The following is a 72,089-nucleotide window of genomic DNA, read 5'->3' on the forward strand; positions in this document are numbered from 1 at the left end:
ACATACGAAGAAAGGGCAACAATGACCTGTTGTTTGTCAAATAGTGAACCCACAGCCATACATATTATGGCCTTTCTACGTATGTGTTATAACTGATTATTAATGATTTTTAAGGCATTTACAACCTAATTAGTAACCAAACATGTATACAGTTGCATGAAATAGTATTTGCACTTCTGTTTTTGCTTTTTTTTGTGACACTGATATTTTTGTTGAGATTATCAAACAAACCGATAACTTATAATATCAGACAAAAGCCCTATATGGATGGGATTAGTTTCTCAGGTGGTTCTGGGGTCATTTTCTTTCTTTTCTCTTTTATGGGTTTTTTATCCTCTTTGATTTTATTCCCGTCCAGAACGACCATGTACGTGTTTAATTTTCTCAGACGTCCTCTGATAAATAAATTACAGGCTGAATTATCTAGTGTTTTTCTCTGAACTCCGTGCGCCTCCGGTAATTTTAGTCCCGTCCGGACGCACATCTCTGAGTTTCATCTCTTTACCAAGAGTTTTGTCACGGCCTCGCTCTGTTCCCCTGTGTTTCTACTTTTCCCATTGTGCTTCTCCAGTAGTTTTCCGTCACGTGTGTGTTATTTGTAGCTCCGCCCCTTCCCCAGGTGTTCAGTGTTTCATGTTACTGTAAATAGTACCTGTTAGTCTATGTTTGCGGTCGGTCTTTGCACCTTCCTACGTTGTTCTGTCTCGTCTCGTTATTGCTATTGTTTTGCTACGTCACGTTATTGCTCTTGTATTTACACGCTCTTGTTTATTTCTAGTTTGTTGTTAGTCACGTTATTTCTTTGTTTTGTACATACTCACGTATTTATCCTTGTATATATTCCCTAGCCCTGTTTTGTTATTATCTGTTTAGCTTAGCTCTTTGTTGGTTTTCCCTGTTTGCTTATGTACATATACTTATTTATATTCGTTATTTCCTTGTTTGTTTATTTGTTTACTATTTATTCATTAAAGTCTGTCTTACCCGCATATAAATCCGCCTCCTGTCTGCTCCTCCGTTACAAGTTTGATAAAAATAGATATTTGTCCACTGCCGCGCACCATAATTACTGTACATTTTGGGCGCACCAAAGTTTCCACGGAGATCCGTGAAAAAAAAACAACAGTGAGTGGAAATGGAGGAGCTACTGAACTCTGCGGTGATGTCATGTGACTGAGAAAATCTAAAGCCTAAAAACTCAGTAATCTTCCTCATGTTTTCACATTTACAGTCCTGATGCAGGAGTTTTAGAACTAAAGAATAGAAGTGTAAAAATATTTTACACAGACGCCCCCTGAGGAACTAATCCCTTCCAGATGTACCTGCTGAGGTGAGCATCTCTCCAACCTTCACTCGCAGCACTTCCCTCACCGATTAATCCTCATCGGTTTAAACGTGTGATACGTGCTTTTGCACTTGAACGCAAAAACAAGCTAACAAAGAGACGGCGAGGAGAAATGATGATAAATAGAGCGCTCTCTTTCTCGGCTCGCCATTAATCAAACTCCTAGGAACTGGAGAGGCTTTCAAACAATAAGAGCGGACGTGTTTGTTGGTGGCATGCTAATAGAGAAAGAGCCGACATAAATCACCGCTAACAGCTAGCGCACGCTAACACACACTCGCACCACGTCAACCGTAATCGTATAATTAGATTTGATTTATTTCTCCCACTCTTCTCACACACAAGTGCTTTAAATGTTAATGCCAGGTACAAAAAAACAAAACATGAAAGTCATGTCATAAAAACGTATAAATAAAATTATATCAGCTTTGTTTTTGGCACTTTTGTTAATCGGTGCCACAGTAGTGAGTAGTGCTCTAAAACAGTAGTACAGTGGTAATGGAGTACATGAGTGTTTACACACTTAAAAACAACTTAAAAACACTTTTAAAACACACACACACACACACCTCAGTGACCTCACACACACTGGATTAGCCTCTCCAAAAAGAAAAGAAGAGGAGGAGGATATAAGTGCAGGATCTGTATACTGTATAATGTTCATGTTACAATAAAAAAAATAAATAAAATAAAAGAAATACAGTAAATTCAGTAAAAAAACAAACAAACAAAAAAACAAGCCTATTTTAAGGCTTCAAAAGTTCATTACTAAAAATGAATACAACTGAATACAAATGAATTAGCATTTATACATTAATGAAACATAACATTATGGCTCATTTCTACACTCACTCTACAACCACATTTTTTAAGACTCAAGCAATTAAAACATAATTTTAGTTTTAGTGAATCATCTAATTTCAAGGCAATAAGAGTTGATATATGTTTTTAGTGTCTTACTTAGAATGGTTAAACTCTAAATATGCACGAAAAGTCAATCGTCCAGGTTATTCTGAGTTATTCTGAGTCTTGTGTCCAAATTTAAGCTTCGAAATCTGTTATTTTTGCTTGATTTGCAGCAAAAATATTACAAGAAATTAAGCAAAAACTAGCAGCCCTTGGGCAAGACTCTGTAATATTAGTAACCTTGGATAAAAGTGTCAGATAAATGCAGAAAAAAAGGTAAAAAAAAATAAATAAAAATAAAAAAGGACATTTGTTTGTTATACAGGTCATTATTTGATCTGATTGTGAACGAGATGTGAACTTTTTTTTTTTTTTTTTTTACTTTTAAGCTTAGTGGTATTTTGTTGAGAGCTAAACTTGGACTAGCGCGAGAGCTAAACTCAGGATAACGTGAGAGCTAAACTTGGGTTAGCACGAGAGCTAAACTTGGGTTAGTGCGAGAGCTAAACTCGATATAACGCGAGAGATAAACTTGGGTTAGCATGAGAGCTAAACTGGGACTAGCGCGAGAGCTAAACTTGGGTTAGTGCGAGAGCTAAACTCAGGGTCACGCGAGAGCTAAACTCAGTATAACGTGAGAGCTAAACTGGGACTAGCGCGAGAGCTAAACTTGGGTTAACGCGAGAGCTAAACTCGGGTTAACATGAGAGCTGAACTTGGGTTAGTGCGAGAGCTAAACTCGATATAACGCGAGAGATAAACTTGGGTTAGCATGAGAGCTAAACTCAGTATAACACGAGAGCTAAACTTGGACTAGCGCGAGAGCTAAACTCAGGATAACGTGAGAGCTAAACTTGGGTTAGCACGAGAGCTAAACTTGGGTTAGTGCGAGAGCTAAACTCGATATAACGCGAGAGATAAACTTGGGTTAGCATGAGAGCTAAACTGGGACTAGCGCGAGAGCTAAACTTGGGTTAGTGCGAGAGCTAAACTCAGGGTCACGCGAGAGCTAAACTCAGTATAACGTGAGAGCTAAACTGGGACTAGCGCGAGAGCTAAACTTGGGTTAACGCGAGAGCTAAACTCGGGTTAACATGAGAGCTGAACTTGGGTTAGTGCGAGAGCTAAACTCGATATAACGCGAGAGATAAACTTGGGTTAGCATGAGAGCTAAACTCAGTATAACACGAGAGCTAAACTGGGACTAGCGCAAGAGCTAAACTTGGGTTAACGCGAGAGCTGAACTTGGACTAGCGTGAGAGCTAAACTCGGCTTAACGCGAGAGCTGAACTTGGGTTAGTGCGAGAGCTAAACTCAGGTTCACGCGAGAGCTAAACTCAGTATAATGCGAGAGCTAAACTGGGACTAGCGCGAGAGCTAAACTCAGGTTAACATGAGAGCTGAACTTGGGTTAGTGCGAGAGCTAAACTCAGGTTAACACGAGAGCTAAACTCAGTATAACGCGAGAGCTAAACTCAGTATAACGAGAGAGCTAAACTTGGGTTAACGCAAGAGATAAACTTGGGTTAGCACGAGAGCTAAACTTGGGTTAGTGCGAGAGCTAAACTCGGTATAACACGAGAGCTAAACTTGAGTTAGTGCGAGAGCTAAACTCAGGTTCACGCGAGAGCTAAACTCAGTATAACACGAGAGCTAAACTGGGACTAGCGCGAGAGCTAAACTCAGGTTAACGCGAGAGCTAAACTCGACTTAACGCGAGAGCTAAACTTGGGTTAGTGCAAGAGCTAAACTCGGTATAACGCGAGAGATAAACTTGGGTAAGCACGAGAGCTAAACTCAGGTTAACGCGAGAGCTAAACTCGGCTTAACGCGAGAGCTAAACTTGGGTTAACATGAGAGCTAAACTTGGGTTAGTGCGAGAGCTAAACTCAGGTTCACGCGAGAGCTAAACTCAGTATAACGCGAGAGCTAAACTGGGACTAGCACGAGAGCTAAACTCAGTATAACGCGAGAACTAAACTTGGACTAGCGTGAGAGCTAAACTCGGGTTAACGCAAGAGCTAAACTTGGACTAGCGTGAGAGCTAAACTCAGTATAACGCGAGAGCTAAACTTGGGTTAGTGCGAGAGCTAAACTCGGGTGAACTCTCCTCTGCGCAGCTTTAAGGGGATAAGAGCATGACCCGCGAGGAATGCACACCTGTAATTCATATTCCCTCACTTCTGGACACCTCCCAACAGATACGGGAGGATGGGTGGATGAGTGGAGGGGTGGATGAGGTGGAGGGGTGGATGAGTGGAGGGGTGGATGAGTGGAGGGGTGGATGAGGTGGATGAGTGGAGGGGTGGATGAGGTGGAGGGGTGGATGAGGTGGATGAGTGGAGGGGTGGATGAGGTGGATGAGTGGAGGGGTGGATGAGGTGGATGAGTGGAGGGGTGGATGAGGTGGATGAGGTGGATGAGTGGAGGGGTGGATGAGGTGGATGAGGTGGATGAGTGGAGGGGTGGATGAGGTGGAGGGATGGATGAGTGGAGGGGTGGATGAGGTGGAGGGGTGGATGAGTGGAGGGGTGGATGAGGTGGAGGGATGGATGAGTGGAGGGGTGGATGAGGTGGAGGGGTGGATGAGGTGGAGGGGTGGATGAGGTGGAGGGGTGGATGAGTGGAGGGGTGGATGAGGTGGAGGGGGCAGCGCTTGCTTAAGGCATGTTTAAGGGAGTTTTTTCAATGCAATAAATCATCCAAATTAGCCTCAGTCTATGAGCAGCATTACATACCCTGGACTATAATTTCCATGCATCTAGAATAAAAAACTGAAAAATGACTTTATTTTCTCAAATGCAAGGAAACGCCTCGTATTTGCTGTGTGGAGTAAATAAATATATGATGTTTGTGAAAGTGTGGAAGTCAGACATTCATTACATTACATTACATTACATTACATTACTTTACATTACATTTGGCAGACGCTTTTGTCCAAAGCGACTTACAATAGTCAAGTACAATGTAAAATAAGTTTAAAGGTAAAAACAACTTTGGATAGGGATAAAAGGAGGACAAAGGGGAATAATAGGATAGAGGAGTGAAGGAGGGGAGGAAGGAAATGAGGTTAGAAGTAGTTAGTGTGTTAGAGGTGTTAGGAGAGTAAGAGCTCTTTGAAGAGCTCAGTCTTCAGGAGTTTATTAAAGATAGTGAGAGATTCTCCTGATCTGGTAGTAGAAGGTAGTTAGTTAGAGGTGTTAGGAGAGTAAGTGCTCTTTGAAGAGCTCTGTCTTCAGGAGTTTATTAAAGATAGTGAGAGATTCTCCTGATCTGGTAGTAGAAGGTAGTTTGTTCCACCATTGGGGAACTCTGTATGAGAACAGTCTGGATTGCTTTGTGTGAATGTTTGTTTGGTAAAGCGAGGCGACGTTCATTGGAGGAGCGCAGCGGCCGGGAGGTAGCGTAAGCTCAGTTTAAATAAGATAAATAGCCCCTTTATTCCTAAATAGCACCTTATAATACCACTTCTACACTGTTAACCCGGATACGATGAATTTACTTAAGAAATTTGAGAAAACCGGTTGCCTTAAAAAAAAAGTTAGCATGAATTAAAACATCAAGTTTTAATGACAACTAAAGGGGAACTCGATTTATTTGTACAGGTTCGAATCCCGCTCATGCAGCTTTGCCATCAAGCTGCTGGCGCTCAGAGGGAGCAAAATTGGCCCTGCTCCCTCCGGGAGGGTAGATGGCGCTCTCTCCCCACATCACTCCTATGATGACTGCAGCACAGAGCGTCTGTGAGCTGATGTATCGGAACCGAGTCGCTGCGCTTTCCTCCGAGTGTTAGCGCTGTGATGCAGCATCAGCAGCAGCTCAAAAAGAGGCGGAGTCTGACTTCACATGTATCAGAGGAAGCATGTGTTAGTCTTCACCCTCCTGGTGTGTTGGGGCATCACTAGTGATAGGGGGAGTCCTAATGAGTGGGTTGGGTAATTGGCCGTGTAAAATTGGGGAAAAAATGGGAAAAATTAGAAAACTAAAACTCATTAAAAATGAAAAAGGCTCTGAATGTCTGTTCACATCCATATTCATACTGTATTATATCTTTATCCGGTTCATCATCCTGCTGTGGAAGGACAATATAAAGACTTCTAACCTCTAGAAGACGTTGGGTTCATCGGCCATGCCATGCCAATTAAGTGCAATTAATTTCCATTATTGAAGGTTTAACTGGGTCAAACCCATATAAAACCAAACCAATAAAGTGCTTAATAATTCAGAGACTGTTAAATTTAAGTTAGTTTTGTGGATTTCCACTTACTTTACTGGAGAATTGACTCGTTATCTTTCTGTTCTCTGGTCATAAACAGCTAAAACCTAATAAAACAGCTGATTTCCTAATGTCAGCTAAAGCTATATACTGTAGCAACACATATCTGACTGGATCTGAGCTAGTTTTTAATCAACTGCTTGACTTTTCCTAATTTTTTTTAATATGCTGAATAAAAACACAAACCCCACATTAGAAAAAGCTAAACCATCTAATTTAGAAAAAATATATATATAATGGGTTTTGTAACATAATCTTTTTTAAGCTAATGTACATTTTTGAGACTTTTAATAAAGTGACGTAATTCTAAAGATGTGCAAATAAGCATTGCATACCGACGTACCGAAATAAAGAAAGAACCGTCTAAAACATTCAATCATTAGTTAAAGTGACTATATATAGATAACTATACAGTAAAGCAGCACTGTATCCTGAAGAAGATTAAAGATCTCTCCTCTACATCATCTCAGACCTTTGTGTTAATGTTAATAAAGGAAAACGACAGTTCTATTAGTTCTAACAAGCCAATCAAATATCATCGTCCATCAATAATCATTCATCATCCATCCATCAATCATGCATCTATCAATCATCCATCATCCAATTATTATCTATCTTCAATCATTCATCCATCATCCATCCATCCATCATTCAACAATCAACAATCATCATCCATCATCATTAATCATCCATTATCATCAGTCATCATCCATCACCATTAATCATCAGCATCCATCCACTGTCCATTCATCCATCCATCAATAATCATCCATTATCAATGATCAATCATCCATCCATCCATTTATCCATCATTCATCCATCAACAATCAACAATCATCGTCCATCCTTCATCCAATGAACATCATCAATCATCCAACATTACTCACCCATCATTCATCATCCATCCTTCATCCATTAAACATCAATCCATCTGTAATCATCATCCATCCTCATCAATCATTAATCATCCATTATCCAGCCAATATCTATCCATCATCCATCCTTCATCCAATGAACATCATCAATCATCCAACATTACTCATCCATCATTCATCATCCATCCTTCATCCATTAAGCATCATCAATTGTCATCCATTCATCCATCCATCTTCATCCATCTTAAATCATCATCCATCCTCATCAATCATCCATCATCCATGCTTCATCCAATGAACATCATCAATCATCCATCATTACTCATCCATCATTCATCATCCATCCTTCATCCATTAAACATCATCAATTGTCATCCATTCATCCATCATCATCCATCTTAAATCATCATCCATCCTCATCAATCATCCATCATCCAGCCAATACCTATCAATCATCCATCCATCCATCCATTCATTCATCCATTTATCATATATCCATCACCTATCTTTTCATCAATCACCATCAATAATTTATCCATTAATCCATCATCTGTCCATCATCCATCCATTCATCATTATTGTGTTGTTTATGTTAATAAATGAAAACAACTCATTGTTAAACAAACCAACAAACCAATCAAATATCATCCATCTATCCATCATCCATTATCCAATATCTTCATTCATTCTTCATCGTCCATCCATCCATCATCCAATATCATCAACAACAATCATCAGCCATCTTCATCCATTAAACATCATCAATCTTCATCCATCATCATCATCATTATCAGGAAGAGTCAGATGGTGTTCAGAGTTGGGCCTGATGACACAGATTTACTCATCATGACCGGCACCATGGAAGGCCCCGCCCCCTCCATCACGTCTCCACTAATCAGGCGCTGTCTGTGCAGGTTGAGGATGGAGTCGGCGATGACGCGAGCCGTTTTCTTCTGGTAGCCTCCAGACGTCACCATGAGGATGGGGATCCCTCGTCTCCTCGCCGCCCTGAAGACAATTTCATCTCTCTTCACGATGCCCTGAGAAAAAAAGTGCAAAAAGTAAAAAATAAAGGTCATTTAATTCTAAAGTCAATTTCAAGAACTTTAAAAGTATCCTCGAGTATAGTCGCAAATAAAAAGGCCATCAAAAACATTATATTGATGAAACTGGCACTCATCAGGAAAGGAAGAGCATGAGGTTTAAATATTTGAGGGTCAAAACGAACAGTATGATATGATTGACCCAGAAAGCTCATGCATCTTTTATAATATCTGCTTTATTTTAATGCGTAATTCATTATGCTATGAGACTGGCAACCATACCTGTGGAGAAATGGCCAGACCACCGAGTGGATCTCCATCCAGAACATCTGTTCCTGCATTATAGACGATTATATCAGGTCTGATTTCATTCAGAGCTCCCTCACAGTGCAAATCCACTTTTTGTAGATATTCCGTATCCTCTGTACCCCAATCCAGCTCCACCTTCCTCTTAATAGCCCCTAAAAACAGCCCAAAAATAAATTATAATTAGTCTTTCAGCTCATAAACTGCAGATAAACATCCAAATAGACTGATAAATCACTGTACTGATCATATCTGTGTTACTGAACTCTACTAAAGCCTGAGTAGACTGATAAATCTACTCTTTATTAATCTCAGTGTTATTCAACTCTATTAAAGCATGAGTAGACTGATAAATCTACTCTTTATTAATCTCAGTGTTATTCAACTACTAAAGCATGAGTAGACTGATAAATCTACTCTTTATTAATCTCAATTTTATTCAACTCTACTAAAGCATGAGTAGACTGATAAATCTACTCTTTATTAATCTGTGTTTTACTGAACTCTACTAAAGCATGAGTAGACTGATAAATCTCTGTACTGATCAGATATGTATTAATCTCAGTGCTAATAAACTCTACTAAAGCATGAGTAGACTGATAAATCACTGTACTGATCAGTAATTTATTAATCGCAGTGTTACTGAATTTTACTAAAGCATGAGTAGACTGATAAATATACTCTTTATTAATCTCAGTGTTATTCAACTCTACTAAAGCATGAGTAGACTGATAAATCACTGTACTGGTCAGTTATTTATTAATCTCAGTGTTTTACCGAACTCTACTAAAGCATGAGTAGACTGATAAATCACTGTATTGATCAGATATTTATTAATCTCAGCGTTACTAAACTCTACTAAAGCATGAGTAGACTGATAAATCACTGGAGTAATGTATAGCAATATGCTCAGTACCAGAATTGGGTTTTTTGAAAATAAAATTTGTATTTTATCGTCAAAAATCATTATAAACGTCACAGTAATAAGTAGTAAAGCTAGTTGTAGCCTCTCAGTTGCTTCCTGTGCACCGCCTAAATTTACCCAAGCCCTGTATAAAGGGAAGGAAACGGAGGAACAATGCCATGCTCTTTTTTTAGACACTTTTAAGACCTAATTAGTCCCCTGTGCTTTTAACTGCAGATGAAGACACCTCGTCCCCCCGCCCTCCTCCTCCACTCTTACCGAGGGTCTGAAAAAGCTCGACACTCTGTCTCTGAACACAGTGAAATGTCACTGAGAGAAAAATGAAGAGAAACAATGAGAAACGAGGCTCAGCGTTTCTTATCTTAGCGGCCCAGGCTGTACCTTCAAATGAATATGTAGGATTGACACACAAATTCATATAATACAGCTTTTGTTTAGAAACTTCAAAAGTGCAGAGACACACCTTTCCTCCGTTCTGACAGAACGACCCTACCAAATTCATCACGAAGAAGACGTACGACGACACGTCAAATACACGCTGCTACTGCAAGACCTGTACAGCTCTGAATAAAAAAATTAATAAAGCACTTCAAAATAATCAGTTTCTCTGATTTTGCTATTTATAGGTTTATGTTTGAGTAAAATGAACATTGTTGTTTTATTCTATAAACTACAGACAACATTTCTCCCAAATTCCAACCAAAAATATTGTAATTTAGAGCATTTATTTACAGAAAATGAGAAAAGGATGCAGAGCTTTCAGACCTCAAATAATGCAAAGAAAACAAGTTCATATTCATAAAGAGTTTTTAAGAGTTCAGAAATAATCAATATTTGGTGGAATAATCCTGGTTGGTTTTTAATCACAGTTTTTAATTTCATGCATCTTGGCATCATGTTCTCCTCCACCAGTCTTACACACTGCTTTTGGATAACTTTATGCTGCTTTACTCCTGGTGTAAAAATTCAAGCAGTTCAGTTTGGTGGTTTGATGGTTTGTGATCATCCATCTTCCTCTTGATTATATTCCAGAGGTTTTCAATTTGATAAAATCAAAGAAAATCATAATTTTTAAGTTTTATTTTTATCCAGAGTTGTGTATCTCCTGAAGTAAAGTAGTGAAGGAGGTGATGAGGAGGACATGCTGAGGCTGCACAACACTGCCCCCTGCAGGAGAGCAACAGATTTACCTCATACTTCTATACACAAGCTTTAGGATTCTCTCTCTCTCTCTCTCTCTCTCTTTGTGTCTGTCTCTCTCTGTCTATCTTAAGATTCTCTATCCATCTGTCTCTCTTTCTCATTCGTTCTCAAGATTCAAGATTGCTCTCCATCTCCCTCTCTCTGCTCCCTCTATACATCTCTCTCTCTGTATCTCTCTAGCTTTCTTTTTCTCTTGCTCTTAAGATTTAAGATTCATTCTCTCCCTGTATCTCTTTCTCATATCTCTCTATCACTCTCCATCTTTCCCTCTCTCTCTTATCTCTTTCCTCTCCATCTCTCACTCTCTCTCTTTTCTCTCCATATGATTCAAGAATCTCTCTCTCTCTCTCTTTCTCATCTCTCACTCTCCATCTCTCGCTCTCTTTCACTTTCATCTCCATCTCTCTCAATCTCTCTCTCTTTCTCTTGTTCGCATGATTCAAGATTCTTTCTCTCTCTCATGCTCTCTCCCTTCTTCTCTCAATCTCTCTTTTTATCTGTCTTTTCTCTCATCTCTCTTTACCTCCCCCCTATTTCTTACCGTTTCTCCCCATATTTTCCTCTCTCTCTCATCTCATGCTTTCCATCTTTCACTCTATCTCTCTTTCCTCTCTTTCAAAATTCTCTCTCATGCGCTCTCTCTCTTTCTCTCTCTCTCAATCTCTCCCTCTCTCATGATTTAAGTTACTCTCTATCTCTCTCTTTTTATTTTCTCTCCCTCCCTTAATCTCTTCCTCTGTCTTGTTCTCACGATTTAAGATTCTCTCTCTCTCCTTCTCTCTCATCTCTAACCATCTCTCCCCATCTTTCTCTCTCTCTCTCTTATCTCTTGCTTTCCATCTCTCACTCTACCTCTCTTTTCTCTCCATCTCCCTATGTCTCCTTTTCTCAAGATTCAAGTTACTCTCTATCTCTCTTTATCCCTCTTTTCTCTCTCTCTCTCTCTCTCTCTCTCTCTCTCTGTTGCTGGAGGAGGTTAGTAATAATAATGAGTGTTGGGTTGTTTCTCGTATCTCAGCAGTAGAGTGGAGTTATCTCCTGATAATTGCTTTGTGTGATGTGATTGGATGTGATTGGAGATGGAGGTTGTGATCACTCCTCCACTCACTCTTGGCGTATCCATCCCCCGGATAGATGTAGCGATTATACACATCCATTATGTAAACGCGTCTGTCGTCCAGGAAATCCCTTTCATGTCCGTTTCCCTGGAAAATAAGGGAGCAGATCAGAGAGCATGAAATCAGATGAGCAGTGGTGGAGGAGTGGATAACAATACCGCTAGAAACACGCTTCATTTTTACACTTCCTTAAAATGACTAAAGCCTGCTAGAGTAGATAAACAAGATGCTTCAGTAAATTTATAATATCTCACTCACATTCAGCAAACACTACGCTGAGTTTTCAATTCCACCTTAAATTCCACCTTAAATGAACTGAACACTTAGTAATAAAGACGATGTGGTGAAACAGTCAAGCATAATGATCTGAGACATTTTGATAAGAACATCAGGCAGGTATTGTGAGATGTTTTCCATGTGTTCTTTAGAAATAATCTACTAAAACTAGTTTTAAAAGAACCAATATTATATATTATAATTTTACGTTTAAGAATAATAACACATTTTATTTATATAGCATTTTTCAAGATTTTCCAAGGCACTTTACATAAAAGAAAAACAACAGGCATAAAGCACAAAGTAAAAATTATTATTAAAAACAATAATACAAGATATAATCATTTAAAATTGAACATAAAAGTAGAAATATAGAAGGCTTTAAACAAATGACAAGTATTGATGTGATGCAGACCATTTGGCTGGTTATAAAATAAAGGAATTTTAAAGCTCACCACATGCCACTACACTGCAGAAATCCATTGGCAAAAACTAGGAAAAATGTATGCAAAAGCAACAAAAACAATCTGCCAATGGAGGACAAGTTAAAAAAGCTAAATAAAATTGTTCACTGCAAAAAATAGCAAAATCTTAGAAAGTCAAATAATCTGATTTCAAGTCAATAAATCATAATTTTATTTTCTCTGATAAGATTTTATTGTCTAAAAATTGTCTGTTTAAGATTTAAAATCAGTGTGTTTTGCTTGATTTAAGTCTTTGAGTTATTATTGCTTTTTTTTTTTAAGAAATTAGCTTACCCCACTGGCAGATTGTTTGATATTATACAACAGTATGCCTTTAGAGGTAGGTCAGAGGTGGTCTTTGTAACGGCAGGTAGTGAGGAGTGACGCACGCCGAGTAGAATGTACTCACAGGTTTATTTACAGACAGGCAAGCAAATGCAGCTAACAGTATAGCCAGGTAAACAAAGATCTCACCAAAGACAGAAGACGTAGTCGTATAAACAGTCCGAGTTCGTAACCGAGAAACAGTCCAACCAAACATCAAATCCAATAAGGGCAAAACAAAAGACATTAACCGGTAATCCGAAAACAGGGTCGTAACGAGAAGGCAATAACAAAGAACAGGAAGAAACCGCTTAGTACGCAACATAAGTCGACAATACCTCGCGAAGATACATTACACAGTGCGACCTTAAATACAGAAAAACAGAGAGCATAACCCGGATCTTCCTCAGAACACAGGTGAGTCTGAGCGCCGGAGCGTAACGTGATTGGGCGACGGCGAGCGACTGACGGTGACGTCATAACCCAAAGGATTCTGGGGAGTGGAGTCCAGAGGTGTGGAAGGAGAGTCAGGCTGCGTGACAGTACTCCCCCCCAAAGAGTCCGAAACGGTTGACGGATGAGGACGACACAAGGGAACCGCTCCCCCACACTCAGTGGAGACCCGGACAGGTGGCCTGGCAGCGGGAACATAGTGGACAGGAGCCCTGGATCTGGGACGACCCCTCCTGGAGCCGCGGATGGAACTGAAGGATCGGACAGAGCCAGCACTCCCGCGTCTACCCCTTCTAGGACCTGGAGACTCTCTCCTAGGACGACCTCTGGGGCGTGGTGCCGGACGAGACGGATGAGACCGGTGGAAGTCTTCCACCATTAAGGGATCCAGGACATCAGCCACTGGGACCCAACTTCGCTCCTCTGGTCCGTAACCCTTCCAGTCCACAAGATATTCCAGGGCCCCCCTTCTTCTCCTGGAGTCCAACAAACGTTCCACCGCATACACAGGACCACCCTCCATATCCATAGGTGGGGGAGGAGGTGACCCAAGCGAAGTCTCATCCAGAGGACCAGGGATAACCGGCTTTAACAAGGAGACATGAAATGAAGGACATACACGATAGTGAGAAGGTATATCAAGACGGTAGGTAACCTCATTAATTTTCTTAATGATTTTGAAAGGGCCAATATACTTAACTGAAAGCTTTTTATTGCCATCAGACAGCCGGAAATCCCTGGTAGATAGCCAAACTCTATCTCCTGGAGAGTAAAGGGGGGTCTCACGACGTAGGCGGTCCGCTTGTTGTTTTTGCCGTTCTAAGACTGCCTCAATACGTCTGTGAGTCTCCTCCCACACTTCCTCGCTCCGACGCATCCAATCATCAACAGCGGGGATGTTAGAGGGTTCGGCTGACCAGGGCATGAGAGGTGGTTGGTAACCTAAACAGCATTGAAAAGGAGTTAACTTGGTAGTAGAACTGATGAGCGAATTCTGAGCAATTTCTGCCCAGGGGAGATATTTGGCCCAGTCATGGAAATTATTATAACAATATATTCTTAGGAATTTACCCAGTTCTTGATTCATCCTCTCACATTGGCCGTTGCTCTGAGGATGATAACCTGAAGAAAGACTGACAGAAATTCCTAACCTATTCATAAAGGCTGACCAGACTTGGGAAATAAACTGAGGTCCACGATCAGAAACTATATCTTCAGGAATTCCAAAAATGCGAAAAACATGATTAAATAGAGCTTCAGCAGCTTCCAACGCTGTGGGTAGTTTACTAAACGGAATGAACCTGACACCACGAGAAAAACGATCAACCACAGTCATTATAACAGTTTGACCTAAAGAAACAGGAAGGTCGGTAACAAAATCGACAGCTAAATGAGACCAGGGTCTGGCTGGGATAGGTAAGGGCATTAATTTGCCTGCCGGTAGAGTACGCGGAACTTTACTCTGAGCACAAACGGTGCAAGAGGACACAAAATTGTGAACATCTAGACGCATTTTTTCCCACCAAAAACGATTTTCTAATAACTGAAAAGTACGTGTTTCACCCGGATGACCTGACGAAGGGGAGGTATGAGCCCAAGCAATGAGTCTGGCTCTGCATTGATCTGGTACGTAGGTGCGGTCTGGTGGGCATGTTTCAGGGGGAGGAGTTATTGAGTTAACTCGATCAATTTCTTCCGAGATCTCCCATCTAATAGGAGCCAAAATAATCTCTGGTTTTATGATGGGTGTAAGTTCTGGACCTTCTATCCCATTATCTTCAAAAATGCGGGAGAGAGCGTCAGCCTTTGTATTTCTGGAACCTGGTCTATACGTCACTACAAACTCAAAACGTGCAAAAACAAAGACCAGCGTGCTTGACGTGAATTCATAGTTTTCATGGATCGCATATACTCTAGATTTCTGTGATCAGTGATGACAACGAATGGATGTAACGCTCCCTCTAACCAATGCCTCCATTCCTCCAATGCTAGCTTGATGGCCAAAAGTTCACGATCCCCTATACCATAATTGCGCTCAGCTGGGGAGAGTTTGTGGGAAAAATAGGCTACTGGATGTAGTTTACTAGGGGAGCCTAAACGCTGAGAGAGAACAGCACCTACTCCTACACTGGATGCGTCTACTTCCACAACGAACGGTTCTTTAGGATCTGGGTGTTTTAAAAGAGGGGCTGTAGTGAACACCCTCTTAAGAGTAGTAAAGGCATTGACAGCAGATTCGGACCAAATCAGAGTTCTGGTATTGCGTTTTAGCAGATTGGTGAGTGGGGCTGCAATAGAACTGTAACTGCGAATAAATCGTCTGTAGAAATTAGCGAAGCCTAGAAATCTCTGTAGTTCCTTAACTGACTTAGGTTGGGGCCAATCAACAACCGCTTGAACCTTCTTTTCATCCATGGAAACGCCCTGATCGCTGATCACATACCCTAAAAAGGTTACAGTAGACCTGTGAAATTCACATTTCTCAGCTTTCACAAAAAGCTGGTTCTGAAGAAGGCGGGTTAGGACTGCTCGTACATGAGAGACATGAGAAGACATATCAGTGGAGTAGATCAGAATGTCGTCTATAAATGCAATGACAAATTTGCCCAGCATGTCACGCAACACATCATTGATAAATGATTGAAAAACAGAAGGTGCATTTTTGAGGCCAAAAGGCATAACTTGGTACTCATAGTGCCCTCTAGTGGTAAAAAAGGCCGTCTTCCATTCATCTCCCTCTCTGATCCTTACCAAGTTGTACGCACTGCGAAGGTCTAACTTCGTAAAAACAGAAGCTCCACGCAATTGTTCAAGAGCGACAGGTACTAAAGGAAGAGGATATGGGTTGGTCTTTGTTACAGCGTTAAGTTGTCGATAATCTATACAGGGACGGAGACCACCATCCTTCTTTTTAACAAAGAAAAAGGGAGCAGCAACAGGGGAAGTAGAGTGGCGAATAAAACCCTGTGTTAGAGCCTCCTGCACATATTCTTCCATAGCTCTTTCCTCAGTTTGGGTAAGCGGATATATACGTGACTTAGGGGGTATCTGGTTATCAATTAGTTCAATAGCACAATCATAGGAACGATGAGGAGGAAGCTGGGTAGCACGAGTTTTACTGAAAACTTCACATAAATCTTGATAGACAGGAGGAATCTGTGCAAGAGACTCTGGCTCTGGACTCTCAACAGAAGTGGATTGGAGTTTAACCTTAGGAACCTTCAAACAATGCTTCATACAATAGGATGACCAGGAAGTAATTTCCTTGTTAGACCAGGTAATCATAGGATCGTGCTTTCTTAACCATGGAAGTCCTAAAATTATTTGATATCGAGTGTCTTTCATAACAAAAAACCTGATCTCCTCAGAATGCAGTGCGCTGACGCTCATCTTGACAGGTTTGGTGGTGCTGGTGATGCTTCCTTGTCCGACTGGGGTCCCATCCACAGCAGACAGTTTTATGGGATCCTCCAGGTTCTCTAATGAGATCAGGAGTTGTCTAGCCAGCTGCTCATGAATAAAGTTTCCCTCGGCGCCGGAATCTATCAGAGCTGGGAACACAAAAGAAGAAGACTGGCAGAACAGTATTACAGAGATTATAAAAGATCTGGAAAACATGTCAGGATTGAGTCTGCTTACCCTTGTAGCGTGTGGAATCCGAGGGGTTTCCACACGCTTTCCCGAGCTAGTGGCAGGTGGTTCGTATGGACGGTCCGGGTTGCCACGGAAACCATGGGAGAGCCCACCGTGGGACGAACCGGAAGTTTCTTCTTGGCGTTTAGCTCGAGAGGGGCATATTTGGCAGTTACTCAACACATGACCAGCTCCGCCACAATAGAAACACAATCCAGCTTGAAATCGTCGCAAACGTTCCTCTCTGGACAATCGAGTAGCATCCACTTGCATAGGTTCCTCGTTGCTGTGACTGGAGACCACTGATCGAGTTGATGCAGAAACACGTGACACATATCCCGACATGCGTGGAGTAGTAGTTTTACGATTCATTACAGCGCCTTGTTTCAATTGATCCAGTCTAATGGCCAGAGAAATAAGTTCATCCAAGGGAAGTCCATCATCCTTACAGGCTAATTCAGCTAATACATCAGCCCTGAGCCCATTGCGAAACATGACCCGTAAAGCCGGTTCATTCCACCCACTACCAGCAGCCAGTGTACGGAATTCTAAAGCATAATCAGACACAGAACGATTTTCCTGACGTAATTTAACCAATAACTCCCCCTGAGATTGACCATAATGAGGGTGATCAAAAACTAACTTAAACTCCTTGAGAAAGTGTTCGTATGTAGCTCTCTCCATACTAGGCCAAACAGCAGTAGCCCATTCTAGGGCTTTACCGGTGAGACGCGAAATAAAAAATGAAATTCGCGCTGAATCGGAACCAACCGCAGAATTAGCAAAAAATAGCGATATTTGTAACAAAAAACCCCTACAAGAATCCGGAGCACCATCATATTTATCAGGTTTACTCACCGGAAAAGCGGTTGCTGGCTGGGTGAAAGAGCTAACCGGAGGCGAGCTAGCAGAAGCTAAGCTAACGGGGTTAGCCACGCTCAGCTGGGCGAGCTGAGCAGCAATACCCTGGAGGCTAGTGGTAATCTGAGCTAGCTGGGAGTGTTGTTCCGACTGCTGAGTACTAAGAGCAGTAACCGTGTGAGTAATGCTCTCAAAAAGCTGGCTATGCTGCTCGAGAACCCTCCCCTGATTCCCGACTGCCTGCTGTAGGTTATTAAACTCAGCCATCGCTCTTTTATAAGGCGAGGTATTATGTAACGGCAGGTAGTGAGGAGTGACGCACGCCGAGTAGAATGTACTCACAGGTTTATTTACAGACAGGCAAGCAAATGCAGCTAACAGTATAGCCAGGTAAACAAAGATCTCACCAAAGACAGAAGACGTAGTCGTATAAACAGTCCGAGTTCGTAACCGAGAAACAGTCCAACCAAACATCAAATCCAATAAGGGCAAAACAAAAGACATTAACCGGTAATCCGAAAACAGGGTCGTAACGAGAAGGCAATAACAAAGAACAGGAAGAAACCGCTTAGTACGCAACATAAGTCGACAATACCTCGCGAAGATACATTACACAGTGCGACCTTAAATACAGAAAAACAGAGAGCATAACCCGGATCTTCCTCAGAACACAGGTGAGTCTGAGCGCCGGAGCGTAACGTGATTGGGCGACGGCGAGCGACTGACGGTGACGTCATAACCCAAAGGATTCTGGGGAGTGGAGTCCAGAGGTGTGGAAGGAGAGTCAGGCTGCGTGACAGTCTTAATGTTGTGGCTGATCAGTGTAAGCATGAAAGTGGACATTTCTCTAAAAGTTATTGCTTCTGGAATTTTTGAGAGTACTTTACCATGTACTTTTCATGAATTCTATTGGTTTATTATATGTCTTGTTAAATATATCATATGGAAAACAAGGACAAGAATGATCTACAGTTCGATCCATCTACAGTTTGTACCAGATAAGACTATTTTTAAAAATATTATCACCTACTTAAAAAAAAAAGATCTATGGACATTATTTAAAAAAAAATGATGTGCTATGGAACTCCTTACATTTTCCCTAATTTAAACAAAATAATAAAGAAACTATACATAAACTAGATTTAGAAGTGTGTAATGAATGTGAATGACAATGTCTTGATAAATTTTCACTTTGTAATTGTTTAAAATTTCCAATAAAGTTTTTTGGAGAAAGAAAATTAAGCATTTTCCTCAATTACGCTACATAAAATAAAATCCTGTTTACTCTTACTCATTATAAAAGCTAAAACCTGGTGCTGGATAAGGCTGTATAATCTGAGCTGATGATAAATGGCTTTATGATCAGAGGTAGAGGCCGTACAGCCAGTTTGTTGCGGCAGCTTTATTTCTCTCGCTCTGATTTTAATTACTCTCTGCTGTTTAGTGAACTGTATGAACTGTATAAACTCTGCCACGAGCGGAGAAAAGCACATTTACTATAACACTGCGGCCGGACCGGGTTTAGATGGGTTTTTTTTTTTTTTTTTATAATTTTATTTCTAATTTTTTCCCATTTTCTCCCCCAATTTACACGGCCAATTACCCAACCCATTCATTAGGACTCCCCCTATCACTAGTGATACCTCAACACACCAGGAGGGTGAAGACTAGCACATGCTTCCTCCGATACATGTGAAGTCAGCCACCGCTTCTTTTCGAGCTGCTGCTGATGCAGCATTACCGAGCAGCCAGCGCGCTCGGAGGAAAGCACAGCGGCTCGGCTCCAGTACATCAGCTCACAGACGCCCTGTGCTGCAGACATCCCCGTAGGAGTGATGTGGGGAGAGAGCGCCATCTACCACCCAGAGGGAGCAGGGCCAATTTTGCTCCCTCTGAGCGCCGGCAGCTTGATGGGAAAGCTGCATGAGCTGGGGTTCGAACCGGCGACCTCCTGCTCATAGTGGCAGCGCTTTAGACCGCTGGACCACTCGGCGCCCTAGATGGGTTTTAACCCTTTCATGCATAGAGGTCACTACAGTGTACAGCTGTTTAAAAAATTTTTTTCTTTAAATATGCTTGCAATTTTGGGCACTGCTGCATATAGTCCACTGTAGTGGAAGCTATTGCATCATCCTATACAAAAAAATCCCATTGGTTGGTCATTGTAATGGGAAAAAGAAGTCAATGAAATCAAGATGGCCGGCAGACAGGGAAAACCACCAAACACCTTGGCTATTTTTGTTTCTACCTTTTATAAAATTATATCACTGCAGGTAAAAAAATATATAATTACATCAAGTAACATCTAAGGTGACATTATGTAAAGATTTTCGAAATTTTGATTTTATATTTGAGGGAATTGTAGATTAATCATCTGTCCACTTAATTGTACATCATGCATCATTAGCTATTTTTCAACTTTTATGCAATGTCAATTACTTCCAGTGTTGTTTTTAAAATAATTCATATTGTTTAATGTTTTGGCTGTAAATCAACTTCTTCAATTGAGGAATGTCTGCCAGTACAGACAGTTGCAAGCAGAGAAGTAGGGTCAAGCAGTGATAGTGAAGGTGAGTCTGGAAATGTTACTGAGGGAGTTGAGGCTGAGGAACGGAGATGAAGGAGATGAGGCTGTTGAAACTAAGGGCACCCCAATATCCAGTATGCCTCTGGAAACCACTGGCCCCAGCTCAAGAAAGTATAAAATGCCAGCACACGAAGAACCAAGTACATCTGCATGCAGTGTCTTGTAGCTTTGTGCCCTGTATGCTTTGGCAACCATCATAGAAAATAGTCTCAGAAATTAGCAACAAGCATGATTTGACAGGAAATATGATACATGCTATAAAATACTATAAGAGAATATGCTCACTTAACAGTTCAGAGACTTGACAAGAATACAGTATGATAATACCAGTCACAATCAAGATTCTATAAGGTTCTACGGTTCAGAGACATTTTCTTGTGTCACAATATCCTCCTCAGTTCCACTATTCCAACAGAATACCATATTACAACTGTATAACTGAATTACATTTGTGTTTTTTTTACAACAAAAAAATGCATGAAGTACACTTGAGTGGACAGATAAATATTTCTTTATCGAATAAAGATAGAATATATATTTTTTCAAACCTTGTTTTACATCCCTAAGGATGTATAAAAACACTTAGAAAAAAAATCCTGACTGAGTTTATTATAATTCATGCATGAGAGGGTTAATGGACTAGTTTTAGTCAAAAATCTGAAGAAAATCCTAAAAACATTTTTGCCATTATACTGTGTATTACACTGTACACTGCCTGGCCAAAAAAAAAGATTTAACTAAGCAAATATTTCAGAGCCTCCCATTGGATAATAATTACTGCATGCGTAATTATTGTGTTTCTTCTGGCAACAAGTTACGGTATTTAACCCTAACTGATGCAGGGAGTAGCTTCTCATTTGTTCAACAACCGTGTGCAAAAACTCATCCTGTGTTCATGGAAGGATTGCGTTCTTCTGTTTTAGAAGAGTCAAATTATTGGCATAAATCAATAATGCAGAGAAAACATCAAGACAAGAAAAAAACAACAAGAACAACTGAAACTACGTTTGGTGAAATCGTACAAAAGATAGCAAACGGCACTAGAACTCGAACACTGGTTAATAGTGAAAGTAAGAGCTTTACCACTCGCACACAATGCACTGAAGGGAACTCGAGGCTCGAGGGTTTAAACAGCTGTGAAGCTTTAAGAAAAGCTTTTATCAATGGGGGAAACCAGCTTTAAAAACAGCTCACTCACTCCCACTGTCTCGCTCTCTTGCTCACTCGCGCTGACTCTCGCTGTCTCTCGCGCTTACTCCCATTGTCTCTTTGTCTCCTTTATTCATGCTGTTTCTCACTCATTCTTGCTGTCTCTCACTTGCTAGCACTGTCTTTCGCTCTCGCTCACTTATTCCTGCTGTTTCTCACTCTTGCTCACTCTCACCTTCTCCCATTCACTCATGCTGTCTCTTGTTCTCTTGTGCTGTCTCTCGCTCTCACTCGCGCACTCTATAAGGATCTATTCTGTTATTCTATTCTATTATTTAGTGTGACTTTAGTGTCACACTACAGTTTTATTACAGTCTTCTTCTCAAAAATACAGGAAACTAGCAGCTATGACTACCTGAATATACTGTAAGTTAAGTTAAGTACTTTTTAGTTTTTTTTAGTTTTTTAGTTTTACTTTTTTTAAGGCAGCTGGTTTGCTATGGAGTGAATTTTGTGCCAAAAGTTTTACGTAAAAAAATAAAATCCACAATCAAAATTTTAAGAATCAAAAGTAAAACATGTATGTTGCAAATTCAAAAGAGAAAAAATATATATCAAATATATATATTTAAATATATTTGGTTATTTTATTATTCTTTGCACTTATTTGAAAATTATTTTAGTTTGGATTTTGCCAGTCTTTGCTTTCATTTTTGGATTTTTTTGGATTTTCTGTGGATTTTTGTGGATTTTGCTGCTAAAGACTTTTGCTTCTGGAATCTCTCCTTTGCTTCTGCTTCATTTTTTTGGTTCTGATTTTTGGCACACTTTTCACGGGTGGGCGGGGCTTAGAAGAAGGCGTTCCCCTTTAATCTCTATTGGTCACCTACCCTGAACCCTCGTCTGAGACAGACCACGCCCACCCCGCCAGCTTCAAGCGCTCTTCCAAACATGGCGGAGCGAACGGGGTTCAGCTCACAGCAGCACCAGCAGGTACTTTTCCAATTAAATTTCATACAGACGTTATGTTTAATGTTATATTTATTTTTGAAGTAAGTGTTTAACTCTATTAAGATGCTCATGTTAGCGGGGTGTGCTAAATATCCATGCTTAAATTATACTAGTTAGTTAGTGAACACTAACCTACCTAGTCAGTGAGTTAGCTAGTTTACCTAGGTCATCTGGTCAGTGAGTTAGTGGGTTAGCTAAGCTAGTTAGGTTACCTAGTCAGTGAGTTAGCTAGTTAACCGTAATCAGCACTTACTTGGCTTTACCCTGGGGCATAATAACTAGCTTAGCTAACCCACTAGCTCACTGACTAGGTAACCTAACTAGCTTAGCTAACCCACTAACTCACTGACCAGATGACCTAGGTTAAGTAGCTAGCTAACTCACTGACCAGATGACCTAGGTTAAGTAGCTAACTCACTGACTAGGTAACCTAACTAGCTTAGCTAACCCACTAACTCACTGACCAGATGACCTAGGTAAACTAGCTAACTCACTGACTAGGTAGTAGTGATGGGTCTAATGACCCTGAAACCTCGACACATGCGCCGAGCTGTCAAGGCGAAACCCCGTGTCGGTGCGCGTATCAAGTTAAGGAAAACCACGTGACCGATACAGTTCCTGTATTGTTTGGTAGCGATGGGTCTGACGACACTGGAACCTCAGCGCATGCACCGAGCAAACAAGGCGATCCCCTGTATCAGACCGCGTATCATTTTAAGGAAAACCACGTGACCGATGCATTTCCTCGCGCAGTTGCTTGCAATGACTTTCTTAGTCCAGCAGATGTCGCCATTAAGTGATACAGCAACACAGTTTCAACACAGTGTCGATACAGTTTGGGAAATGTGCCATACACCCAATGAGGTTTCATCTGCCCATCACTACTAGGTAGGTTAGTGTTCACTAACTAACTAGTATAATTTAAGCATGGATATTTAGCACACCCCGCTAACATGAGCATCTTAATAGAGTTAAACACTTACTTAAAAAAGAAATATAACATTAAACATAACGTCTGTATGAAATTTAATTGGAAAAGTACCTGCTGGTGCTGCTGTGAGCTGAACCCCGTTCGCTCCGCCATGTTTGGAAGAGCGCTTGAAGCTGGCGGGGTGGGCGTGGTCTGTCTCAGACGAGGGTTCAGGGTAGGTGACCAATAGAGATTAAAGGGGAACGCCTTCTTCTAAGCCCCGCCCACCCGTGAAAAGTGTGCCAAAAATCAGAACCAAAAAAATGAAGCAGAAGCAAAGGAGAGATTCCAGAAGCAAAAGTCTTTAGCAGCAAAATCCACAAAAATCCACAGAAAATCCAAAAAAATCCAAAAATGAAAGCAAAGACTGGCAAAATCCAAACAAATAATTTTCAAATAAGTGCAAAGAATAATAAAATAACCAAGTATATTTAAATATATATATATTTGATATATATTTTTTCTCTTTTGAATTTGCAACATACATGTTTTACTTTTGATTCTTAAAATTTTGATTGTGGATTTTATTTTTTTACGTAAAACTTTTGGCACAAAATTCACTCCATAGTTTGCTTAATTTTTTAAGTAATCAGTCAATAAAAACTTGTGTTAGTATAAATTAAAACATCAAGTTATTACAACTAAAGGGGAAGTTGATTTATTTCTAAGCTAGCCCCGGGGGGAATCACTACACACTGATGGTGAGTGTCTATCAGAAACTGTTGGACACACCCAGTATGCAAATAGATTGTGACAAAAGCCAATAGAAAAGAAGCTGTTAATGGCAAAACAGACTAAACTCAGTTATTATATTAAGTTGGTTCAACTCAAAGATCTCAGTTTGAATAGTACAGTATATGTGCCCACAAATGTTCAACTAATTTAAAATAGTTGAGTATCGTTTAGAAATATCCAATTTTATGTAAAACAGACTTAAATCATTTGAGTTCAAACAACTTCTGAGTTTACAGTGTAGGTGATTCTTTAAATCAGTGGATAAATTAGATTTTCTCTGATAAAAAATGAAAAAAGCCAGACAGTGCTACAGGGTGATATTAGCTAGCGTTTGTTTTAACATGGTAAACATGCAGGTTACAGTCCGATGTACTCGGTCAAAGAGCTAGCGCTCAGCGTGGTTAGCAGGTAATGCTAATGCTGCTCCAGCAGTGCCATCCAGGGTTAGCAGCAGGGTACAGACCGACCTCTGAATGGCCAAAAAGCTAGCACTTAGCTAGCTAGCGGTTAGCAGCTAGTGCTAATGCTGCTGTATAACTCTGTACTTCAGTGGAGTGTCTTTACTGCTCCTTAATACCTGACTGATAGAATTCATACATAAGGAGCACCGGATTATAAGATGATTTTGGGGCAAATAAAGGATTTTAAGAGTGCCTTATAGTGCGAAACATTCGGTATATTCCCTCACTGAAAGCACAGTCCACGTGCCTCAAATAAAAAAGCAAAAATGCACAGCAAAAAGCCAAAAAAAAAAGACATTATAGCCTTTTTTAATAGCAAGATGCCTCCAAACCTTAGAAGTGGACGTTCCCTTTTGAAATTACGAACCAAAAAAACACACCAGCTCTATTAATAGGACCTGATCAGACTGTCAGATGGACCCATGTTGTATTTTTAAACCTCTCGCTGTTTTTGGCTCTTCTTCATTGTTCTGAATTTCCCTTCAGGCTGAGCAGAAGCCATCAGGAGAGCAGTACGGAGGAGCTGCGGCGCTACAGATCACCAAAACAGCCATAAAACGTCATCTATAAAGAGACAGGAGAGCCATCAGAGATAAAAACAACGGCAACATGACTTAAAACCCCAGTTTCTGCTTAAAAAACAAAAAAACAACACATAAAACCACCCTTATACACACAGAATCAGTCATCCAGAGTCAGGACCAAAATGAATGGTTCTTCTCCACTGAAAATCCTCAACAATCCAGCAGTCCGTCCTTCAAACTAATCACTGCTTTAATACGTTTTATCCCAGATTTCAATATCTGACTGATGTGGATTGATGTTCGTCCTTCAAGCTAAAATCCTCCATCATAAGACTGATATATTACATTTCCAAAGATTAGCTTCTGCAGGAACCCACACAGACCAGCGAATTCAGGGAGAAATTTGACTCGATCCATCTCAATTACGCCTCAATAAAGTTTTAAATCAACGTCTTCAATAATATAACAGCTTTTGAGAGGTGTATAGATTGTTAAACTATGTGTAGGAGACATAGTGTGAGTAAATGAGTAAATATTTTAGATTGCTGTAAAAAAGAGCCATATGTGGCTGTAAAACAACTTTTTACAATATGATTTGTTATCTTACAAAATTGGCTTTTACATGGACGCCAAGTGGTCCAGCGACCTAAAGCGCTGCCAATATGATCGGGAGATCGCTGGTTCGAATCCCGGTCTTGCAGCTTGTTATTGCCATCAGCTGCTGGAGCCCCGAGAGATCACAGTTGCTTGTCCTTGCTCTCTCTCTGGGTGGGTACAGTACAGTAGATGGCGCTCTCTCTTTCCCCTCATCACTCCTAGGGTGATGTGGATCAGCACAAGGCTGCATCTGTGAGCTGATGTATCAGAACCACAGAGTCGCTGCGCTTTCCTCCGAGTGTTAACGCTACTGTGATGCTACTCAGAAAAAAGGTTCAAAAAGAGGCGGAGTCTGACTTCACATGTATCGGAGGAGGCGTGTGCTAGTCTTCTTAACCCTCCTGATGTTGGAGCATCACTAGTGATAGGGGGAGTACTAATGAGTGGGTTGGGTAAAAAATTGGTCATGTAAATTGGGGAGAAAATGGGATACAAATGAGAAATAAGTGCCTTTTACAAAAGTTTTTTAGTGCACAGGACAAACTAACTGGACGAAATGTACAGTTTACAACGTAACTATATATTTAGTAGTGCATAATATAAATTGACTGATTTGATTGATTCATTCATTCATTCATTCATTCATTGATTCAATGATTGAAAATGCAAAACAAACGTCATGCACTAAGTACCTGGACGTGAACTACAGACAACATTTCTCCCAAATTCTAAATAAAAATAGTTTAGTCATTTAGAGCATTTATTTACAGAAAATGATGAGAAATGACTGAAATAACTAAAAAGATGCAGAACTTTCAGACCTCAAATAATGCAAAGAAAACAAGTTCATATTCATAAAGTTTTAAGAGTTCAGAAATAATCAATATTTGGTGGAATAATCCTGGTCGGTTTTTAATCACAGTTTTTTTCATGCATCTTGGCATCATGTTCTCCTCCTCCACCAGTCTTACACACTGCTTTTGGATAACTTTATGCTGCTTTACTCCTGGTGTAAAAATTCAAGCAGTTCAGTTTGGTGGTTTGATGGCTTGTGATCATCCATCTTCCTCTTGATTATATTCCAGAGGTTTTTAATTTTTACATTTTTCAGAGCTGTATATTCAGAAGCATCACAAGGCCTCTATACACAAAACATGAACTTTGACCAGTTGTTTGATGGATGCCACAGAATAAAAGCTGTAAAACGGCTTTATATATGGATAAATCCAGTCATTTTTCTACTCCTAAGCCTGAATATGATTCTAAATGACTCTAAATGCTTCTTCTTTCTGCCAACTGGAGATTTCTCCTAATGAACTTATTCGTTCTATTCATCACTAGCAATTTGTTGTCTCATCTCGCAAATAATGCAGCTCATTAGCACTTATGAATTCATACATGCAGACAAACTCGGCCCACCAGAGAGCGTCGGCTGCCACCACATGTCATAACTCACAGTGTGTCATTAGAGTTTAGGGTTTTAACTCCAGCTTCGCTCCTCTCTCGGTTTCTCTGCAGCTTTTAAACCGGAGCTGATGCAGCGCTTTCAGAATGCAGATTTTACTCTTTACTCCTGAATTATTCAGCTCTCTTCTGCATTGATCTGATCCGTCCACGTCCACCGTCCTCATCGATAAGCAAAAGAGCGTCATTATAATCAAGCTATGATTCAAACTGCTTATACAGCGCTTCAGTGGGCAGCAGCCAGAGCCCCGAGAGCAGGGTGAGAGAGCAAACTGTAATGTCTACAGCACGTAAAAGATAAATCATCATCAGCTTATGTAGCACTTATATACCACACAATAACCTTTATACTCATAAATAATATAATATACAGCAAATCCACAGTTAATCCTGCAAAAACACAATGATACGCAATGCTACTGGCTGCTATCAGCCTAATCAGCGTTCTCGCTATTCAATTTTAATTCATGTTCTACAGCATCTCTCCCGCAGGAATCAATTCTAATTTTATTTTAAATTAATATAAAATAAATATGTAACTAAAAATCCCTGTATATAAATAAGGATTTTGTCCCTTATCTAATCCACATATTTTGACACTGGGATAAACTACAATATTAAATGTTAAGGGAGATGTATTTATAGGACTGTATTTATATAGGTTGGTTAATGCCTTTTAAAAAGCTTGGCTATTGTTAATTTTCAAAGTAGCCTCTAATAAAAAGATAGAAACTACTGTAAGTCTTACCTTAAAAAATTGTAATACATCAGTTTACAGCATTTAAGGCGGAATGTTAAATTAGCAGCATTTAAGGCGGAATGGTAAACTAGCAGCATTTAAGGCGAAATTGTAAATTAGCAGCATTTAATGTGAAATGGTAAATTTGCAGCATTTAAGGTGTAATGGTAAATTAGCAGCATTTAAGGCGGAATGGTAAATTAGCAGCATTTAAGGTGGAATGGTAAATTAGCAGCATTTAAGGCGAAATTGTAAATTAGCAGCATTTAAGGCAAAATGGTAAATTAGCAGCATTTAAGGCATAATGGTAAATTAGCAGCATTTAAGGCAGAATGGTAAATTAGCAACATTTATGGCGGAATGGTAAATTAGCAGCATTTAAGGCGTAATAGTAATTTAGCAGTGTTTAAGGCGGAATGGTAAATTAGCAGCATTTAAGGCGGAATGGTAAATTAGCAGCGTTTAAGGCGGAATGGTAAATTAGCAGCATTTAAGGCAGAATGGTAAATTAGCAGCATTTCAGGCATAATGGTAAATTAGCAGCATTTAAGGCGGAAGGTAAATTAGCAGCATTTAAGGCATAATGGTAAATTAGCAGCGTTTAAGGCGGAATGGTAAATTAGCAGCGTTTAAGGCAGAATGGTAAATTAGCAGCATTTAAGGCGGAAGGTAAATTAGCAGCATTTAAGGCGAAATGGTAAATTAGCAGCATTTAAGGTGGGATAGATTTTACCCCTTTAGGGGGGGTTGAAGTCTTAATTAGGTGGGTCTGACCCCCCCAAACCCCCCTGTAGAGAGTAGAGTACACTCTGGCCGAGGTGGTCAGGACCAAACTGCATTAATGCTGGGCTTCATTAGAGCAGGATGTGGCTCATTACCGCAGACCAGCGCTAAAATACGCCGGATTCCAGCTTTTACAGAAAACAACCCAGAAAAACATGATCTCTCATATTTACCCAAAACAAGTCAATCCAGAGCCGGCCGGCTCTCAGTAAAGCTCTTTTTCCTTTCAGGCCTTTTCTAAAATCTCTTATTCTAATGAATAATTACACGCTGCAGCCCTTTAGCATTAGCATGCTATTATTAAACCTGTTTAGATTGTGCTGCACAGCAATTTACTCCTCCATTACAGAGATTATGTGTAATTACAGATTACAGCCGTGTTCTGCAACACACTGCGTATAAACGCTCAACAAACAAACAAACATAATAATTATAATACAAATAAATGTCATTATAAAATCCAGCACACTTTATAGCATCATATATATTAAACCTTTGTGAAATCCTCATAAGAAGTATTTATATATATATATATATACACACACATCACCAGCATCATCCACATTTTTGTCACACTTGCACTCACTCTCTCAATCTGTCTCTCTCTCTCTCTCAATCCCTCTTTCTCTTATTTTTACTCTCACTCTCTCAGTCTCTCTTAATGTGCCTCTCCTTCTCCTTCTTTTTGTCACTTTCTCAATCTCTCATAATTTGTCTCTCTCTCTTTTAATCTGTCTATCTCTCAATCTCTTTTTGTCACTCTCGCGCTCTCTCTGTTTTAATCTGTCTCTCTCTCAGTCTCACTTAATCTGTCTCTCTCTTTGTTTGTCACTTGTGCTCTCTGTTTTAATCTGTCTCTCTCACTCTCTCTCACTTTCTGTCGGTCTCGCACTCTTTTAATCTGTCTCTCTCAATCTCAGTTTTTCTCTCTCCATTTTTGTCACTCGTGTGCTCCCTCCCTCTCAATCTGTCTCTCTCTCTCAACCTCTTTTTGTCTCTCTCTCCCTCTCAATCTGTTTCTGTCTCTCAATCCTTTTTCTCTCTCTCCCTTTCTCTCTTTTTGTCACTCTTGCGCTCTGTCTCTCCGCTCTGTCTCTCTTTCACCTTCCCTTGTCCTGAACTTTTTATCTCTCTCTCTCTTTCTCTCCGTTCATCCATCTATCTCTCCGTTTTCTAATCTCTTTCCTGCTTAACTTTACTTGTTCTGAACTCAAACATTTTCTCTCTCTCTCTCTCTCTCTCTCTCACCTTCACATGTCCTGAACTTTGGAGCAGAGTTCTATCCTTTCTTCTCTCCTTTTATCTCTCTCTCTCTCTCCAGTGCTGCAGTGTGTAAAGCTGTAAAGCCCCTCAGGTGGGTCTCAGAAGGGTTTAATCACTGCTGCTGGGTGTGAATCCAGGTGATGCGCTGGACTGTAAATGAACAGGAGGAGCTGGAGGCGGGAAGGTGTATGAAGGGTAGTGTAATGACGTCTCGCTCGGGTTCCGGAGGACGAGGACGAGCTGTACGACATTAAACCCGGCGGGAGAACTGCATTTAGAACCTCATGTTCCTTTTATGAGTAAAAACAGTGACCCTGATAAACTACAATATCACATCTACAGCAGCTTCCATCCTCAGCTCTTTACACTCATTACACTCATATATATATATATATATATATATATATATATTCCAGAGACTGTAAAAAAAGATGGACGTTGTGTCTCCGTTCCCATTCATTCAATAAAAATGAAGCCAAAATCTTCCGCCATGTTGGCGATCCCGAAACCCGAGTCTGTAGAGCGCAGTAGAGACCAGAGGAGGGAGAAAGACTGTGGAGAGCAGCCTACTCATTTAAATAACTCCGCCCCTGAGGGCTGCCTCGAGGTCACAGGCTGCAGAGCGGAGCTGACGGTCTGTTATTGGTCCCGCCCATAACCAGCCCTTTTACAATAACCACACCTTTTTTGAATAGAGCTCAATAGCGTTTTTAAAAACGAATACTGTGTGGATATAAAAATGTAACAATATAAGCAGAGGTTACACTAGCTGCTGCATTTAAATAATGGAGGTAGAATAACAGTATATTGGAAAAAACGTGATTGAAAGTTGTTCTGTTTTGCCATTGAAACCTATAGGGATGGGTGGGGTTACACAGCTTTCTGCAACCGAACAGCAGGGGGCGCCCGACCTGTGGTGGCTTCACTTTTGAGAGACGATGCTCTGTCCAGCTATATACAGACTATGATATATTCAGTTACTCAAAACATTAAAAAGTAACAGGAGTGTTTTTTTTTTTTGGTCATAAATATCAATTATTTAAATATGCAGTCTATAACCATTTCTTTAAAATACAGACTTTATTAAGAGTAAATTAAAGGAATTAGAGGACTTGCTTTTTTAAACATGCTTTTTAAATGTCCATGAATTTTAAAGTTTTAGTTTAGAAAAAGCTTGTAAAAAAAAAGTAAAGCTCTCTGAGATTGAACAGTACATGCTTTGAATAATATGTTTAAATATATGTGTTATTAGATTAAGAGTTGCAAAAAAGATAAAAAAAAAAAAAAAGTTTAGTTTGGAAGAGGAATGGCCCACATAGAGTTTTATATCGTTTATAAAAGCACTATATATTATATATGTATTTGCTTAAGATGTTAACTATATGTCATCTATATTTTTCTGTCTTTTACACCGAGTGGAGTTTTAAGTATCATCATGATCATTACAGAGTAATTAACCTGCAATTATCCTAATAGCCGGCTGAAAATCTGATTAGAACATCACAATTAGATATAATAGCCGTGTGTAAATGGGGAGTATGGAGCGTGGAAGTGGAGGACGGTGTGTAATCAGGCTCTGAATGGGCAGTATGATTGATTACAGGGCTAAACTGGAGGTATTATCTTGTCCTCAGCGCAGGATCCTCTGCAGGGGCATTGATTGACAGAGTGTGTGTTTGGAAAATGACCGCCGCTCACCTGATGAGCGTCCAGATCGATGATGGTGGCCCTGGAGACTCCCTCCACTCTCTCGAACAGAAACTGCAGAGAAAAACAAATGAGTTTCTAAATAATAGAGGAGTGTGAGAGTAGAGTAACTCACTAACTTACAGTGAAGAACGAGATCGATGAGTAACGTATTAAACGCTTTAAAGGGAGGAAGACGAGCGAATGTTATAAGAAGGATATATACTGTAAACTGACAAAAGAGGGAAATGAGAACAGCACTTTATCTGAGGAGCTCCTGCTGCTGTTCTTCACTATATGAGTGTTTTTAATCCGAGTAAATTAGAAAAACAACAGCAAACAGCAATTATTTATTTAAAAAAAGGGAATAATAGAGTTACACAATTGATCCACAGCTCGGAAAAAATGTAGAGATAAAACTCCCTATAACTTTGGAAACGACGTGCAAATAAACTTCAAGAGCAGTAACCACAGCCCTTTGAAATAGATAAATCCTGTAGATTTTTTTAAGCATAAATTTAATGCACATTGAACTGGAGAAAAAAAGGTAATTGTGGCTGATTTTAATAATATAATGCCTCTAATGGCTTCAATAATAACTTACACTAAATAAAAGCAAATATGAGGAATGAGATTGATGGGTAACGTATTAAACGCTTTAAAAGAAGGAAGATGAGCGAATGTTATAAGAAGGGTATATTTACTGTATACTGTATATGTATCAAAGAAAGAAATGACAAAGACAAAAGAGAGAAACGACAACAGCACTTTATCTGAGGAGCTCCTGCTGCTGTTCCTCACTGTATGAGTGTTTTTAATCCGAGTACATTAGAAAAACAACAGCAAACAGCAAAAATTTACTCTGAAAAAAAGAGATGAATAGAAATACACAATCAACACAAAGCTCAGAAAAAAAGAAGTCATATTAGTGCTGAGCGGTATACCGATTCTTCAGTAACAGCTCCGCCAAAGAAGCACACTGGCAGAGCTCGCTAGTTAAGACTAGCCATTTAGCATAACAAGCTAAAACACTGGAATATCAGTAGCTCAGCTCTGTGGAGAGAAATGAGAGCAGCACTTTATCTAAGGAGCTCCTGCTGCTGTTCCTTACTGTATAAGTGTTTTTATCCCAGTAAAATAGAAAAAACAACAGCAAACAGCAATTATTATTTACTCAGAAAAAAAGAGACTGATAGAGTTACACAATTGATCCACAGCTCAGAAAAAATTTAGAGATAAAACTTCCTATACATCTGGGTACGAGGTGCAAATAAACATCAAGAGCAGTAAATACAGCCCTTTGAAATAGATTTGAAGAATAATTTTAGTTCACATTGAACTCAATTTATTTGTTAACTGGAGAAAAAAGGTAATTGTGGCTGATTTAAATAATATAATGCCTCTAATGGCTTCAATAATAACTTACACTAAATTAAAGCAAATATGAGGAATGAGATCGATGGGTAACATATTAAGATGCTTTAAAGGAAGGAAAATGAGCGAATGTTATAAGAAGGATATATATATATTATCTGTGGAGCTCCTGCTGCTGTTCCTCAGTGTATGAGTGTTTTTAATCCGAGTAAATTAGAAAAACAACAGCAACCAGCAGATATTCACTCAGAAAAATAAAATGAAAGGAAATACTCAAGTGATAAAACTCCCTAAAACCCTCCAAAATAAATACTCTACAAGACTGTTGCTGTACCTTTATAGCCAGAGTAATGTCGGCGTATGCACAGAAGCCCCCTCCTTTGTCGCTGGAGCAGTGGTGGAAGCCCCCTCCTAAAACAGAAACAAATTAACCAATACATTTCATTTATTTATTCATTTATATATCTATAAAATTAAGAAAAACTCAATTGCAGACTTAAAAAAATCTTAAAGAGAGATAAAGGGCCCTATTTTAGCTATTTTCTTTAGGGCATCAGTATGTCTTTGCTATCGTAGCGACGGGTAAAGTACACATTGCACGGCTCAAAACGCACAAAAGGCATTTACTAGAGTGTCCCTTGCTCATCATTCTCTTTAAGAGTCAGGTGAGCTCTGACTTTGGTGGATTGCTATTTTAACGGTGCAGCCCCGAGAGAGCACAGTTGTCCTTGCTTTCTCTCTGGGTGGGTACAGTACAGTAGATGGTGCTTTTCTCTTTTCCCTCATCACTCCTAGGGTGATGTGGATCAGCACAAGGCTGCATCTGTGAGCTGATGTATCAGAACCACAGAGTCGCTGTAGGCGCTTTCCTCCGAGCGTTAGCGCTGTGATGCTACTCGGTTCTTCTTCTTCACCCTCCTGGTGTGTTGGGGCATCACTAGTGATAGTTGGTTGGGTAATTGGTTGAGTAAATTGGGGAGAAAATAGGAAAAAAGTAGTTTTTCTCTAATAGGTACTGTTCTGAATGTGCTTTTATTATGAAGCAGTAGCCAATATTTTATTAAAAGTGATTCTGTATAAGTGAGAACCGTAAATGCTGCTGTATTATTACTCAGTGTCAGTAACTAAATGTCTCTGAGAAATTTCTCAAAATGCAAGTAATGCAGAGCCTCCCTGTTTTTAATTAGCTGCATATTTATCCATTCAGAGGACGGATCCAATCTGCCCCTTCCTGACCCGCCATATTTAGCCTCATTATATGGTCGTGTGCTCCTCTGTCTCCTCTACGGAGGCGGGACGAGGTTTCATTAGTATTTATTGCTTGTCTGCTCGACTCTGCTCGGCCATTCTCGCTTTTCAATTACCGCAAGCGTCCGAGAGAAGAGAGGAGAGAGGAAATCTATAGACAGTGGAGGCAGGGAAATGAAGGTCCCTCCATCGACTGTTTAAAATAATGTTTATTAATGCAGATGCAGCGTCTGATCCATCAGCTTACAGAGTTACAGGAGCTCTTCTGATACAGCGGCTCATTTTATACACCCTGTAGAAGGAGCGTTGTGATGCTCATCGCTATCTTACACTACATTAACACCTCATCTATTCTCACTCCGGTCTTCCTCCTGTCTGGTTTAAACAGCAGCAGAGCTTCTGAATATATCTACACTGATGGGCGTGGTGTTCTGGAAATGAGGTGTGTTCAGGTACATTTCTGGAGTTTTGCTTGTTTATCTTGGTAACAGAAAACACAGGAGCTCCACTGACTGAATACAACCTATTGCTAGTTCTGACGCCAACAGTCAGACGTTCATCGCTATCTCGGCAATGATGAGTTTCTTTGATTTTGCCAAATTGAAAAACCTCTGGAATATAATCAAGAGGAAGACGGATGATCACAAGCCATCAAACCACCAAACTGAACTGCTTGAATTTTTACACCAGGAGTAAAGCAGCATAAAGTTATCCAAAAGCAGTGTGTAAGACTGGTGGAGGAGAACATGATGCAGAGATACATGAAATTAAACATGTGATTAAAAACCAACCAGGGTTATTCCACCAAATATAATATTGATTTCTGAACTCTTAAAACTTTATGAATATGAACTTGTTTTCTTTGCATTATTTGAGGTCTGAAAGTTCTGCATCTTTTTTGTTATTTCAGACATTTCTCATTTTCTGTAAATAAATGCTCTAAATGAGAATATTTTTATTTGGAATTTGGGAGAAATGTTGTCTGTAGTTTATAGAATAAAACAACAATGTTCATTTTACTCAAACATAAACCTATAAATAGCTAAATATATACTCAAAAGTAATTCAGCAGTAAATCAGTTGAAAATGTGAAACTCATATATTATATAGATGTATTAAAAACGATCTATTTTAAGCGTTTTTATTTTTCTTTTATTGTTAATAACAGATTGTGGCTTACAGCCAATGAAAACCTAAAAATCAGTGTCTCAGAAAATTATATTTTAATATTATATATAGCATATTATATAAGACCAACTGGTACTTTTGGCAGTGTGGGCAGTGTGCCAGGTCCTGCTGGAAAATGAAATCTGCATCTCTATAAAAGTTGTTCTCAGCAGAGGGAAGCATGAAATGCTATCAACACTGCCAAAAGTACACACACACATATATATATATATATATTTATATATATGTATTTATATATTTATATATATGTATTTATGTAAATATTTACAACTCACCCACATTTATTGCCCATCCTCGGTCCATGGCGAGTTTCCCAGCCTACAAACAAGAAATAAACCATTAAAAAACAAACATTTCAACCCTAACGTGTTTTCAAAGTCTGCTTTCTGACGGAATGATGATGCAATCTCAGCACAGGGTATGAAATATGTTATGTTATACCTAAACCCAGACCTTTGACAGCGGGGAAACCGAGTGCTGAAATTGAGATTTCTGCAAGCCTAGTTGTTAAAATCCTCCAGTGACAAAATAAATAGCAAAACACTCCTGAGATTCCAAACAGCAGGGCGCAGGTTTCCTCTCTGAGGCCTTCTGTAACTTACTTTCTACCTATTTACTTACTTATCCTACAGAATGTATTTTTTTTTCTAACATTAACAATACTCAGAAACACACAGGCTGGACCATTACAGAGCAGCTATTATTATTTGTTATTTAGATATTAATAGAAAAGTAATATATTTGCTGGAGAAAAAGATGAATCTGTGTAAAAGTTGGAGTGAGCGTATAAAACATGTATTACGGTAGTTTGCGTGCACAGCGGAGCTGGGGGAGAAAGCTGCGCTCGCTTCTTCTGCAGAAACAAGTTTAAATAAGTCTTAATAAACCTTATTTAACCAGCTCTTATCAACAAACACATTAAAATTCAGACTTTTCTCTTATTAAAAATAAAACACACCTGATTTTTGATTAAATTTACTATATTTTAAACATTAAGTTATATAGAGACCACAATTAAAGCATTATTAAACAAGAAAAAACAAAGTTGTATCCAAATCAAAGACTAAAATGTAGAAAAAACACTTAATTTACTATTAATCAGGTAAGTTTCAAATGATATTATTGTAGGATTTTATAGTAATGGGATGGTTAAAAATAGGAAAACTGCCTATTTGGTTGTATATTGTATATAATCAGAATTTAGACTTCTTTATATAAAGAATGATAAGAAAATCAAATGATTATCAAATAACATCACCGTGTTGAAGAATGTAATTATATTGTAAGAATTAGAATTAATGAGATGGTAAATGTAGGAAAATAGCCTATTTGGTTGTATATAGACCAGAGTTTGGAATTCTATAAAATATGAAAATCAAAGGAATATCATATCACACCACTAAATTTGTAAAGATCTCATTCTCATGTATTGAAGATATATGTTTCAAGTGATTTTACTTTAGCAATTTGGAGTAATTGAAAGTGAAATCTAGGAAAAAATGTCTATTCATTTTGCATAAACCCGAGTTTTGGAGTTATATAAAATCAGCAAATTAAATCTTTATCAAATAACACCAATAAATCATTGAAGAGCATATTCAATACTATTGATAATATAAGTATCAACTGATTTTACTGTAAGATTTTGGAGTAATTAGAACTCAAATCTAGGAAAAATGTCTATTCGGTTTTGCACAAACCAGATTTTGGAGTCTTATAAAACCAGGAAATCAAACTTATATCAAATAAGATCAATAAATCATTGAAGAACATATTCAATACTATTAATGATATAAGTATCAAGTGATTTTACTGTAGCATTTTGGAGTAATTGGAGGTGAAACTTGTCAAACTCGGAAAAATGTCCATTTGCTTTTGTATAAACCGTAATTTACTTAATATACTTAATTATTACTATCCGGTGGGTTCTCAGTATTAAAGAACAGGGTGAGAATAAGGAGTATAATAATAAAGTATACTGAGAAACAGATAGACAACTACAGAGTGAACTATAAGATCATAGAAACAGAGAATTGAACTCAACTTGGATGCATTTTAATGCAGTATTGATCAGTTCTGTCTCTTCACTTTTTTAATCCGAACTTCTCCCTCATGCACAGTCTTGTGAAAGACGTCTCCAGTATTTTACTGTACAGTTTCAGCTCAGCCGCTGCTCTATAACAGTGTTGTATCTGTGATTCTGAAATGACTGGCAGGAAATTGCTTTCACTGGGAACTTGTGTGGTTTATAAAATCAATAAATAACTGTCGCATAAAAACCTCCGTCTCCGACACTGAAGAAATTGCATCAGTGACGATACAGCTGAGACTGAATTACTGCAACAAAATGCATCTCTTTCAGAAAAGTGTCTTAATAACTGTTTCTTAATGGACGATGTTTATTTTTTCTACATAGTAAATGAATAGTAAAGTGATCTATCAGACTATGAAGGAATACATAAGAAATCATGTAGTAACTCAAAAGTGGAACTTATTCTGTACAACAGAGGAAACTGTGGCTATTCCTTTCATGGGGTGGTCCTGATGAGTGCCAGTTTCATCATCATTATAAAATGTTTGATGGTGTTTATTTTGCAACTGTACTTGAGGATACTTTTAAAGTTCTTGAAATTGACTTTCAGATTTTTCTTTATTTAGTTGAGTAGTTCTTGCCATAATTACTCAAATATTCACTATTCACTGTATACCTGCAACTCTACCTCTTCACTACTTTACTATTAAGAGAAAAGAAATTCAAGTAATTAACTCTTGATGAGTTCAGCACAGCTGTTAACTGAAAGCCTGAATTCCAGGAGACTCTACCTCATAAAACTGACAGTCCTTACATAGAGAAAAGCGAAGGGGGGGGGGGGTTGAAAGAACGAGAGAAAGACATGAAGAGAGGGAGAGAGAATATATAGGATGAGTGTAGTGTAATGGGATAGAGAGAGAGAGAAAGAGAGAGAGAGATAATAAAGTAAATAGAGTATATAGTATATGAGTAGTAGATATACAGATGGGAGAGTGAGAGAGTGATGAGAGAGAGATGGATGGATAGATGGATAGATAGAGAGATAGAGAGATAGATAGAGAGAGATGTGCCTCCTGGAGAGAGCTAGATAACCCTCTCTTCATGCAGAGCCATGCTCCAGGACCCGAGGGAGACCACTCAATAAGCCTGCATCTATGCATGCATGCGTGTGTGTATCTGTTTGGTTGTGGAGTGAAGTGTGTTTGAGTGTGTGGAAGTGTGTGTATAGTGTGTGTATGTGTGTGTATGTGTGTATAGTGTGTGTGTGTATGTGTGTATAGTGTGTGTGTGTAGTGTGTGTGTGTGTATGTGTGTATAGTGTGTGTGTGTGTGTGTGTGTATAGTGTGTGTATGTGTGTATAGTGTGCGTGTGTGTGTGTGTGTGTTAATGTGCTGTTTATGGATTAGATGAACCTGAAGCTGCTCTCAGACCCGAGCGTCTCTAAATCTGCATTATATTACACCACATATATTTACTGAGAAGAGAGAGAGTAGCTCAATATACTGAATATATATATATATATATATACACTATATTACCTAATGTATTCAATCTTCTGCCTTTTCAAACATATAAACTTGAGTGACATCAGACAGCCCGTCTTTTACCTTTTATAATTATTTTTTTATCCATCTAATTTTCTCTTTTACCTTTTAGCATTTTTATTTATCGTATTCCCCGTTTTACTTTTGGATTTTCACCTTTTTATTTCATTTATTCTGTCCTTTTATTTATTCTTTCTTCTGTTTTACCTTTTATTTTATTTCTGTCACTTATTTTCTTCATAATCTTTGTGGTTTTTTTAGCTACTTCCTTATTTTATTATTCAAATTGTTTTTTAGCCTGTCCACTTATCCTATTATTCTGAATTATTTTATATGGTTACATTACGTTAACGTTTTTGCGTTTCTGTTTTAATTTTGTATTGTTTTATTCATGAAGTTCATTATTTTAGCTTAATTCATTAATTCATTAAATACTTGAATTCAATTTTAATTCATTTTTCAGTTCTTTTAATTTGTAAATAGTCAGCAGCATTGTAAGAGAGGGTTATACCCTCAATGTTTTACCGAGTAAAAATAAAGGTTGTTTAAAGCGTCAGTCTGTATTATTTAGTTTATAAACTGAAAGCAGAAGTATTTCTGAGTGGAGAAGAATATGGATAAAATATAGTGTTTAATGGTACCAGTGTGCTAAAAACCATCATCCCTGCTAATCCTAATAATATATTAATTTTAAAAACTGGGGTGTCGGGTCTCTTTTCGCGTGAGTTCTTCTTCTTCTGGTCACGTCACGCGTCTTTATGTACTTACGTCACACGTACAGCCTCTAAAAGAGGATCCGGCTCAGTTTTACTGAACGCGAGCGGCTGGTGGAGCAGCGGGGACTTCAGAAGAGGAAACTCAGAGCTCAGTAGCTCCTCTATTCACTCATAGTGAAACCAAAGAAATGAATGAGTGAATATTCTGTCTGATCTCTCTCTTTCTCTCTCTCTCTCTCTCTCTCTCTCTCTCTCTCTCTCTCTCTGACTGAACATAACCTGGATTCGGATTCATCCACTCTGAAAGGAGACCGCATCACACCCACCCAGTTTAAAATGATTCTTCCGCATGCTCGTGCAATTACCCATTCTCACCAGAGAGGGAGCTAAATCCCCCAAATCACAAAACTTACAGACGTCAGCTTTAATCGACTGATTGATTATCCATGAGGTTTAATATGATGTCTGCCCACAATTTACAGCTGTAACAGCTTCAACCTTTCTGGCTAGGTTTTTCACAAGGTTTAGTAGTGTGTTTATGGGAGATATTGACCATTCTTCCAGAGATGAGAAGGTCTGGCTCACGGTCTCCACTAAGGCTCACTAAGTCTCTGATTCGTCCCAAAGGTGTTACACCTGTGTTTTCTGTTGCCAACATAGTAATACTCCAGAAATGTTCCTGAACACACCACGCCCATCAGTGTAGATAAATTCAGGTGTTAGCGGGGTGTAAGGTAGCGATAAGCATCATGATTAAACTTGTTCCGGGATGTTAGATAGGGCACAATGAGTGACAGGCTTGTCCACAGATGAGCTTTTGTATCTCGGTGGTTTAAACACTGAATAAAGTGCAGCTCCACCTCCTGAATTACGGGTTGCCAGGCGTTTCAGTTCAAAGCCGTGTTTCTGAAGGTCTACCTCGCCCTGCTTCAGGAGCTCGGGGGTCTGGAGATGGTAATTAGAGAGCAGAAGCTTTGTTCCCCGAGCACACAGAGTCCTGTATTGAATTTCTTTGTCCGGGGATGTTCTCTGAGAAAGCTAGCTGCCAGGATAAGCTGCCAAGTATTCAGTATTTATTACAGCTATGCAGATTAGCAGAGGGAATCACAGGCCACCTCACAATACAATATTATCACAATATGCTGCCTGTGATAACGATATCACATCACAATACTGTGATTTTGTGATACTCAATATATCATAATATAGTTCTCTACGATAATTCACAGCATCTGTGTTACAAAGACCAGAAACTGTAGATTTATTGGTGTTTCAGTTTCACACAATTTAACAACCAAATGCTACATTTGACACCATGGGCCCTATTTTACACCCTGTCAACAGTCTAAGTTCGGAAGAAAGTTAGGAATTATGTTAGGAAGAAAGTTAGAAAGGAAGTAAGAAAGGAAGTTAGAAAGGAAGTTTGGAAGGAAGTTAGGAAGGAAGTTAGGAAGGAAGTTAGGAAGGAAGTTAGGAAGGAAGTTCGGAAGAAAGTTAGGAGGAAAGTTAGGAGGAAAGTTAGGAAGAACGTTAGGAAGGAAGTTTGAAAGGAAGTTTGAAAGTTAGAAAGGAAGGAAGTTTGGAAGAAGGGAAGTTCAGAAGGGAGGAAGTTAGAAAGATAGATTGTAAGGAACTTCGGAAGGAAGGAAGTTAGAAAAATAGTTTGGAAGGAACTTCGGAAGGAACAAAGTTAAGAAGATAGTTTGGAAGAAAATTCAGGAGGATGTTCAGAAGTTAGGAAAGAAGATCCCCCCATCTAAAACCCTCCCTCCGGGCTGAGAAGCACCATGGTCAATAGAGGAAGTTCGGAAGAAAGTTTGAAAGTTAGAAAGGAAGGAGGTTAGGAAGGAAGGAAGTTCAGAAGAAAGTTCAGAAAGAAGGAAGTTAGAAAGATAGTTTGGAAGTTAGGAAGGAAGGAATTTCAGAAGAAAGTTCAGAAGGAAGGAAGCTAGAAAGATAGTTTGGAAGGAACTCCGGAAGTAGGCTCGGAAGAAAGTTAGGAAGGAAGGAAGTTCGGAGGGGAACTTAGGCAGTTTAGAGCTCCTATGTTTCAATAACAATATCGATATTTGATGATATTTGATATCGACACCATACGGTAGAATCGAAGATGGTGCATCAAAGTTGGCCAATCCACCTGTGAATATGGAGAGGACCACACAATGCCCCCTACTACACAACCAGCGCAGATTAAAACATCTTGCCATGTTTAATAAAAACGCAAAAGATAAAGAAATGGGAAACTGTCATACAACCAACAGGCTTCAAGACACGAGAAGAAGAAGAAGAATATCAGGTGTGTCATCAGCACTTCTACCATCACAGCTGCGCGAGAGCGGTGTGTTTAGAGTAGCCTCTCTCTCTCTCTCTCTTTCTCTCTCTTTCTCTCTCTAACCGCTGCACGCTCTGCCTCTGCAATCAGGACGCTGCCAGACGCTTCTCTGCAGGCGGACGAGGCTGGCAGTCAATTAGCAGCGCGGGAGGCCGGCGCGCGAGAGCAGCCTGACGGGAGGGTAATTACACTCTCCGCCTGAGAGACAGAGAGAAACTCCCCATCACCTCCAACACAGAGCACGCAGGTATACCATCACTACCACCTGACTATCAGACACTATCTCATCTTTATTACTTTATGATTATTAACTTATGCCTGATAAACAATTCAGCACACACTTTAGTTAGGGGAAATTATAATCTATAGATTATCTGCAGTTTAGTGTTTACAATAATACATTAGACACTATCCTAAATTAGGCTAGCAATGACAACACAGCTGATAGATAGGAAGGAAGATAGGAAGGAAGGAAGGAAGGAATATTGGAAGAAATGAGGTTCAGAAGAAAGGAAGTTTGCAAGCAGGGTGTTAGGAAGGAAGGAAGTTTGCAAGGAAGGAAGTTTGTAAGGAAGGAAGTTTGCAAGGAAGGAAGTTTGCAAGGAAGGAAGGAAGGACGGAAGGAATTTATAAAGGAAGTTAGGAAGAAATGAGGTTCAGAAGAAAGGAAGTTTGCAAGGAAGGAAGTTAGGAAGGAAGGAAGTTTACAAGGATCCTTCCTTGTAAACTTCCTTCCTTCCTAACTTTCTTCCTTTGTAAGGAAGGAAGTTTGCTATGAAGGAAAGAAGGAAGGAAGTTAAAACGAAAGTTAGGAAGGAATTTAGTAAGGAAGGATGGAAGTTTGGTAGGAAGGAAGTTTGGAAGAAAGTTAAGTAGGAAGTTTGGAAGGAAATTCAGAAGGAAGGAAGTTAGGAAGGAAGTTAAGAAGAAAATAAGTTAGGTAGGAAGGAAGTTAAGAGGGAAGGAAGTTAAGAAGGTATTTTGGAAGAAAGTTAGGAAATTAGTTCAGAAGTTAGTTTGGAATTTAGTTTGGAAGGAAGTATGGAAGTTTGGAAGGAAGTTTAAAAGGAAGTTAGTTTAGAAAGAAGTTTGGAAGGAAGGAACTTTTACTGCCACACAACAATATCAGTGCAACAAGAGGTAACTCTACTCTGACATATATATGATATTTCACTGCTTTTACACTGAACTAGGAATGTCGCAAAAAAAAAAGACCATTAAAAATATTATAATGATGAAACTGGCTCTTATCAGCTCTCTCGCCAAAAAAAAAAAAAGCCTGAAATATTGTGATATTATTATCATACAGCCATATCAACCTCCCACAAACAAATGCTGGCTCCAGCCTGTTTATTCCTGTTCTCTGTTTTCTCCGTTATCTTTTCTTTTCTGAACTCTTTCTGTGATGGAGCTGCACTTCCTGCTGGATCCCCTCTGAGCCTCGTCCTCCTCCACAGATGTTCAGAAACTTTCAAACCATCTGTTTTTCCCTCAGGTTGCCGTCGCTTCTGCCAACGAGGGGCTCAAAACGGCCCTTCACTCTCACTTCACCACAGCTCACAAACTCACTTTCACAAACTGCTTCATAAAAACACTGTAAAACTCCCCACGGATCTCCATACCAGCGGTCCACGAATCTCCAAACCATCGGCCCACAGATCTCCAAACCAGCGGCCCACGGATCTCCAAACCATCGGCCCACGGATCTCCAAACCAGCGGCCCACGGATCTCCAAACCAGCGGCCCACGGATCTCCAAACCATCGGCCCACGGATCTCCAAACCATCGGCCCACAGATCTCCAAACCATCGGCCCACGGATCTCCAAACCATCGGCCCACGGATCTCCAAACCAGCGGCCCACGGATCTCCAAACCAGCGGCCCACGGATCTCCAAACCAGCGGCCCACGGATCTCCAAACCAGCGGCCCACGGATCTCCAAACCATCGACCCACAGATCTCCAAACCAGCGGCCCACGGATCTCCAAACCATCGGCCCACGGATCTCCAAACCATCAACTATCGACTCTTATTTTGAGGAGCTTCTGGTCCCTCCAGGTGATGCTTCACCTGTAATGTTAGCATGTTTTAATCACAAGCTCCTCCACTTGTCCGTGCGAAGTCTAACTGTTGTGTTTAAAGTAAAAAAAATCTTTTGTTCAGAACATTTCCAGTGTTTTATATTCTTAAACATTGTTAATTATATTAGAGTAGACGGGGAGATCGGTTCTTAATAAACATTTATTTATATTAAATAATCGGTCTATGCTTCTTCAGTGTTGCAATGTTAATTATCATCATTCTGAACAGATTTTGCTCATTCTAACAGCCTGAAAATGATTTTAAAAAGCTCAGTTTTTAATCACTTATACTTACTAAAATAATGTTGGGTTTAAATCAGGCTCAGGCTCGTAAAACACTTTATGAGGCAGTTCAGGCGGGGTCAAGCTGCATTTTTTTGGGCCCGATCTGAGCTCTAGTAGTGTTATAAAGAGTTTTTGGTGTGTGTGTGTGTGTGTGTGTGTGTGTGTGTGTGTGTGTGTGTGTGTTAGTGTTAGTTAAAGAGACGGACCATGATGGTTCCTCCGGTCTGGATGCGTAACGGTCTCAGCACTTTCCTCTGCACCAGAAAATTGGGCAGAAATATAAGAGGAGGGATTTCTGTGATGGTGGCAACCACTAAAGACCACTGTAAACAGATTAAAACACAAACACACACTTAAAAACGTGCTTAAAACGTGTTAATTATCATTATAATTATCAGTAATCAGTTATATCAATCACAGTTTCTCTCTTCAATCTATCAAAAAAATACTGTAATATTATTATTTACAGTAAACAACAACAAATAGGGACAAAAATGCACCAGTGAGACAAAAACCAAAGCAGAACACAAACACCAGCTTAACTTCAGCGAGATCCTGAGTTCAGTTCCCCAGAAACGTTGTAGAGTTAAGATCACTTTACCTGTATTAAAGCTATTTTTGTGTTATAAAAGTTAGTTAATGGCTTTTACTGAACATTTTCTTTTGTTTTTGCTTTTTTTTTTGGTCATAATTGCATTTTTAGATTATCAATCTGGAATCTAGGATCACTGAATTATTTTTAACTTTTAGTTTCCAATCACCATAAGAAAGCCTGTGACTGTTTTAAATTTTTCTTTTTATTTCAATTATTTACATAATTTATCTATTTTATTTTATATATTTGTATTTATTTATTATTACTTTTCATTTTGTATTCTAATGTTTTATATTTAGATTTTTATGTTCTTTATAATTATTAGTTCCTTATTAATCATTTTATCATTACTTACTCTACTTTACTTACTATTACCTTTTTTTTATTTATTTTTTTTATTAATTCATTACTTTTTGTGTGTCAGTTTTTTTAAGGTCTTTTAGAATTTTCTAACTTTGTTTTACATTTCATATTTTATTCATATATATTAAATGTTGATTTAAAATTAGTATTTCTTTTATTTTTATTTTTTACTATTTTATTCCTTATTATTTTAAATTTCTTATTAAATGTTTTCAATCCCTTTTATGCTGTAAATACTTGGCAACATTGTAAATAAGGGTCATCCTCAATGTTGATTGAAACAAACTTTAATATCAGACAAATATAACCTGAGTAAATATAAAAAGCAGTTTTTACAGGATACCTTTATTTTACTATCATATTAAGGGCAAAAAGCAATCCAAACCAATCCAAGAATTAACACCACCTTAACTTAAAATAACTGTGGATTTTTTTTTTTTTTTTTTGGAAAGCTGAGTTCAATTTTACAACTAAAAACCACCAGGTCTGATTACTGCCAAATCTGTAGAATCAAGAAATCACTTAAATAGAACCTGTCTGACAACATGAAGCAGATAAAAGATCTTAAAATTTAACCCGAATTATACCCGATCTGAAGAAATTCAAAACATTTCCAGAAATTCAAGATATTACTCCAAAAGGGCATGGACAACTCATCCATGAGGTCACAAAAGGAGCTTGAGTAATTAATCCAACACATACATCTACATAAACTTAAGTAATCAGATAATAATTTTACATAATTAGATCAATAATCAGTTAAAAACAAAAAAAAAATACTACTACTGGGTCTGTTTTCACTCATGCACAGACTGAGACATCCCATAATAATCCAGTTAAGAGTATAAGACTTAATATAAGTAAAATAATCAGCTGAGAAATCTGCTGATTACTGATTTCAGAAATCAGAATATGCTGTTTAATTCAGTTTTTGAAGAATCTGATAAATGCAGTAAACTGATTTTGAACATATTTTTATTACATGTCTCTTTTACTTAAAAATTGCATGAAGTGTTGCATGAACTAAAAGATTCAATTTCACGCTTTTAACTGCATTTCTCTGCATGAGTTTGGTAAAGGCGGCTTCTAATGGTTCATATTAAAACTCCACTTCATTAGTTTATGATCTCATCTACAACATTTCTGGGAAACCCACCAAAAACTGGTAAATCAGGCTGTAAAAATAAAATTCCCTTTTTAGCTCTTTTCTATAGGTTGCCGTTGGGAGTTTCAATACAAAAACGGGTGACAAAATGTTAAAGCATGGCAACAAACCACTATTAAAGTATTTCACAAAGTGCAAAAATAAGAGTGAAGCAAATATATTCCGTCACAGTGGAACTGATATACCTCTCTCGAGCCCTCCAAGATATCGTTCTGCATGCAGGAAAAGAATAAATACACATTTTTAAGGGTGATGAACTCCCTGCAACTGATAGAACTGATAGAACTGATGATTTCTAGATCGGGGGTGGGAAAATCGAGGGCCTATATCTAGTAGCTTTAATGATAATGCTAACAAAAGCTAAGGCTTATGAAGTGGAAGCTTAAAACACTAGCAGAGCCCCCCCTGCCCCCCTATTGTGGAGATCTGTGCAAGCGCAGCAGCCGGAATTAGGTACAAAATCACATATATCACATATATATATCTATCTATATATCTCATATATATATATATATATATATATATATATATATATATATATATATATATATATATATATGTCATTATACAAGGCAGGTTTGCATCTTTGTTTTATTTGTGCACTGTAGCTACGAGGCTAATGCTAACATGAAGAGTGAAAGCTTAAACAGGGGCAGATAAATTACTAATTTCTTTCATTTCATTAATTCCTGTTTCTCTAAACATAAAAAGTAACAGGAGTGAGTTCCAGTAACAGGAACAGGACTTTTTTTGGGATAAATATCAATCATTTGAACATGCAGTCAACCGTTTCTTTAAAATGAAGACCTTTCTTGAGCGAAACAGTATTAAAAAATGAGGTAAAGCTGCCTGAGTTTGACCCGTACATGTTCTGAATAGTTAAATATATGTGTTATTAGAATAACTGCTAGTCCTATCATTAGGAGGTGATATCCCTGGTGATATCACATCCTACGTCTGAGTCCAGGACTTCACTGTCTCTAGGTGAGTAGGATAGCACCACTCCATCAATCACTTAGTGTGATAACAGCCCGGGTGGACGGCCATTAGCTTAGCTATTAGCTTTTATCCTGCAGCGAGTGCATCCGGCTGTGTGGATGGATGCTAGTGTTAAGCTGCTAGAGTCGAGTCATTCATTAAAATTAACTTCTACATCGTTATCCACAATTTTCACCAATAGTATTCCAGGTGTGAGTAGCTCCTTCCTTTCTGTTTTGCATTGGATTGCATTGGGTTTTTGAGTGTAACTACATGTAGTTGTGACGCCAGGTAGAGAGGAGTGACGCGAGCAGTGTTAAAAATACAGACAGGTTTATTAGCAGGAAGGCTAACAGGTTCTGCTAACAGAATAACCAAGTAAACAATGATCTCACCGATAACCAGAGACGTAGTCAAAAATACAGTCCGAGTTCAAAACCGAGAAACAGTCCAACCATACAACAAATCCAATAAGGGCAAAACAAAAGACATAAACCGATAATCCGAAAACAGGGTCGTAACGAGAAGGCAAAAACAGTAATCAGGAAAACGCTTAGTACGCAACATGAGTCGGCAATACCTCGCAGTGTTTGTTTACAAACGGATGCCTTAAATACAGGATCTAGATAAGAATGAACCGGAAGTAATTTAGTACACAGGTGAATCAGAGCGTCGGAGCGTAACGTGATTGGGTGAAGGTGAAGGGTTATTATTGATGTCATAATCAGGGGAATTCTGGGAAATAGAGTCCGGTAGTGTGGAAGGAGAACCAGGCTGCGTAACAGTAGTATATATGGTTGATATAGATAAGTAAATAAAATACGTTTTTGATACGCTGCTGATTTTGCTAATTTTCCCACCTACACAGAATAAAGGTCTGTAATTTCTATCATGGGTCCACTTTAGTCAGTTAATATTCAACATCAACATGTGGAATCTCTATTTGGTATTATTAATATAGGTTTATAACCTACTTAATAATTATTAATATATTATTTGTAAACCCTTTATAAAGGAGACTTATTTTAAAGTGGTACTCTTTTATCTACACTACATACTCCATACTCTAAACAGTAGTTGGTATTAGTAATTGTTACACTATGGGGACGCACCCACTGAGTCATTTATTTACAGAAAATGAGAAATGGCTGAAATAACAAAAAATATGCAGAAAAAAGAACTTTTAGACCTCAAATAATAAGAGAGCACTTAAAAACGATGAGTTTCTTTGATTTTACCAAATTAAAAACCTCTGGAATATAATCAAGAGGAAGATGGATGATCACAAACCATCAAACCACCAAACTGAACTGCTTGAATTTTTGCACCAGGAGTAAAGCAGCATAAAGTTATCCAAAAGCAGTGTGTAAGACTGGAGGAGGAGAACATGATGCCAAGATGCTCTAAATGACTAAAATATTTTTTAATTTGGAATTTGATTTATTATTAATGGTTTATAACCTAAATCCTCTGGAAATGATTTATAAACCTATTATAAAGGAGACTTATTTTAAGGTGGTACTCTTTTATCTATACTGCATACTATACTACATACTCTAAACACTAGATGATATTAGTAATTGTTACGCTATGGGGACGCACCCACTGAATCTCTGAGTCATTTATTTACAGAAAGTTATCCAAAAGCAGTGTGTAAGACTGGTGGAGGAGAACATGATGCCAAGATGCATGAAATTAAAACTGTGATTAAAAACTTTCTTCTTTGCATTATTTGAGGTTTGAAAGCTCTGCATCTTTTTTTTTTTTTGTTATTTAAAACATTTCTCATTTTCTGCAAAAAAATGCTCTAAATGACTAAAATATTTTTATTTTGAATTTGATGTTTTATTAATGGTTTATAACATACTTAATATAATAAACTATTTATAAATCTATTATAAAGGAGCATTATTTTAAGGTGGTACTCTTTTATCTATACTGCATACTACATACTCCATACTCTAAGCACTAGCTGGTATAAGTAATTGTTACGCTATGGGGACGCACCCAATGAATCTCTGAGTCAGGGGTCCTCAGGACGTACAGTACAGGACAGTGAATGATGACGGGACTCGGGCCGAGCCTGAGCACCAGTGTTCGGGCGCGGGTCTGTCTGCAGGGGGACTGTGACCTGATTGATTTGGATGGAAATCTGCGTCTCCTCAGGGAAACTCAGAGCATTTTAACTGCAGACTCTTTCTGCTCGTCACTGTTCAGAAGCTCGGGAGGGAAAATGACGGAGAGCACAGAAACAGAGAGGAGGATTCACTACAAGCAGTGGAGATTGCCTCACTAGTAACATTACACAGAGAATTCACCAATTTGTTCACTTAACTCAAATACAACCACGATTTCAAAGAAGATGGGACGCTGTGTAAAATATAAAATAAATGTACAGTAGCAGAATATACAGCTCTGGAAAAAAAATAAGAGAACTCTTCTATAAACTACAGACAACATTTCTCCCAAATTCCAAATAAAAATGGAATATAATCAAGAGGAAGATGGATGATCACAAGCCATCAAACCACCAAACTGAACTGCTGGAATTATTTTTTGAACCAGGAGTAAAGCAGCATAAAGTTATCCAAAAGCAGTGTGTAAGACTGGTGGAGGAGAACATGATGCCAAGATGCATGAAATTAAAACTCTGATCTGACTCTTTCTGAACTCTTAAAACTTTATAAATATGAACTTTTTGTTTTCTTTGCATTATTTGAGGTCTGAAAGCTCTGCATCTTTTTTGTTATTTCAGTCATTTCTCATTTTCTGTAAATAAATGCTCTAAATGAGAATATTTTTATTTGTAATTTGGGAGAAATGTTGTCTGTAGTTTATAGAATAAAACAACAATGTTCATTTTACTCAAACATAAACCTATAAATAGCAAAATCAGAGAAACTGATTCAGAAACTGAAGTGATCTCTTCATTTTTTTCAGAGATGTACATATTTCTATTTTTCACAGCGTTCCACCTTTCTAAAATCAGGGTCTGAATTAACAGTATTTAGTAAAAAACTGTAAAATACAGATGCAGTAAGCATAGCTTGGGTTAATCAGCTTTACCTTGAGTCTGTTCAGGTATCGTTTGGTATGAACCACCAGGAGATCCTCCTCACTGGCCTCCCGCGCCGGAACTATCACTTCATCCGTGATAAACTGCTCCTCTGTGGAGAAAACAAAAGAAAGAAATAAAAAAGTACTAATTTTAAATCAACATTTAATAAAAAAATATATATATGTAAAACAGAAAATTCTAAAATACCATGAAAAAACAAATTTGACAAATAAAAAGTAAAAAATGTATAAAATATGAATTGGTACCACTTTAAAATAAGACTACCTTACGGTTAGTTTATTAATGGTTACTAATTAGGTTGTAAATGCCTTAAAAATCATTAATAATCAGTTATAACACATACGTAGAAAGGGCAACATTGACCTGTTGTTTGCCGAATAGTGAACTATATCACACAGCCGTCTATATTGTTCCCCTTTCTTAAAAATGTGTTATAATTGATTATTAATGATTTTTAAGACATTTACAACCTAATTAGTAACCATTAAAAAACGAATTGTAAACCATTTATTAATCCTTTATAAAGGTAGTCTTATTTTAAAGTGGTACCCATAAAATAAACAAAAAGATAATAGTAAAATTAAGTAAGATGATAAAAATGATGAGAAGTGATTAAATGAATAATAAAACTTAAAAAAAAGAACAAGAATGAAAATATAAAACATTAAAATAAATCATAAAAATTAAATAATAATAAATAAACAAAAAATAATAAAAAATACTATAAACAAAACGATCACAGGCTTTCTGATGGTGTAATAAATAGATAACAAATAAAGCCAGAAGGATCTGAGTTTTAACTGCTGAGTTTTTTTTTATCTGAGGCTCTGCCAGAGCCGCACTCTTCCTCTGACCTTCGTCTTTTACCTGCTACTTCTGCTGCTCCCGCCGGGCTTCTGCTCCCCTCATTATCTCCACCTCCCTCCTCCACCTCCCATCCATCCCTTCATCTCTCCCTCCATCCTTAATCACACAGCCCCTCCCCCACGGACTCCCGTAACTTTGGGTCACGAGTGTTACAGTAGGGTTATAAAAACGTTTCACCAAAGACTATAGTACTCTACTACCAGACGCAGCAACAGCTTCTTCCCTCAGTCCATCAGACTCCTCAACACACTGAGAACTAGAGATCCCTATTTTATCATTTTATAGGCGAGACGTCAACTGCTTTGCACCGTACAGCTTGATTTAGGGCAGTGTGTCACTGTGTCTTTGCTATCGTAACAACGGGAAAAGTACACCTTGCACGACTAAAAAAAAGCAAACAACAGTCATTCACAGTACTAATACTCGTAATTGATCATGGATGTGATGATCAGTGTTGCTCATCATTCTCTTTAAGAGTAGAACCAGGTGAGCTCTGACTTTGGTGCATTGCTATTTTAACGGTGCAGCTACCTGGACGTGTCCAACAAACTCTTCTCAGCAGAGGAAACTGAGCTGCTGGTTGACGCTGTGAAGGAGCTCCAGCAGCTCATTTATTACAGAACAGCAATGTTATTTTTTTTTATTTACTATTCTGTTTATTGTTGATGCAAATGTTGGGTTTGTGCACGGCTGCATTGCCAAGATAGCGATGAACGTCTGACTGTTGCCGTCTGTCTAGGTTGTATTCAGTCAGTGGAGCTCCTGTGTTTTCTGTTACCAAGATAAACAAGCAAAACTCCAGAAATGTAAGAAAGTCTAAATAAATCCTTAATTTCTGATATTAAATTATTTAGGAGTATTGTATAGAATAGTATAGTGATAATATCATATTGTAAGATGATGTCCTATGATTCCCACCTCTACTCAGTGATGATTTGAGCCTTTTAAACTCAAAAAGCCCTAAAAAAAACTCAATATGTCAAAAAGTTAAAAAGTAAAACAGCAGTTTTACCTTTTAGAAAGTGAATGACCTTCCCCCATTTCCCAGCATCAAAGGGATGGAGCTTCTCCAGACCCATGAAGGTGATGTTATACTCCGGAGAGTAGACGATAGGCAGACATGTCGGAGGAACCTGTACATACAGCTCCGTCCGGTGTGAACTAGAGAAAAATGGAACAATGTGATGTATATTTTAGTTTGGTTTTAGGTATTGATTTACAAATTTTATTGTATCACTGTAATTTCTTAATATTTAGATTTATTTATATGAATAAATCTAAATATAAAAAATAAAATGTATATATATATATATATATATATATATATATATATATATATATTTGTATAAATATTTGTATTTGTATAATTTGCATATGTTTGTGCTATTTACAAAATGAACCTCACATATTTGTTTTTATATTTACTGCAAAAAAAAGTTTCAAATTATACAAATTAAATAATTAGAAATACTAACTCCCACTATCACTTCACACATCTCAAATATAATGGTGCTATATACACATTTTGTACATATTAATAAATTACACAGCATAACTTTACATTACTTTACATTACTACAAAATTAAGATAAATTTGTTGGTTTGTTTTTCAGTTGCAACTAAAGTAAATTTAACACTTTAAACTGGGTGTTTGTAGTTCATTTTTAGTTTATTACTCACCCCTTGTTTCCTTCTGTAGTTTCTTTACTGGACATGTTGATCTCTGCACCCCAGCATTATTCGACCTAAAGAGATAAAAAAAAATAATAATAATAATACCTGTTTAATTATATGAACTTAGTGCATTTCTAAATAATAATCGTCTGTTTAGTTGTTGTTTAACGTTACATAAACTACATTTTCCACAATACTCGGCTACACCTGAGCATGAGCGGCTCGAATTTCAGTTAATAAATGCAGAATTATCAAATGAACAAGAAAAACAATACTACTACTACTACTACTAATAATAATAATAATAATAATAATAATAATAATAATATATATTTTTTATTTATAGAGAATGCATATACAAAAACCAGCATTTAAACACAACCAATTATTAAATAATTAAAATTGGTAAGAGTTACAAGATAAAAGACAAAGCAGATTCACTTAATTTAAGTTGAATAAATGGTAGGAACAAATAAAAGTAAGAAGAAAAAAACTAAATAGAAATAACATTAAATAATTAAATTAAATAAAGTAAAATACGGTGTCCGGGTAATATTAAGATCGAATAATAAGCAATATTTTAAGTTTAAGTCGTTAAAATAATAGATAAAAAGTGCACTGAACCTGAGCCTTAACAGACGCTCTCACTCTACACACTACATTTCCCACAATCCTCGGCCCCTGCTGCGCATGCGCGGCAGCAATTTCAGAGACGCAACATTTGGTGTTTAGGAGAATATACAGTGCTCTGGTTATTTCGCGTTAATGTAAAGATCGCGGGCGGTCTGAGCGGGTTTAATACAGTCTGATTTATTAACTGAGGTTATTAATTTAATAACTCTGAGCGGATAAAGCGGATTATTAGAGAAAAAGCGCTGTAAATACAGAAACTCACCTGCTGGTGTTTATATTCTACAGCGCTGCTGCTGCTGCTGGAGAACCGCAGATCTCATATACAGGTTTATATATCTATATATCTGTATCTCTATATATCTCTCTATATATCTCTATATATCTGTATTAAACTGATTTATACAGACTGACAGAAGCGCTCGAGCTGCTTTTCCTACCGTCCCATTTCCGCACTCCGCGTGATGACGTCACACGCCGTTGACAGTGCACAGCTGTGCACATCTGCACAGATTCAGTAAAAATCCTATAAAATATATAAAAATAGCTCTTAATTTCATATTTACTGCTGTTGTGCTCTGTTTTAAGCGACACACATGACTGAAATATAGAGTTGGGTGTCTGATTTGAATCAATATTATAAATAATATATGTATATATTACATTTTTTTTTAAATTTAAAATAATTAAAATTGTAAAAGGTACAATATCAAATTATAAAAGACAAAGCAGATTCACTCAATTCAAATGGAATAAGAGATAAAGAGACCAAAAAAATCATGAAATTAGGAAAAGAAGTGTCATAAATGATCCCTATAAATATATTATATAGATTAAAATCAGACACCCAGCACTATATTCCAGTTGTGTATATAGCATCATCCTTATTAGAATATCATTGAAAAGAAATTCAGTTCAAAATTATTATATAGATGTATTACACACAGAATTATCGATTTTAAGTGTTTATTTCTTATGTATCTATTATATAATATTAATTAAAATCAGACACACAACACTATATTCCAGTCAAAACTATGCATAACTATATTCCATTTTGTTTGTATATAGCATCATCCTTATGTGTATAGTAGTATTGCATTCAAAAATAGAATAAATCAGTTCAAAACTATTATATAGATGTATTAAACACACAGTGATCTATTTTAAACATTTATTTATTTTATTGTTGATTATTGATTATGGATTACAGCCAATGAAAACCCAAAAATCAGTGTCTCAGAAAATTAAAATATTTTATAAGACCAATTGGTACTTTTGGTAAGCAGTGTGGGCAGTGTGCCAAATCCTGCTGGAAAATGAAATCTGCATCTCTATAAAAGTTGTCAGCAGAGGAAAGCATGAAGTGCTGTAAGATTTTACTTTTTTTTTTCCACTAACAAATGCATATGTACATATATACATACATACATATATATATATATATATATACATGTATCGGTCAAAAGTTTTAGAACACCCCAGGTTTCTGTTGTTAGTTTTTAACACTTTAACTGCTACAGGGAGACGTCTGGCTGACCCACATGGAAACAGCAGCTTTAGCCTTTAGCTCAGATTAACATGATTAAGGACTGAGTTTCTGGAAGTTTCAGCAGAGAGGAGAATTAGAGTTAGAATAAGAGTTAATCTGACAGGAGAAGAAGAACAGCAGTAATAAAATCATTGATGATCAGATAAATATTTAATAATAAAAAAGCAGATTAATCTTTGAAGAAGAGAGTGAAGAAGAAGGATAATAATAATAAAGGATGTATAGAAACAGATGCAGAACTACAGTCTGTAGTTATAGAAGGATGCAGCATGGTATTTTAGTTTATAAAGGATGTATTTTTCCAGTTTTTTAGCAGTGTGTCTCTCAGCGGTTCGGGAGGAATGTGACCCGTTGTTTGCTTTTCGCTGTGCTTTGTGATCCAGTCCCACGCCGGCTGCCCCCAGCGGTGCGGCTGCTATAAATAGCAGTGTGTGTGTAGCACTTGCGTAATGATGATGTCGCTGCAGAGGCTTGGGGATGATGTAAGGCTGGATCTGCTCTCTGATTGGCTGCCGGTGTTCAGGTCAGTGAGTAGCCCGAGAGCGAAAGGCATCTGCTGACCATCAAATCAGAAAACACAACGTTCATCACAACAGTTCTTAAAGAGAAGACGAGTTCAGAGCTCTGAGGCTCATAAATATATATTAATATATAAATATATTTAATATATAAATGAATCAGTTTCTCTGATTGTGCTATTTATAGGTTTATGTTTGAGTAAAATGAACATTGTTCAACATTGTTTTATTCTATAAACTACAGACAACATTTCTCCCAAATTTCAAATAAAAATATTCTCATTTAAAATCGTTTATTTGCAGAAAATGAGAAATGGCTGAAATGACAAAAAAAGATGCAAAGAATGCAAAGAAAATAAGTTTGATATTTATAAAGTTTTAAGAGTTCAGAAATAATCAATATTTGGTGGAATAATCCTGGTTGGTTTTTAATCACAGTTTTTTTTCATGCATCTTGGCATCATGTTCTCCTCCACCAGTCTTACACACTGCTTTTGGATAACTTTATGCTGCTTTACTCCTGGTGCAAAAATTCAAGCAGTTCAGTTTGGTGGTTTGATGGTTTGTGATCATCCATCTTCCTCTTGATTATATTCTAGAGGTTTTTAATTCGGTAAAATCAAAGAAACTCGTCATTTTTAAGTGCTCTCTTATTTTGTTCCAGAGCATTATATATACAATATATATAATTAGACCTTTTAGGTTTAATTTAAAGAGTTGACTAAAGATATCCTATGAAGCATTTAGGAATTATAACCATTTTTCTACAAAGCCTCAAGCTCGGTATGAAGCACATCCTCCTAATCCTCTGTTAAGCATGGTGGTGGTGGTATGATGGCATAGGCGTGAATGGCTCCTGTTGGCACTGGGTCACTAGTGTTTATTGATGATGTGACTGAAGACAGAAGCAGAAGGAATAATTCTGAAGTTACAGGAATTTACTTTCTGCTCAGATTCAACCAAATACTGAAAGTTGATTGGTTTTCGATTTCTTGCTTAAGACAAAACTTCAGGTAAAAAAACCCACAAACCAGCTAAACAACCAAAAAATGCTGCAATAAAACCCTGGAAAAGCATCATAAAGAAGAAACGCTGGTGGAAACCTGGTTTTTGGAGATGATCTTCATGGGTTCCAGACTTTTTCTTGCAAAGGATTCTCAACAAAGTATTAAAAATTAACATTTTATTTATGGTGAAGTTCATTCGTCCAATTCCGTTCAAGCCCCTGAAATGAGGAGGCTTTGAATAAAAATGGTTATAATGCTTATAATTTGATCTCATTTGTTTCATTTTAAGTTTTTTTCCAGTTTGATGGCATGCAGAGCTCAAAATATGAAGATTATGTCAGTGTCCAAATATTCATGGACCTCTATTTGTAGATACGGTATTACAGGGGTTGGACAATGAAATAACTGATTGTGGTGACGGACAGTTCTGGTGGAAACAGGAGAGTTGAGGTGCACATTGAATTCTGCGTGATTTGATCAGCCGTGGTTTTATGTTTTTTGGATACAATCCGGGTTAGCACCCGAACATCCCTTTCAGACAGCTTCCTCTTACAGCATCCACAGTTAATCCTGTTGGATGTGGTCGGTCCTTCTTGGTGGTATGCTGACATTACCCTGGATACCGTGGCTCTTGATGCATCACAAAGACTTGCTGTCTTGGTCACAGATGCTCCAGCAAGACGTGCACCAACAATTTGTCCTCTTTTGAACTCTGGTATGTCTCCCATTATGTTGTGTGCATATATATAAACTCCACCTCCGTCTGTATCATTAACTGTATTAATGCTGTAATAAAAGACTCTGTGAGTTGGAGGAGGAGGAACTCACCGACACTGACCGGTGTAATGTGGAGCATCTTCACGCTCCCACAAAGCAGATTCTCTCAGCAGGTCCTGCTTTGAAGCGAGAGCAGCCCGGCCCGGCAGCTCCTCAGTATAATGGAATACATTAGCATAAATTGAGGTCAGCGCTGTCGATTTTCATTTGTAGAAATACAGTCTTCTCCTTCTCTTTCTCAGCAGGAATAATCGACCCTGTCCCCAGGTGAACTTAATTAATGCCCTGACATTCAGGATCTGTACTGTTTAATCAGCACAGTGCTGCCTTTAGGATGCTCGTCCGGCGCTGGGCTGGAATACGTGGATTTTCTGTACTGAATAACAACAACTTACCTTCTGACGTGGTGAATATTTATATTAGAATAGCTCTTAATGCAATGCAAAGGATAAAAAATAAAATTAAGCTGACATAAACAAAAAAACTAGACAAAACACTGTATATCGTCATTGTCCAAATCTCCAAAACAGCAACTTTACAGGAGAGAGAAAAGACCTTCTATACTTTCAATGGAAGTCAATGCAAAAAGAGTTTATTTCAGGTCATTTTGAAGTATTTCTGTTGGTCCGTTCATCAAAAAGAAATTTTGGCACAGTGTGAGGGACAGTTTGTCTGTTCAAATTATGTAGTAAACTAAAAATCGACCAAAAATGGACATAAGTATTTTTTTTTATATAGAACAGCGACAATATAGTGGCTTATGCACTTTTTTATTTCTCTTTTTATTTGCTATTTGTGCTAATTGGCAACTGATTTGTGTAAAAAAAAAAAACAACAAAGAATGATCTATTTTATCTTATTTTTACAGTAGTTTCTGAGAAAAATTATGTCCACATATGTGGACTTTAGCTTTATATTTCGATAGAACACAATGAAGTCACAATTAGTAATGATTTTGCAGAAGATTTATTTTTTATCTTCATTTAGCATTTTTTTTGCCTGGGTGCAAAACAAAAGTAGAAACAACAGTTGTACCAAACATAAACATTTACTGTGTTAAGTGTTCATTTAAATTTTTAAACGTTACAAAAATCAAAACTGTAACGTATTGAACTCTTCTGCCACCACTAGGTGACAGTATCATGGCCTCATATGAGGACACCAGGCCCTCGTAGAGCAAAATAATTGGTGGTCTAGACAGCCCAAAATGTGATGTGATGTCCACAAAAGTATTTTAACCCACCACAAAGTAGCTGTCTGTCCCTGTCCCTGCTGAAGAAAAGCTAATCCCCACAGCATGATGCTGCCGCCACCATGTTTCACAGTTGGGGTGGTGTGTTCAGGGCGATGAGCAGATGTAGCAAATTAAATTTAGGTCAAAATATTTAACTTTGTAATAAAATCTTAAGATTAAAAAAAGATTTTGTATTGCAATGTAGAATCCAGTTTCAGAAAGCTGGGTTTGCATCCTAGATCATGGGTCTTCCAGCATGACAATGACCCCAAACTTTCAAAAAATAAAGCTTAAAATTGCTGCTGCGAGAGCACTTTTCAAATATTGTAAATATGATAGCCCTAGCACATTTTGATTAATTCTAAGAGTTTAGAGTTTTAAACTGATTTTAGGGTTAAAATAATGAAAAAAAAACTGCAGTAACTATTGGAATTCTGCCGATTATGGATCATAATGCAGCTTCCATTGATTTTAACTGAGACTTTTATGCCTTAATAGCCCTTCAGTTAGTCTGTTATCTGGATTATCTAAAGTCTAAGAAGTTTGGAGGATCCTGAAAATAAAGAAAATAAGTGAATAAAAGTTTTTTTTTTTTTTTACAATAAAGACTAGAATAAAAGTCCCAGCAGTGATAAGGATTCAGCAACAGCCCACTGTTGCACTGTAGAGTCCATTGTCAGAAAGCTGAGTTTGCATCCTAGATCATGGGTCTTCCAGCATGACAATGACCCTTAACTTTTAAAAATAAAGCTTAAAATTGCTGTTGCAAAAGCACTTTTTTTTAATATTTCAAATATAATAGCCCTGGATCACTTTGATTAATTTCAAGAGTTTAGAGTTTTAAACTTATTTTTGGGTTAAAATAATGAAAAAAAACTGCGGTAACTATTGGAATTCTGCCGATTATGGATCATAATGCAGCTTCCATTGCTTTTATTGAGACTTTTATACCTTAATAGCTCTTCTGTTAATCTAAAATCATCTATCATCTGGATTATCTGAACAGTTATAAAGTATTATATATAACGTTATAAAGAGGATCCAAAAAATAAAGAGAAATAAAAAGAAATTATGAGAGTAAGTGAATAAAATGGTTTATTTACAATAAAGACTAGAATAAAAGTCTCAGCAGTGATAACGACCACGTACTGTAAATCAGCAGCAGAGTTTTCCTCAGTTCTCCTCTAAAAAAGGACTAAAGTTTGACAGAATAAAGATTCTGCCGTCGTTCTCTCAGCTTTAAAAGATTTTGTTGAGTCATGTAATTATTACCATATTTTTCTCCTCCATCAACATTTTCTCCACGCAGTGTCCACAGTCCTTCAGACGGGATAACTCAGCAATATTGAAATAATACTCCCATTATATTCCTTATTATTATTCCTCAACTTTGGCCTTCAGTTAGGAATCAGTAAAAATGGGCAAATACATTTTTAATGCCATGAAAAAAGCAAAAAGAGGAGAGAAAGACACATTTTACAACTGTGGAAATTTACAACTCAACTTTAAAATTCTCACTTATCATATTTTTTGCAATATATGGTGCACCTTATTATAAGGAGCACTATCAATAGACGTCTCTTTTCTGGTCTATTTTCATACATAAAATAGACAAGATAAAATCGATTTTAAGAGACACTATAAAGAACTTCTAATTCAGCAGGTCTGAATTTGGGGGAGCTCCACTGACTGAATACAACCTAGACAGACGGCAACAGTCAGACGTTCATCGCTATCTCGGTAACACAGGCGCCGTGCCGAGCCGATGAACACACAGCAGCACAAACCCAACTTTTACATCAACAATAAACAGAATAGTAAATAAAATAACATTGCTGTTCCCGTAATTAAGAGAATTAGTACTTGCGTTTTGGTTTGCGTTTTTATGTGCAGCGCAAGGTGTACTTTTCCCGTCGTTACAATAGCAAAGACACACTGAGACGCCCTAAAGCTAAGCTGTAAGCAGTGCACAGTTGATTGCTCACCTGTAGATATAGCTAAAATCTGACCTGAAATACAGGAACGGATGTAGAGTATATTAATAAAAGAAATGTTTAACTGCAGATAAAACATAAAATATACTGGGTTCATACTGTCTGCAAAAAATCCATTGGCAAAAAAAAAGACAAAATATATGTAAATTGAGACGTAAAAAAAAATGCCAATGGGATGAGCAAATTTTTCTTAGTAAGATTTTTTTTTAAATAATCAATCACAAAATATAAAAATGAGTGAAATAAGCTCAAATCAAGCAAAAATAGTCTTTTGAGTCTGAATAAGATCGGATTTCTTAACAATCTTACACTTACGATGACTAGTAAGACAAAAATTATCATTAGAGAAAAACTATATATAATTTATTGCCTTAAAATGTTATAATTTCACTTGCTAAGATTATTGTTTTTGCAGTGCACTGTTTGCAATCAAATAAAAGCCAAAGATAAAAGTAAGAAATGCTGCGTATTTGTAGATTTCCATTTTCCCTACTTGTTCCAACTAGTTTTAGGATTTGGTTTGTAATAAAGTGATTTATGACTGTAACTCTGCAGCTTCCTGACTGAAGACCCTATAATGAAACAGGACGTGTTTAATGCAGGGCTGGGTGTAATTTCCCTGCTGAAAACACTTTTGATTCGGCACCTCTGACATTTTTAAGGACGTAATTAGATTTTCCATCACTTCCCAAATAAGCTGAATGAAATCCACCTGGACATCTAAAATTATCCCACGCTTAGATTCACTGTGTGTAACTTAGGAAATCTGCGTCACGTCTATTTAAATGCAAATATGTATAAAAATACATAAATGCAGAGTAAGAGTACGTGAAGGTTTTGAAGAAATCTGGAATCTCTCAGAGCTGAAAGCATGAAAACAGCTGCTTTCCTGCAAATCGAATGAGGAAAAACACTTTAAAAAGCAGGCGTAGTGTTGGTTTCTTTCCTTTTTTTTATGCTTTACGTATAAAAAAAGTCTGCACCCTTGGCTTTTACTCTTTTAGTCTGTTTCTAAAGAGAGAAAAAGGAGAAAACAAGCTCTGCAGCAAAAATATTATCAATATATATATATATCAAATGCACGCTATTAATGCACGCTAACTTTATATTTAGCTCTGAGATCAGAATAAATTATTTAATTAGGTCTTAAAGGGGACGTATAATGTAAAATAAACTCCAAACTCGAAAAAAAAATCACCCGTCAACCCCCACCAGAGCCCTGCCAATTAGAAAATTAAATTAAAAAAATTAATTTAAGCATTTTGATTGAGAACCTGAGAAAGTACACAGCAGGATTAGTTAGCAGACTTCTTCTGAGGGAGGGATCTATACTGACTTGCTACTGTCTGTGGCAAGTCAGCAGATGAGTTTTTTTTCACTTATATCATAGTTAAGCATGAACTTGCTTCTTCGTGTTTTGCTGTTTAGCACAAGCTAACACTAACCAGCAACAGCGGCCAGCAACAGCTTATTTGCATAAAAGTGACAGAGCCTTTAAACGGCTCATTCTGAAAGAATAGAGCTGGTGAGATCTCTTTATCTTTATCTTTATGTGAGAGCATTAGCTGCCAGCTGTGCTAAGCGCTAGCTCTTTCGCCATTCAGATGTGATAGTCTGTTTCTAACTCTAACTTGCTAGCACTGATGGAGCAGCATTAGCATTATCCACTAATGTTGTGAATATATCGGACTGTAGCTTACGCGTATACCATATTAAAACAAGTTACATAAAAGAAAGCGCTAGCTAATATCACCCTGGCTTACTGGAACAGAACAAGGTTTCTAAGTGTAGCGCTGTGGTTAGCAGCTAATGCTAATAATGCTGCTGCACCTAGCCTTAGTGGAAACCTGAAAATCTGAGCTGAGCTTACTGTAAATAAACGGAAGCGATCTACTCACCCAAATAAACAGTTTTCAGGAGAAAAATCTGTGTAGATTTACATCCAGTGATTATTTGACAGTTTTGTTTACTTATTTGTTTACTTGATTTTTCTAGGAAAATATGGCGAGACCCCTGTTCCTTACTAGTGTCGCTTTACTAATGCACCTTATAATCCGATGCACCTTATAGTGCAGAAAAATAAATACAATTTTGATTAGTTTGTGTAACATAAAATGAATAGTCATTCCAAATTTTGTAATTTTGGTTGAAAACCAGTACACATAGACAGTACACAGTAAGGTTAGTTAGCAGACTTCTTCTGAGGGAGGGATCTATACCTAATGTCTTCTGTGGCAAGTCAGCAGATGAGTTTTTTTTTTTGCTTCTATCGCAGTTAAGCATCAATTAGCTTCTTCGTGTTTTGCAAGAAGTTTAAAACAAGCTAACACAAGCTAACACAAACGTGGACAGCAATAGTTTATTTGCATAAAAGTGACAGAGCCTTTAAACGGCTCATTCTGAAAGGGACTGAAACTGGTAAGAATAGAGCTGATGAGATCTTTTTATCTTTTTCTTTATATGAGAGCATTAGCTGCTAATTGTGCTAAGCGCTAGCTCTTTCCCTATTCAGAGGCAAGTATATCGACCTGTAGCCTGCCTCTAATTCTAATTCACTAGCACCGATGAAGCAGCATTAGCATTAGCCACTAATATTGTGCATATATCGGACTGTAGTGTGCGCATTTACCGTGTTAAAACAAGCTACAAGGGATGAACAGTTGATCAGTTTGTGTAACATAAAATGAATTGTCATGCCAAATTTTGTAATTTTGGTTGAAAACCTCAGACAGTACACAGCAGGGTTTGTTAGCAGACTTCTTCTGAGGGAGGGATCTATATCTAATGTCTTCTGTGTCAAGTCAGCAGATGAGTTTTGTGCTTCTATCACTTGTGCTTCTATCACTTTGTGCTTCTATTGAATAGCTTCTTGCAATAGAATAGTAATGCTTTTACATAATAATAATATATAAAAAATATAAAAATAATATAATTTTTAAATATGTTTTTCACTCTCAGTCAGAGCATGTTAGCGTTAGATGCATGTCTGCGGTCGTGTGAGGAGCATCTGCTCATGCTTTGTCATGTTTCACTGGAAAGATGCACACACCTGCTCTTAGATACCCAGGATGATCTGTTTCCATGACGACCGGCCGGCGATGTTGACAGCAGTGATGTGTGTTATCAGGACGAGATGCAGGCTGACCCGGTCTCGCGTGTTGACAGCGCAGGACATGCAGTTCAGCTCGGATGCGCCCGTCGCTCTGTACTGTGAGGTGCGACAGATACAGCGGCATTTTCAGTTTATGATCGTAGTTTAAGTGATAAAGTGTAGTTTATACACCTCAACCTCACCCCAGATTCCCTCAGTCAAAATATATTTACAACATAAAATCTGATACGGTGCTTCTTTAGCTCTGAGACGAGATACACTAAGGCTAGAGATACATACTGTAGATATGCAGTAGAAGAAAAAAACGCCATTCGATTATTTAGGTAGGATTAGGCAGCAGACTTCGTCTGAGGGAGGGATCTGTACCTACTGTCTGTGGCAAGTCAGCAGATGAGGGACCGTTTTTAACTTTGATTACATTACGCATTCGCTGTAGCATCGTCTCCACAAGCTTCTGCAATGTTACAACATTTATTATTCACAGCATTTGATTATTTAAGTTTGAGAAGCTCAAACAGTACACAGCAAAATTAGTCAGCAGACTTCATCTGAGGAAGGGATCTGTAACTCAAATAATGAGTTTTGTGTTTCTATCGCAGTTAAGCATGAACAAGCTTGTTCGTTTTTTGCCATTTAACACAAGCTAACACTAACGTGTGGTATGTAAATGTAAACATGGGGCGTGGCCAGCAACAGCTTATTTGCATAAAATGAAAAAGCTGATTCTGAAAGTCTTGCTGTTTGTCCCTGTGTTTATGTAGAAGATTGGCTGTGTTGTGATTGTAGCTGTTTACATACTTGACTGTGTGCTATGTAAGTTACTGGAGGCTTCCACTAGAAGGCAGCAGACTTTTTCTGAGGGAGGGATCTGTACCGACTGTCTGTGTCAGCCGATGAGGGTCATTTTTTAGCTTTGATTACGTTACGCATTCGCTGTGGCATCGTCTCTACAAGCTTACAACATTTACAACATTACAACATTTATTATTCACAGCATTTTGCATGTGGAAAAGCTCTTACTTTCACTATTAAACATATCTCTGGTATGTTCTAGTGTTTTACTTGTTTTTTTAGCATCTGATTTCACCAAACGTGATCCTTAGTTGTGAACGTAGCTGTTTTACATACTTGACTGTGTGCTATGTGAGTTACTGGAGGCTTCCACTAGAAGGCAGCAGACTTTTTCTGAGGGAGGGATCTGTACCTACTGTCCGTGGCAAGTCAGCAGGTGAAGGTCCTTTTTTAGCTTTTTTAGCTTTGCATGTGGGAAAAGCTCTTACTTTCACTATTAAACATATCCCTGATATGTATTAATGGTTGTTTTTTAACAAATGAGAAGCTACTCCCTGCATCAGTGTGGGTTGAATACGAGAACTTGTCGCAGCTAAAACACAATAATCACTTTCAGTAATTATATAATGTTATAAAGGCTTTTTACCTTTATTCTTAGTTAAATCCAGGTGTTGACCTTTTTTTGACCAGGCAGTTTATCTTGTCCAATTAAATCAGTTCCAATTTTGACTGTCAGATGTTTAACCTGATTAAACTGAGGCATTGTGCAGTTTATCAGTTTATCTGCTGGATGAAAGTCATAAATTATGTGATCGATTGGAGCGAACTGCTGTACATTTATTGTCCCTTAATTGTTCATGAATTATTCTGGTTTAAAACGATTTGCACAGACGGTATGAGAGCAGAGAGGAGGAAAGAGAGGACAATATTGCCCTGTGGTAAAATTATATGGGATCTACAAAGAGCACAATATCCATATTATAGCCTCATAACCGCAGTGTGAACGCTCAGAGGGAAGTGGAGGGATTTTATAGCCGTAAATGCGTTAAAAGAGTTCAGGCGGCCTCCGGTTTATAGAATAAAGATACTGGAATACCTTCTGTCTGTAATAATAAGTATACATATGCACAATTCTCTCTTAGCATTCATTTATGGTGGACAGAAGTAGAGTAAACTACCATTTAAACTCTTCGGGTCAGGTGAATAACCTGGAATTGGGCAGAATCCAGTAATCCTGTGAAAAAGTTAAAAACGCAAACTGCCAGAGCTTTTAAAGAATTCATTAACTAAAAACTAATTTTCTCCTTAAGAAACCAGGAAATTGGGCTCCCAAAACAACATATCCCGACCAACAAAGCAACACCACAGCAACCACCTAAAACAACTTAGCAACACCTCGGCAACCACAACAGATATAACAGATACTGTTATAATAAGCAATACCCAAGCAACTAGATATCAATGACCACACAAACACACCATAGCAACATTGTAGCAACCATCTAGCAACACCTTAGCAGCCGCCTAGCTTTTGAGCAAAGGTTTTGGCACTGCTTCTTTGTCTTCTTCTTACAGTTATTATTATAGTGCTCTGAAACTCTTGCAAACTGGAGAAAAAAACTGCTACAGGAAGACGTCTGGCTGACCCACATGGAAACAGCAGCTTTAGCCTTGAGCTCAGATTAACATGATTTTACATGATTTTAATCCATATTATTGCAAGACAACTAATCAATTAGGTAAAAACTGAAGGTGACAATGATATCAAGAACAGTTTTGAACATCTCGGCTGGATTTTCTCAGTCAGTTTTATAAGGTAGAGTCACCTGGAATTCAGGCTTTCAGTTAACAGCTGTGCTGAACTCATCAAGAGTTAATTACTTGAATTTGCAATCCATATTATGAGACGCAGGAAGTACTCAACTAAATAAAGAAAAGTGAAAAGTTACAAATGAGTGCAGTCGCGAAAAAAAGAAGAGGATCGAAAACGTTATGATTATGATGATGAAACTGGCACTCATCAGGTTAACAGCTCCCCAGATAAGAGCACCTACTGTAAACTTATCTTAAATTCTATCTAGACGGGATTAGTTTCTCAGGGGGTTTTGTGGTAATTTTTATCTCTTTTATGGGGAATTTTTATCCTCTGTGATTTTATTCCCATCCAGAACAACCATGTACATGTTTTTCTCAGACCTCAGTCCTCTGAGAAAATCACAGGATTACTAATTTATCTCTGAACTCTGTGCTTCTCCAGTAATTTTAGTCCTGTCCGGACCTGTCCTGTCCTGTCTCTTTACCTCACATTTAATAAAATAGCTATTTGTCCACTGCCGCGCAACATGGTTTCCACAGAGATCCATGTTAAAAAAACACAACAGCGAGTGGAAATGGAGGAGCTACTGAACTCCGCAATGTCATGTGACCGAGAGAAAAAAAGCCTAAAAACTCACTGATGCTCCTGTTTTTTCATTTGCAGTCTGGATGCAGGAGTTTTATCACTAAAGAGTAGAAGTGTGAAATATTTTTTACACAGATGTCCCCTGAGATACTAATCCCCGCAGCTCCGTCTGTGGAGATGTTTTGTAGCAGGTTTTAGCCGTTTTTAGAAATGGTGGTCGGTGTAGTTTTGGGGGTTTTAAGGCTCTGAAGCACCTGGTCGTTAACGAAGCTCTGGAGAATAATTAAGATTGTGTTTACACACTGCTGTAAATCTACACAACAACCCAAAACAGCAGCAGGAAGAAGAAGAAGAAGAAGAAGAAGAAGATAATTACCTGCAGTCGATATCCTTCATCACAGCCCGTTATCTCAGACCTGCTCACTAAACACTCCTCTCACTGCATTTTTCACAACACTGCTTCTCTTTCGGTTACAATCGATTAAAATAATTAATCAGATTAATCACAGCAGAGTTCTGTGATTATTCGCGATTAATTATACCTTTTTTTCTTCTTAAGACTGAGCTTTTAATGATTGGTATTTCAGTGGAAATGAAAGAATCGATGTTAGATTGGTGAATTTTGGCGTAGTTTTGGGAAAAATATAAAGTACGAACCAATAAATGGTTTTCGTAAAATTGTCTTAAGAATTTTCTCCAGAGGAAAGAGAGAAACTGGGGTCCGAACACAGACCGACCAACAAAGCGTCACCTCGGCAACCACCTAGAAACTACTCAGTAACACCTCAGTAACCATCTAGAAACAACTCAGTAACACCTTGGCAACCACCTAGAAACTACTTAGAACACCTCGGTAACCACCAAGAAACAACTCAGTAACACCTTGGTAACCACCTAGAAACAACTTAGTAACACCTCGGTAACCACCAAGAAACAACTCAGTAACACCTCTGTAACTACCTAGAAACAACTTAATAACACCTCGGTAACCACCAAGAAACAACTCAGTAACACCTCGGTAACCACCAAGAAACAACTCAGTAACACCTTGGTAACCACCTAGAAACAACTTAGTAACACATCGGTAACCACCAAGAAACAACTCAGTAACACCTCGGTAACCACCTAGAAACAACTTAGTAACTCCTCGGTAACCACCAAGAAACAACTCAGTAACACCTCGGTAACCACCTAGAAACAAATTAGTAACACCTTAGCAACCACAACAGATATTAAAGCAACAGTTTTGGCACTGCTAGTTCTTCTATTTTATTTTCTTCTTTTTCTTCTTCTACTTTTTTCTTCTTCTTCCTCTTCTTCTTCTTTTTCTTCTTTTTCTTCTTCCTCTTCTTCTTCCTTTTTCTTTTGTTTCTTTTTCTTCTTATTCTTCTTCCTCTTTTTATTCGTCTTCCTCTTTTTCTTCTTCTTCTTCTTCTTCTTTTTTTCTTCTTCCTCTTCTTCTTCCTTTTTCTTTTGTTTCTTCTTCTTCTTCTTCTTATTCCTCTTTTTTATTCGTCTTCCTCTTTTTCTTCTTCTTCTTTTTCTTCTTTTTTTCTTCTTCCTCTTCTTCCTTTTTCTTTTGTTTCTTCTTCTTCTTCTTCTTCTTCTTCTTCTTCTTATTCCTCTTTTTTATTCTTCTTCCTCTTTTTCTTCTTCTTCTTTTTCTTCTTATTCTACTTCTTCCTCTTCTTCTTCTTCTCCTTCTTCTTATTATTATTGTTATTATTATTATTATTATTGTTATTATTATTATTATTATTATTATTATTATTATTATTATTATTATTATTATTATTATTATTATTATTATGGTTATGTAGAAAAGGATAATAAAGTTGGAACAAAAATGTATTTTGGTTTTTATTTTTAATAGTAAACTGTATGAGTATCAAAAAATAATAATTGTCTTTGTGCCATACAATAGATGAGCAGGCATTGTTAATGCTTTGCTTGTATACACTGTTATAGGAACATATATATATATATATATATATATATATATATATATATATATATATATATATATATATATATATATATATATATATATAGTCTAAGAGAAGATGGTCTCTTCTTACAAATCACAATTTATTATTTATAATTTATTATTTATTATTGAAAACTGCTTCTGACAAATAATAAAATTATAATAAATTAATAAGCGTAACAGCACATTTACAATATCATTAATAACATAACAAAATAAACCAATAAGCAGGCAGGCAGGGTGGGATTGTTTATTAATAGCATAAAACAAAACTTTTTATTCAACGACCTCATGATTAAGCACAAAGTCGTATCTTAAGGCCACAAGAAAATCAATAATAGAGAATTTTATATTTTAAACTTTAAAAAGTTGAATTTATCTCCAGATAATCAGGTCCGTATGGCATTAGCTCTATTCCTCTTGTGCCAGCGGTGTGTTCATGAAGGAGATGAATGATGTTAAATCAGTGTTTTGAGTTCTATTACTGAAATAGCCATTAAATTTTATGTTCTTTTAAATGGGCAGTTCAAGCAGCAGCCAAACCAATCATAAAGCTCTTCTTAGCACAATACCAGTGAATCAGATACAGTGTTACACTGATATAAAGAGAAAAGCATCTTTTATTTATCTCGTATTTATGGAGAAAAACTGTTAAATCAAACAGATTTAATAATAATAATAATAATAATAATAAAGTGTATTTATATAGCACCTTTCATACATTAAAATGCAGCTCAAAGTGCTGTACATATAAAAACGCAATCAAAACATTAATAAAAAAAGGAAAAAACAGTAAAATTAAAAATAAAAGAAACAAAATAATATAAAATAAAAATTATACAACTGTAAATTGTTACAAAACAATTAAAACATAAAACAAATGAATTAATTATTAAAACAAAGTTCATAGAAATATGTCTTCAGCTGCTTTTTAAAACTATTTACTGATGATGCTTCTCTAATCTCAACTGGTAAACTTTTCCACTTCTTTGGAGCATAAAAAACATTTAAGGACTTAAAAACTAATAACAGTACTTTAAAATCAATTCTAAAAGGTGTTTGATTTAAAGAAAAATCTGGAATATAATCAAGAGGAAGATGGATGATCACAAGCCATCAAACCACCAAACTGAACTGCTTGAATTAATTTTTGCACCAGGAGTAAAGCAGCATAAAGTTATCCAAAAGCAGTGTGTAAGACTGGTGGAGGAGAACATGATGCCAAGATGCATGAAAAAAAAACTGTGATTAAAAAACAACCAGGATTATTCCACCAAATATTGATTATTTCTGAACTCTTAAAACTACTTTATGAATATGAATATATGTATATATTGTTTTTGCATTATTTGAGGTCTGAAAGCTCTGCATCTTTTTTTGTCACTATTTTGCAAATAAATGCTCTAAATGAGAATATTTTTATTTGTAATTTGGGAGAAATGTTGTCTGTAGTTTATAGAATAAAACAACAATGTTCATTTTACTCAAACATAAACCTATAAATAGCAAAACCATTGTGTTTATTTAGATAATTTGTATTTAGTTGTGGTCTATTTCCACTGGTTTAACATTATTCACCCTGCTGGTGTTGGATTGGAGGGTGGATAAGGGTCTCCACCAGTGAGTCGGTTCTTCTTTAAAAGAGAATTAATGCTTATTTAGTGGTCTTTAACACTCTATCCTGTTCTAAATCAAGAATATTCATGATAATGGTATGATTTACTCTGTGTTATAGATGGCTTGGTGTTTAATGTGGAAGATAACAGTATATAAAGTAAATTAAAACGAACACAAAGCTGTTTTTAATACACTGTAGAGAGTGGGAACATATGTTAATTTGAACAGTGTGGAATTCAACTCTTTAACACTTGTTAAATGTGTTAAATTAACAGGTGAATATGTTAAAAAAGGGTTAAATTTAACTCTTTAAGCATTGAGTTCATCATTTTAACTAATACTAACACTCAAGGATGAGATTTACAAAGCAAACTTTGGACACTGAACTTATCTCAGCAGATTAACTGCAGATTTTTTTTGGATAGATGATGGTTTTCTGGGATCTGGTACATTAGTAATGTTGAGCACAGTGTTTTTTCCAGAGCTGTATATTGTTGTCACGTCCTGGCTTTGTCTCGTGTCTCTGTGTGTTTTCCCCATGTGACCTGTGCTCCTCTGTGTCTCCTGTCTCAGTACTTTTCCACCACGTGTCTCATTTGTAGCTCCACCCCTTCCCCAGGTGTTTCCACTTCTAGTGTGTTTCCTGTTTGGTTATATAGATCCCCTGTGCCACTTGTCCTTCGTCGGTCTTTGCACCTTCCCCTGTTGTTTTGTCTCTCTGTGTTCCATAGCTTCTCTCAGTGTTTCCTTGTCTTCTATAGCTATAGTCATTTGTTTCTCGTTTATTTCTTGTTTTCACGTTTATAGTTTATTTCCGTTGTATATATTCCCTGTTTGTTTATCATTATTATTTTCTCTAGTTTGTTTTAGTTCTCTGGTTTCTCTCGTTTGTTTTGGTTTTTGGTTATTCGTTTATCTAGTTTCTTTTATTTAGTTCACTCCCTTGTTCCTTGTATATATCTCCCTGTT

General features: G+C 37.6%; 1 protein-coding gene and 1 long non-coding RNA gene across 6 annotated transcripts; one reads left to right on the plus strand and one right to left on the minus strand.

Annotated features, from left to right (window-relative positions):
• Positions 1-4,377: 4,377 nt before the first annotated feature.
• LOC125787506 (uncharacterized) lies at positions 4,378-4,967 on the plus strand. Of its 4 annotated transcripts, none has more exons than XR_007429400.1 (3): positions 4,378-4,657; positions 4,743-4,841; positions 4,892-4,967. It is a non-coding gene; the product is annotated as an uncharacterized LOC125787506 (long non-coding RNA). The 4 variants fall into 4 exon arrangements; XR_007429398.1 differs by having other exon boundaries at positions 4,378-4,607; positions 4,825-4,858; XR_007429399.1 differs by having other exon boundaries at positions 4,743-4,774; positions 4,842-4,925.
• Positions 4,885-54,576, minus strand: hdac11 (histone deacetylase 11). 2 transcript variants are annotated; one of them, XM_022682464.2, is made up of 12 exons: positions 54,395-54,576; positions 53,506-53,570; positions 52,838-52,986; positions 50,946-51,046; positions 47,087-47,113; positions 44,985-45,101; positions 36,063-36,105; positions 33,686-33,762; positions 31,990-32,052; positions 11,988-12,084; positions 8,728-8,906; positions 4,885-8,442 (listed from the first exon to the last, which is right to left on the minus strand). In XM_022682464.2, exons 2-12 carry the CDS (start codon positions 53,538-53,540, stop codon positions 8,203-8,205), a joined length of 1,128 nt encoding a protein of 375 aa, XP_022538185.1. In that variant the 5' UTR covers positions 53,541-53,570; positions 54,395-54,576; the 3' UTR covers positions 4,885-8,202. The 2 variants fall into 2 exon arrangements, with proteins under 2 accessions (XP_022538185.1, XP_022538186.1); XM_022682465.2 differs by lacking the exon at positions 47,087-47,113.
• Between the last annotated feature and the right edge of the window lie 17,513 nt (positions 54,577-72,089).

This window comes from Astyanax mexicanus, chromosome 24 (genome assembly GCF_023375975.1).
Source record: "Astyanax mexicanus isolate ESR-SI-001 chromosome 24, AstMex3_surface, whole genome shotgun sequence".
In the NCBI taxonomy this organism is placed as follows: Eukaryota; Metazoa; Chordata; class Actinopteri; order Characiformes; family Acestrorhamphidae; genus Astyanax; species Astyanax mexicanus.

Excerpts from the sequence above, each read along its gene's own strand:
- hdac11 (XM_022682464.2), bottom strand. The coding sequence starts at position 53,540 with ATGTCCAGTAAAGAAACTACAGAAGGAAACAAGGG. Across the intron at positions 47,114-50,945 it reads GATACCTGAACAGACTCAAG|AACGATATCTTGGAGGGCTC; the intron begins GTAAAGCTGATT and ends TCCTGCATGCAG. Across the intron at positions 12,085-31,989 it reads TCGATCTGGACGCTCATCAG|GGAAACGGACATGAAAGGGA; the intron begins GTGAGCGGCGGT and ends CTTATTTTCCAG.